The sequence below is a fragment of the Arachis stenosperma genome, chromosome 1 (genome assembly GCF_014773155.1).
Source record: "Arachis stenosperma cultivar V10309 chromosome 1, arast.V10309.gnm1.PFL2, whole genome shotgun sequence".
NCBI classification, from domain to species: Eukaryota; Viridiplantae; Streptophyta; class Magnoliopsida; order Fabales; family Fabaceae; genus Arachis; species Arachis stenosperma.
In genome coordinates this window covers 125,084,745-125,148,215 of record NC_080377.1, presented here as the reverse complement: position 1 = coordinate 125,148,215, position 63,471 = coordinate 125,084,745, and the positions used below count along the sequence as shown (strand labels likewise).

Below are 63,471 nucleotides of genomic sequence, written 5' to 3'. Positions count from 1 at the left end.
AATAGTCTTGAATACCCCAATTGCCGAAGTGTCGAAGTCAGGGGCCACGAGCTTCACCTGGGCTTTAAGAGCCTCTTTAGTCATGAATATGACGTTTTTCCCATGCTTCACGGTCTTCTTATACTTCTTCTTAGATTCAGTAGCCTCAGCTTGGGCAGCCTTAGCCGATGAGGCGGCCTCGTCGCGCTGTTTCTCCAATGCAACCACCCGACCATGAGCAGCATTGAGTTAACCCTCCAAGGCCAGCTTTCGCTCAGTTAGACGAGAAACAGCTGCATCAGAAGTCTTCAATTTCTCCTCAGTGACCCTGGCCTTCTCCTCGGCAACTTTGAGCTTTTTATCGGCACTAGACAACTGCTCCCGAAGGGATTCAACTTCAACCTTAAATTTATTATTAGATTGAACAGAAGACTCGAGTTTCCTTTGAACGGACTGCACCCTCGCCAGAGCAAACTCTGCCTTCTTCGCTATGGCTGCCCCGCGAAGCAAGATCCCCACCGTGGAAGAAGTCCTCCGTGCCGGGAAGAAGCTGGACATCAATAAAGTTTCCGGAATCAAAGTTTCTCTCCATCACAGTGAGGACTCCTTCGGGGCTAGAGGACGACCTCTTCCTCTTCGGGTTGTTTACAACTATCACTTCATCGTCCTCGAATTGTGGTTGAGAGGTCGAACCCTCGCCGGTACCAACAACTTCAGCTTGGGCAGGAGAGACATGCGTCTCGACAGCGTTATGGGGCGTCACCTCGACAGCACGGGGGAAGGCATCGCCTGGTTCTCGACATTTTGGGGGGGGGGGACCTCCTGGTTCTCACTGGCCGATTCTTCATCGCTATCGCCAGCCAAAAAGGTGTTGTACAAAGCGTCAAGTCGTGTTACCTCGGCAGACATTCCCACTACAACAAAACAACGAGACATGTTAGTCGTGAGGTCGGCATAGCAAATTAATGCAACAGAGATAAAGAAACATAAGACATTCAAGTTAAATCCACTCACAAATATAATTTTTAGCGACGTCTTGATTACCCATGAGGAGATGGGGATTAACATGGTTTTTTCCAAAAACAGCTAACAACACGTCGGCAATTTTCTTATTCTCAGGGGACATCCCCTTATAAGTCACTTTAGTGAAAGCGTTGGCTCCCACCCCGAAGCTCCAATACGTCGGGATACGGGGTTCCCCCTCCAATGTCAACCAGAAGGGGTGACGACCTCTAGCGGGGCGAACCTTAAAGTATTTGTCTTTGAACCCATGATAAGAATCCTCGAACAAGCCGAATATCCTCCGACCTTGGACAGATCGGAAGGACATAAAGCCTTTCTTTACTTTCCCCTCTTTGGAAGGGTTCGTCAAGGTGAAAAGAAAGAGGAACATGTCGAGAGAGACCGGAATATCCAAGTACTCGCACACCATCTCGAAATAGCGGATGGAAGTCCAACTGGTCGGATGCAACTGAGATGGCGCTACACTACACTGGTTGAGCAGCGCCATTTGGAAAGGAGAGAAAGTGATCCGAACCCCCAACTAGGTAAACATGGCTTTGTAAAACCAGATCCAGTCGGCAACCCGGGGAGAGTGCAGGTTTAGCTCGTATATCCGCTCGTGAGCGGCCGGGACATAAACCACATAATTGGCTTCCTCGTCAGTCTCGCCGCATAGGTACTCGGCTTGACAGAACTCGGTCAACTCCTCCTCGCCCATCTGGTTAGGGGTCTCCTTTACATCAGAGGTCACCCAAACATACCGGTCGTACGCCCTTTCAACGGGAACCCGGGCAACAGGATCTTCGGCCATACCTACAGTGGGGGCACCACTCAGTTAGTCTAAGTTACCGGGAGGTTGAAGGAAGCCCAGAAGCTACATCTTGCCTACTTCATTGCCACAATCAAACAAGGAACACATCTATGGCTAAAACAAATCCTAAAAGGCGTCAAAATGGAATGGTAACCTCCCTAGCGCGCCTACCTAACACTAACAAGTTTGACATGGAAAACAGTATGCATGAAAAAATGAAGCAAGAAAACTAATGGCATGAACAGTGAAGTAAATCAATGAAAATTAAAACTGATAAATCAAACTTACCAAAGGTGTTTGTGTTGATCTGGAAAGACAAGAAAGGCGACCGCAAGCAAACCAGAGATTCGCAACAGGAAATGGGAGAGTGGAGAAGGCAGGTGCAGAAAGAGTGGGGGAATGAAAGCGAAACTGAATGAAAAATGTAGAAACCAACTCAAGAAGCACGAAAGACAGGGGCATAGCGGTCTTTTCACGTGGGATTTTGAATAGCCATTATGAGCATTAAATGTCTGGCGCGGGGAACGAGGCGACAAAGGTTATCCCCGGCAACGAACATGCTCACATGCGCACGAGGCGCGTCCTCTCTAAAGTGCAAAACGTAATTGTGTTTTATGAATGCTTTTTTAGAGGATTTTTTAGTTTATGTTTAGTTTGTTTTATTGTTATAATTTGTTAAAAAATTTGATTTAATTCTGATTTGTTAAGTAGTATTTTTAAAAAGTTTAAATTTAAATTAAATCTGATCTAATTCAATAAAGATCGAATCTGATTTAAATTAAATTATCTTTAGAAATTTAAATTTAAATTAGATATATAAAAAGATTTAGTTCATTTTAGGTTGATTTACTTGAAATATGAGTGACAAATAAAAAAGTCTGTCCCGTCCCTTCAAAAACCCGTCATTTGGCGGGTTGGCCTGTCCCGCCCTGCCTAGTGAGGTGATTTTGAATTCTTATCCCGTCTCACTTAACGGTGGATTGGCAGGTTGGTTTGTCAAATTTTTTTTATATAAATTATTAAATATTAAATAATATATATAATTTCACAATCATTTCATTAAATTTATAATTTCTAGAGATATAAAAAAATTATAATTTTTAAATTCACAAACATTAAAATCTATATAATCATAAATATATAATAAATATAATTATTAACCAATTTTTTTGAAACAAAATAATAAAATTAATATTATCCAAAACAAAACAAACATTGTCCAAAACATATAATTAAATATCTTTAAATTTATAATCAAACAAACATAAAACATAATCTAAAATATAACTTAGAACATTTTCAATTATCATCTTCATCTTCCTGTAAACCAATAACATCATAGAAATTTGTAAAAAAGGGTTATGACAAAAAAAAAAAAACGTCTGACCCGATGGGGAAGCCGTCCCACGATGCCCAAACCCGTCAAAATCCATGAATTAGGCGATGGGGGGTTTAGGGTTTAGGGTTTAAGGTTTAGTGGGTTATATAGTTTGGTCTAGCAAATTTTGTCATCCCTAACTAGGAACTTATTTAAAGATTTTTTGTTACTTATTTTAAATTAATTTTTATGAATATTTAAAAAAAAACTTAGGTGTAAATACGAAAAATAAAATAATTCTCTTAATTGTTACGTCTAAAAATCAAATTAAAATAAAGGAGCCTTTTCTTAAATTTTTCAACTTATTTTGGGTACCGTTCTATATCTTCTAGTGATCTAGTCCCTTGAAATGTTTAAAATTTTTATTTTCCTTATAATTCCCGCATTTTTGTCCTCTAGTGTGTATTGATTATACAAAGTGAATGGCAAAGGCAAATTCTCTGGTATGGACTGGAACAAACATCCATATGTATGGATCCGACGTGGCATGGAGCATGTTGCGACTCCTGGCTTCATTCTTCTGTGGACTGCGCACTTAAAAGCTTGGCAGCGCAGGTTGTAGCAGATAATTATCGAGTGTGTCGGCTGTTTACATTAAGAAAGTTAATGTGAGTGTGCGATTATAGGGTTTTTGGGAAGTGGGCTGAAATTGTTTGGGTTTCTTAATTGTTTGGGCTTATTTCAGGTTCATGAGATTTTTCTGTTTCTTATAACAGTCAAAGGAGAACGAAATGGAAATTAAAGGAAAAAAAAAGACTGACAAAAAAAAGCTGACAAAAAAAAAGGGGAAAAAAAGGCAAATGCCTTGAAAGGAGGAGCAATACGTGGAACGGAGGTTCAGAGACGGCACGCGGCACGCAGAAGGTAGTTTTGGAGGTGGCAATGGATACCGTGCTTGAACTGCAACAGTGATGGTCCAGGTAAAGATCGAAATGGAAAATAGGATGGATATGAAGTTTTGGATGGAAGAGAATTAAAGGGGATTGCCGGCGAAGCATGGCAGTGAATGGAGGCGTCATTCTTTATCCTCTGCGACAGAACTTCTTGCGGAGGTGATACCAGCGGAGAGACCTTCTCGGACCAGTTCAGCCGCATCATATTTTGATCCAGAATCGATGATCAATCGGAAGAAGGAGCTATCACGTTCAGCTTGTGGCAGCCATGGAAGCACAGCTCTTGGCGCGAGTTTTCTGTGATAGAAACGATGGGGAAGCAGTTTTGGGTCAGGGGGGTTCGGACTGGTTCGGGTAGGGTTTTTTGGGCTTAGCCCAATACAAAAAAAGTAAAACAAAAAAATTATTTTCACTAATACGTTAGAATAATTTGAAATTTAATTTAAAATAAATAAATAAAGCACTGCAGTATAAACAACTGAACTGGTAACTATTTTTTCTAATAAAATATTTTTTATACCTAAATTAAAAAAATTATGAATGAAGCACTCTAGGAAGAGAACAAGAATGAAGCCATTAGACAGCAAAAAAAGAGGAAAACGAATGACAAATTGTTTAATTAAATTTCAAATTATTCTAGTGGGGTTTTCAGTTTCACTAACATGGTTCACTTGTTTAAATAAAAAAAAAGAACTATTCTTTATCTTTTGGAGCTTAGGTTATGGCGACACTACCTTGTTCGTCAGCTTCCAGCATCTTTCAGCCCATTCGAAGAACAAGAAAAACAAAAGCCCATCAAGTCCACAGAAAAAAAATAAACAAAATAACTTTTATTAAAAATATGTGATTATCTTATAATCTCACTTCATCTGAAAAGCAGTTCTGCTACTCTTTTTTAGTCAGGACACAGTTTTCAAAACTCAACCTACAATCTAACTTAACATGTACACGTGGTACTATGTGAGATGTACACATCAGAATCCATACATATGGATGTTTACTCCCATCCATACCATAGACTTTGCCAAACATAAATTGTGTTTTATGATGTTTCCACAAGATAACTTCTGTCAACGAAGCACATGAAATAGAAAACTGTAACCATTAAGTATTTATTTTGGTGAACTTTTAATAAAAGATTTTTTTTTAAATTATTTAAAAAAAATATTTTATATTTAATTTAAATATTTTGTATAAAAAAGTTTATTTATCAGTTATATTTAAATACAATAATATAAAAATATTATTTTATATTTTTATTTTTGTTATTAAAAATTTATAAACAAACTAAAAAAAAAATATATTTTTAATTAAAAAATATTTTTCTATTAACTTAAGGTAGCGTTTGTTTTGCAGTACTAGAACAGAGACGGAGAGATTGAGACACAGTATCATGTTTGTTGGCTCAGAGACTGATACTAAAATTTCTGTCTCTGTCCCCAAAATTTCAGTATTTCAGTGCCTCCAAAATGTAGGGATACAGGGAACTGATATTTTTAGAAACAGAGACTGAAACTTTAATAATATTTTATACCTAAAATACTCTCATTTTAATTAATTAATTCTAATTTTATTCTTTGTGCAAATTAAATTAGAGTTTTATTCTTATTTCAATTTTTGTCTCTCACTTGGCACCAAACAGAATACTAAAACTTATTTCAGTCTCTGTCTCTTAGTCTCTGTCTCTCAGTTTCAGTCTTTCGGTATCTGTCTCTCCACCAAACGCTACCTAATGAATTCTAAACCAACACTAAAAACGATTCGTTTTTTTACTGAATATAAGAAAAAGACATCAGGTAGCGTTACGCTTAAACAGCAGTACAGCACTAAAACGCTTGGTTAATATTGTATATTCTACAATATTAGTAGCGTTTGGTGGAGAGACAGAGACAGAAAGACTGAGACTGAGAGACAGAGACTAAGAGACAGGGATTGAAACAAATCTCAGTATTCTGTTTGGTGCAAAATGGGAGACAGAAATTGAAATAGGAATGAAACTCTAATTTAATTTGCACAAAGGGTAAAATTGGAATTAATTAATTGAAATGAAAGTATTTTAGGTATAAAATGTTATTAAAGTTTCAGTCTTCATCTCTAAAAATTTCAGTCTCCTGTGTCCCTACTTTTTGGAGGTACTGAAATACTGAAATTTTGGAGACAGAGACAGAAATTTTAGTACCAGTCTCTGAACTAACAAACACAATACTGAGTCTCAGTCTCTCAGTCTCTGTCTCAGTACCTGAAAACAAACGCCATCGCACGCTTAATAACAGCTATTAACGCGTTTTTAAACCCATTCCACTACAATCATGAACAATATTGTGATATCAACAAGGCGCAATCCTAAACCATACAAAAAGATGTTAATGAAAGCCAACAAATGCTTGACTTGTTGCACATTAATAAAGACAACATTAGGCTCGTGCTATCAGTTTCAGAATCTCAGCAGCTTCCTTCAATCTCCTCTCTCTGTTATCTTTCATAACTGCAGTAGCACTTCTACCATTTCTGCATTTCACAAAACAAAATAACATGTAACTAATTGAATTAAACTATTTCTCTAAAATCAGATTAGCATGCAATTATTATTTTTTCAATATCCTGACTTTAACAACACCTTTTCTCGTAAACTGCCTTTCTTTTAAGCTCATCAACGAGGTTGTGCAGTCGTTTAAGGAGGGCTGGGGACTTGAACACGGCTTGAACCCCAGAATGAGTTGAACAAATCTTCTTCATAAGTTCAGAGGCAATGAAGTATCCCTCCTCCTTATTCCTGGAACGTGTTACACAAGTTATATTATACACTAAGAAACGGCAAGTATAATCCTAGAACAGATTTCGAAAGGCTAGAAACTTTTGAGAATTGAAACCTTAGTAACTCCATGACAATTATTTGTACAGAGTTGTGTGTTTGGATCAGCACTTCCAGTAGATGAGGGTAGCGCCCAAGATTTCGTAGAGTTGAGAGAGCATGTTTTAGAACCTCCTGATCAGGTATACTCCTGCTGACTGATCGGATAAGCCCCAACAAGGTGTCAATTGCACCTGCAGCCACAAGTTCTTCACAGCATTTCTGAGAATGTTCTGTAGCCATATCTGTGAATGACACATACATGAATCAACAGCAACGAAACAAGAATGTAAAATTTTAAAAGCAATGAAGTAATTGGGCTCTTATAACATTTGTGTTGCCTTTGTATATTGTAAAGTTTTCACTAGATGTAGCACTCACCTAATGTAGAACAAGTATGCAGGACATCACTAAGACTTTTCATGTTAAGTAGCTCTGAAAGCGCTGCCAATAGTCTATTTATGAGACGCTTGCTATCATCTACATTTCTGGCAGACTCTTTCATTCTCAACCGCAAATCAAGTAGTTGCTTTGACTCTCTACGTGCAAGGTAACCTTTCCAGTGGGACTACAAAAATTGTAATTTTTTAAAAAAAGGAAAGAAACGTGAATAAATCAGAACAAATTAATTGAAAAATGATAAACATTGTTGGTAACAATTAGGATGCTGCCATACTTGGATGACAACAATTTGGTGTCTATGAAGAATGGCCTTTCGCCTGGCTATCCATCCACGAATGCAAGATTGAATGATAATGGCAGAGTTGGTCATATTTTTTTGTGACAAGAACCTTTTCCACCATCGTTGCAATTTCACAACAGAAAACAAGAACAGTTTAAGTTGAATACTGCAACAGCCAACTGGACTTGAAATGGAATCAACAGGAATAGCTGCACGTAGACTGGAAGCACACCCTGCATTGTAATAACAAAAGACGAGAATATAGTATGAAAATGTTAAACAACTCTATCAAGTAACTACTAGCTTTAACTAGAGAGAGAGAGAGAGTAGAAAACACTAGTAATTTGTGAACTGATTACCTAACAGCCGATTTCTAGTTATATGCCCCCTAACAAATCTCTGGATCTCCACTGCAGCATCTTCCTGGAAAACTCAGCACGAGTAACACACATTAAACACACACAAGGAAACCAAATTCATAAATAAACAGACAGAATACCATACTTGGATAACAACAATTCGGTGTCTGTAAATATTGGCTTTTCTCCTGGCCATCCACCCACGAGCACAGGACTGGATAATCATGGCAGACTTATTTGCCAATTTATGGAACAAGAGACGCTTCCACCACCGCTGCAGTTTCACAACTGAAGACAACAGTAGTTCAAGTTGAAAACTACAAACTCCAACCGGTCTTGAAATGCAACTAATAGGAATGAGAGCACGTAATGTAGAAGCACCACCTATATCATCAGAGGAGAGATAGGAGTACACAGTAAGTAAATGCCAAACTACAACTAAATCCAGCAAAAATTAGCTACACAAAACATGCACTAGTAACCTAATAGCCGATTTCGAGCTAAATCGCCCCTGATAAAACGCTGGATCTCCAACGCAGCATCTTTTTGACAATTGAGAACCTTTTGGCATGCCATGCTTCGTATAATACACTGGATCTTCACTGCAGCATCTCTTTTGAGCAAGAAGTCCCGTTTCACCAGCCAACAACGGCAATGCCTCTATAATTATTCAAAGAAAGTAGAAGTTAATAAAATATTCAACATCACCACCACAAAACACTAGACATTTATCCAAAATTCAGAAAAATCACAAGAATAGCAATTTCACACAATAATGCTATGCATTCTCTGCCCTGCACCAAACTAGAAAGCCGTTCAAATTAAAACCAGGCATAATCAAAAGAATATGAGCCAATGTCTTACTTGAATGTCAACAATGTGATTCTTGCGTGCAAAAGCTTCTTTCCGTGCAATCCATCCACGCAAGAATGCCTGAATGAAAGTAGCTGATCTTGATGTGACTTTTAAGTGCTGTAAAGCCTTCACACATCTCCACATTCGGAAATAAGATTGAACTTTTATGGTAGCTTCAACATGATTTAAAAATCTTTTTCTTAAAAACCACCTACGGAAATTACTTTGAATTTTAGTTGCAAGAAGATGCTGCTTCTGGCAGGTTGACTTGCAGCATCTGTAATTCTTCCAAGCAAGCTGAATAGTAACAGCTGCATTTGTATGAAGATCAAGTGTAATGTTCTGTTGGGCTAAATTCATAGCTTTCTCTTTTAGATCAAGCTCAAAAATATATCTATATCGTGCCATCCAACCACGGACAAATTTCTGAATAGTAATGGCAGCAGTCACAGGATCTAGTGTCCTGACAGAAAGACATCTACTGCATCCTTGCTGCTGCCTGCAATAGAGCCAACTCCTCACAGCTTGCTGTATTAGCTTTGCAGATCTCTTCAGCCTCACTAAAGAATGTCTATGAACAAAAAGCATGGCATATCTCCTATACGTTTGAGAATGCCTCAATACGTCTGCCAGAGTGAACAAGGATAAAACACCAATAAGTGACTGGTCAAAATACAAATAAATGTTTGATACTAGTTGATAAAGTATATACCACATGAAAAGTCACAGGCTTGACTGGTGGTGTATGCCACACAGACCAACTCCTGCCTTGCCATCATCCATGCTCTGAAAACCGTTTGCAAAAAGGTGACAGCATTTATCATCGTGTGAAACTTACGACGAGTGATAAATCCCCGGAAACGTGATTGTATTACTTTTGCAGCATATTCTGAAAAGATTGAGTAGCGATTGTCACCAAGAGAAAAAACACGTCAAGAAGACATGCGTTGCAAGAAAATAGAACAGGTGAACAAGCAACAATATGCAAAAGTGGAAATGAACTAACTATGCTTTCCATGTCAAACACTCAAATCAAAGAAGTCTATACTTTCCCAGTCCAAAAAAAAAAATATTAGCCTAAGTTTCTAAGCCTTCTTCAATTCCAGCGAAATTGAATCAATATTTAAGGAAAGGATGATGAATGAACTACCTATTACCATTCTGAGAAATTTCAGGAACAAGTATCTATGAAGAAACAAACTAATGAACCTTTTGAGTGTTACAATAGGAGTAAACGAATGAATGGTGACATAGTAGCAACGTTAAGAACCGTGTAGTCATGTTTCGTTACCCCTTTTAGTATCGGTGCCGGATTCAATGGTCCTGGATCTCTGCAAATTAGAAAAATCTGGTTTCCTGATACAGTTTCTTCCAGCCATATCCTGCCACCAAGCCTGGATGGCCTTGAATTTTCTTGCAGCATCTATCATGATAATCACAATAATTTGATCAAAGATTTATATAAAATACAATAAACAACCACCACAGAATATAGAAAGATAAGTAAATATTGATATCTTCAATAAGGTTCTAAAATTGCTTTGGACACTGTTTCTTACTCAGCCAACTAACATGCAATGAAAGAACTACAAATCTGAGGATCATCTATACTTTAAAGATGAAGCCTATTTAACATTAGTTGATGTTATTTTCTTACCTCTGTTCTTGATACTAGAGTTGTGTGAATCCAACTTATACAGAGACCGCATGGATTGTTCCATTAGTAGTTTATTTATATAAAACAAGATATATAAATAAATCCAAAGCATACAAACAAAAAGGTCACACAATTAGAGAGAAAACAAGGAACCTTCATTGCCTTGTACATATGAATCATCTGGATTTTGTACCGATTCAGAACTTGAAAGGCACTGCACCATCCTCAAATGTCTGCGGTTTGCACTTCGGCAATCATAGCCTAGGAGCTTATGGAAATTTAATTGATCCTGGAAAGAAACAAAGAAAGGGAAAAGGAATACATCACTTTGACAAATCCCAGAGAAGAACAATAATAAGATCCATAATCGTTGTTCCATTTTACCACATTTTTCTTGACAAATAATTGACTTGCTAGGAAGACCAACAATATCACCACACTTCGATCACTGCAAGCACCATTATATTGAAGTAGCTCACTTATCTGAAGTACCTGTAGAATAAAATTCCCAAATTGCTTATATCACCTTCTGGTTTACAGTTAATATTCATGCATGAATAAGTAAACTTTTTCCCCTTGAGGTTAGACTATCACAATATTTGTGGATTTTTAGATACCAAAGTTATCCATCGAATGTTAGATATGCAAAAACTGAATCTTTGACCCTCACAAAAGGAAGTCCTTTGGGCAAATTTTTATAACATGAACTTGCAAAGTAAATTTAACACAATTTTAGAATAAGAATATATAAGTTTTTATTCATGTCAGCTGAATGGGGTTTTCAATGTGTATAAATTGGGGTACTATTACCTCTGGAAAATTCCCAAGTATTGTAGTCAACTTCTGGGATAATATAAAATTGTACAATGCATCTGAGTATTCATCAACTGACATTACTGATGCCTTGTTACTTTTCATATTAACTTCCTGCAAAAAGCATAAAATATCAACTTAATGAAGAAAAGATCACCCATGTTCCGCAGCAACCTAAACATGTTCAAGACCTTCAATGAGCAGGAATTATGAAATTCCTTCTGGAAGTAATAATCAAGTAAGCACCAGATAGCTTTGCCATCAACAAGGGAATGAAAACTGTCAATTCCACAACCATAATTTTCACAAACGGCCTGCAGAAAAGAATTGAGACAAGGTGAATTCGAAGGTATCAAAATTAAACATTATTATTTAAGTGTATATCACCATCTCACAAAGTTCAATTGCATGATCTGATTCTCATGCAAGGGGATAGAAATAGATATAAAACATAGTGTGGCAGACCAAGTATCACAAACTAGATTTCATTAAAGCATACACACCGAACCAAGACAATGTCATTTATCAGTCTATATCCACTGATGAAATATTACCGGATGAACTTGTGAACAAGATAACCAAAATGTAATGAATCTAGAAAATTGCCACCCCTTTCTCTAATCAGTCCCTACGAGTTCTCATATGATACTGTAGTTTTGAATGGTGTAATAATTAGTAGAAAAAAGCATGAAGCCAAGAAAAATGGTTAATAAGTAGAGAGTAGGAGTCTCCTATTCGGTTTCCAAACAAAATTATATGGGATATATGAAGGTATCCTATGATGGTACCTGAATCCAATTCAATAGCATCTCCAGAGAAGTCGAATTTGCACTGTTTATGAGATCCTGGGACATGAAGTAATAATAAAATTTTAAGAATAATTAAACATCAGCTTAAAGATAAATACAGCAAAGAAGTGCTAGTTCATAACAAATTCAAAACATGAAACTGATACCATGCCGATTCCTCGAATTTTGGAAATTTCCCCCACCAAACTTGTTTTGTCAACCAAAAGCGGTAGCTGCATGCCATATGACATGGAAAATTACATTGGTGTTTCAGTTTAGACTTTCATAGTTGTAAATTCTCAGCAAATAAAATTATGGAAATTTAATGAACCAGGTATAACAGAACTGCTACCTGCAAGTGAACAAACATATTCCAGAGCAAGGAAAGTGTAAGTTCTTTATCACCACTAACAATGTCATCGGCTAAAATCATCATGCCATCTTCATCATGTAGGGACACACTAGCTTGTTTAAGATATTGAAGGGCAAGAACACAGTTTGCTAAATTTCTCTTAGGAGAATCTGAGGGAACTACAATTTTCTGTCAATACAATGATGATGCATCATTTTTCATAACCAATGGCATTATCCATAGCGCAACAGCATTGGAAGTTTCAAATAAGCCAATACAATTTCCAACATATAGAGTGAGTAAAATTAAATCCGACTAACCATCAGGATAGAGGGATTATGTTGCAAGAGCTGAATAGCCCGACACAGTTTCACTCCATCTTGGAGATCAACGAATAAATCTCTGACACTGAAATCATATCCAACAAGATGACCCTACAAAATCACAGAGCAGTAAGATAAAACAAAATAACACATCTTGAAGTCAATATAACAACCATAATCACACTAATCAGTTGTGGCCCCGAAACATTAAAGTGCTGCATCTATTATAATCATATAATGCACCCAAATGATGTTGTCCCCATGCAGGTGGAATTGCAAGTGCCACATACACAACCCCGGTAGCAGACAACTTCACAATTAGACAAAAAAAGCATTGCATTTGGAAGAATATCTCACCTGTTGATGAGATACTTTGTAACCTAAAATCAACAAGTGTGCTAAAAGGTTTCCTTCTCCATGCATTACATCAGATGATAGAAATTCTAATTTCCAACCAAAAAGAGAGAAAGGTCAACCTACAATGAAAACACCCGTTACAGATATATCAATAGAAAATGCAACCAAAGCATCCAAGAGGACTTGCCATGAATCAGTTGACTACTCGATCTAATCCAAGACTCTGCTCTGAATAATAAAGGGGAACCCCCATCTAATCCGTCAATGCCATACTCAAGCGGGAGGCAACTTTTACATTTAGCTTTATCCAAGAAAAGCACAAGCAGTAGTATCCTCTTCAAAATGACATTCCCCAAATTCTCATAGTACCCTGCCCTATACACGCCTTCAACCATTTTGTTATAAGAGAATGCTTTAGCTAGACCCTCATGTGAAAAGAATAGCTTGTCAATGAGCATTTTCAGATACTTGACATCTTGATCAGAATCAGCATCTTCACTTGACAGCAAGGAATCACCACCGAAAATTATATACAGTCCAATTCGCAGCCAAATTGGATTATAACACATAAGGATTCCTATGGCCTTATCTTTCAACCCAACATCCGTTACTATAGGGCAATGTGCCTTCATGTTCAGCCTTCCGCCATCAATTGTCTGAGAAACAAAGAAGCAGAGGAAATTCAGACAAAGCTCATTTGCTTTTCATTCAAAGCCTACTTCATTTGAAGTTCAGTTAATTATCCCCTTTCTAGTGTGTTTCTATTAGCTTATTTGAAGTTCACAACAACTATAATCAAGAGCTTGCTGATAAAACAAACCTTTGTGACTAGACTCATGACATCAAAAATCTCCTTACAACTCCCAAGGCTCAGATAAACCCTCATTCGCTGCTTCAAATCTTCAAAGCTGCACACATCTTTCAGAGAATCGCTCAAAGAAGAGAACACCAAATTTTGTACTCCTTTCTATCTTTGTGTATATATATACATTACAACATATAATATTATTATATATATATAAATTATTATTGAGTTAATTATTTTAATACTAGAATCTTCTATTTATACATCTTTATTTTATATATCTTTTATTCTACAACACGTTATCAGCACGAGACTCTGATCAAATTTTTAGGAAGACTCAGGTAACAAATTTTCATTATGTCGAAGCTCTCTCATCTTGAATTCAATGCTCTTAATATATCTGGAAACAATTATTTATCATGGATACTAGATGCTGAAATCCATCTTGATTCAATGGATCTTGGAGATACCATTAAGGCTGAAAATAATGCATCCCAGAAGGATAAAGCTAAAGCCATGATTTTTCTCCGTCGTCATCTTGACGAAGGATTGAAAAATGAATATCTTACATTAAAAGATCCTGCAGATCTTTGGAAAGACCTTGAAGAAAGGTATAATCATCAGAAAACAGTGATACTTCCTCAAGCCCGATATGAATGGACGCATTTGCGTTTACAAGATTTTAAATATATAAATGAATATAATTCTGCAATGTTTCGAATCACCTCACGAATGAAATTGTGTGGGGAAAAAATAACTGATCATGATATGTTGGAGAAATCTTTCTCAACCTTCCATGCCTCAAATGTGCTCCTGCAGCAGCAGTATCGAGAGAAAGGGTTTAAAAAATATTCTGAGTTAATTTCTTGCCTTCTTGTTGTCGAACGCAACAATGAGTTGTTATTGAAAAATCATGAAGCGCGCCCAGCTGGCACCACCCCATTTCCTGAAGTAAATGCGGCAAATCATTACTCCAGAAGAGGTAAATGGCAAGCTTTTAATAACAAGAAAAATTATGGAAGGAAAAAGAATTATGTTCAAAAGAGAGGATCTCACCAGAAGTGGGATAAAGAAAGGAATATCGGGCAGAATAAATCAATCGAGGAGAAGTGTTTCCGCTGTGGTGGAAAGGGCCATTGGTCACGTACCTGTCGTACCCCAAGGCACCTAGTCGATCTTTACCAGGCATCTTTGAAAAAGAACGACAAAGGAAAGGAAACAAATTTTGTTTCAAATGATGCTGAGAACTCCACCACTCATTATGATGTATCTGATTTCTTTGAGGACCTTGAAGGAAATATTGGTCATTTGATCAATGATGGAATAGTTTAATATGTGGGATTGTGAAGTATATATGTAAATAAATAATGTAAAGAACTTATTGTTAAGTTTTATTTTCTATGTATTTAAGTTTCAAATGTGATGTACATAAATAATGAAATATTAATGAATTTTGAAATTATTAAATGTGTCAAATTTTAAAATAAAATTTCAGTATATGACATTATTTTATATACAGTGTTTCTTAGAAAAATAATTCTGATCAAGTATTCAATTTAACTGTGCATACTACTCATTTTATTATTATTTGTTTTTTAAGAGAATGGCAAGGATATGTAATGAAGATGTATGCCTTGCGGATAGTGCAAGTTCGCACACTATTCTCAAAAGTGATATATATTTTACCCATCTTGTGCCAAAAGAGGAATATGTTAACACTATTATTGGCTCAGGCAATGTGATAGAAGGCTCCAGAAGAGCTATAATTTTGTTTCCTGGAGGAACAAAATTTATAATAAATAATGCACTGTTATCTACCAAGTCTCGAAAAAACTTGTTGAGTTTTAAAGATATTCGCCGAAATGGATATCATATTGAGACTATGAATGAGGGAAATCATGAGTATTTATGTATCACAACTCATGATTCAAATAAGAAAGTTATATTAGAAAAATTACCCTCACTTTCATCTGGGTTGTATTATACCAAGATTAGTGCAATTGAATCGCATGCCATTGTAAACCAGAAGTTTACTAGCTCAAATGAGTTCATAACTTGGCACGACCGATTGGGTCATCCGGGAACAACCATGATGAGGAGAATTATTAAAAACTCTCATGGACATTCACTAAAGAACCAGAAGATTCTTAAAACTAGTGAATTTTGTTGTGCTGCATGTTCTCAGGAAAAGTTAATTTTAAGGCCATCACCAGTAAAGATTGGATTTGAGTCTCCTGAATTCCTAAAAAGGATTCAAGGTGATATATGTGGACCTATTCATCCACCATGTGGATCTTTTAGATATTTTATGGTCCTAATAGACGCATCTTCGAGATGGTCACATGTGTGCTTATTATCTTCTCGCAACCTGGCGTTTGCGAGATTATTGGCTCAAATTATTCGATTAAAAGCACAATTTCCAGAAAATCCAATTAAAGCAATGTGTCTTGATAATGCTGATGAATTTACTTCCCAAGCTTTTGATGCTTATTGTATGGCTAATGGAATAAGTGTTGAACATCCAGTAGCTTATGTTCACACACAAAATGGGTTAGCAGAATCACTTATTAAGCGCCTCCAATTAATTGCTAGACCCTTGCTTATGAGAACAAATCTCCCAACCTCGGTTTGGGGGCATGCTATTTTACATGCCGCAGCACTTATTCGTTTGAGGCCAACGAGTTATCATCAATTCTCTCCTATGCAATTAGCTTTTGGCCAGCAGCCAAATGTTTCCCATTTAAGAATATTTGGGTGTGCAATATATGTTCCCATTGCACCACCTAATCGCACCAAAATGGGATCCCAAAGAAAATTGGGAATATATGTTGGATATGATTCTCCCTCTATAGTGAGGTATCTTGAGATACAAACTGGAGATGTATTTAAAGCCAGGTTTGCGGATTGTCATTTTGATGAATCAAAATTTCCAACATTAGGGGGAGAGAATAAGCTTCCTGAAAAGGAACTTAATTGGAATGCATCATCGTTGATGCATTTAGATCCTCGATCAGGGCAATGTGAACTAGAAGTTCAAAAGATTATACATTTGCAAAGAATAGCAAATAAATTGCCTGATGCATTTTCCGATACAAAGAGGATAACCAAATCTTATATACCAGCGGAAAATGCCTCAATTCGAATTGACGTTCCAGTAGGACAAGTAGCCACTGAAGCAAATTCACGCCAGAAGCGTGGCAGGGCGGAAAATGCCCCAATTCGAATTGATGTCCCAGTAGGACAAATAGCCACGGAAGCAAATACACGCCAGAAGCGTGGCAGGCCTGTCGGTTCCAAAGATAAAAATTCTCGAAAGAGAAAAGAGGTAAATACGATTCCTGTTGAAAAAGACATAGTAAAGACACCGGCAGTTGTCCAAAATTCTGATATAACGCCAGAAGACGTTCAGGTACCTGAAAATTGTGAAAATGATGAGATCTCAATAAATTATGTCTTTACAGGAGAGAAATGGGACCGAAATAAGACAATTGTCAATGAAATATTTGCATATAATGTGGCATTAGATATCATGCATGAAAGTAAGGATCTTGAGCCAAGATCAGTCGAAGAATGTCGACAAAGGAATGATTGGCCAAAATGGAAAGAAGCCATGAAGGCTGAATTAGACTCACTTGCAAAACGTGAAGTCTTTGGACCTGTAGTCCGTACACCTGAAGATGTAAAACCTGTTGGATATAAGTGGGTATTTGTGAGAAAACAAAATGAGAAAAATGAAGTTGTGCGCTACAAAGCCTAACTTGTGGCACAAGGTTTTTTTACAAAGGCCCGGTATAGATTATGAAGAAACGTATTCCCCTGTAGTGGATGCGATAACATTGTGTTATTTGGTCAGTTTATCTGCATATCATAAACTGCATATGCATTTAATGGATGTAGTAACAGCCTATTTGTACGGCTCATTAGATCGGGATATCTATATGAAAGTCCCTGAAGGACTAAAGATATCTAAACCATCTAGTGAATATTCGCAAGGGTTATACTCAGTCAAATTGCAAAGATCTTTATATGGTCTAAAGCAATCTGGACGAATGTGGTATAATCGTCTTACTGAGTATCTGGCCAAAAACGGATTCAAGAATGATGATATCTGCCCATGTGTTTTCATAAAGAAAACTACATCTGGGTTCATTATAATTGCTGTGTACGTTGATGATTTAAATATTATTGGGACTCCTGAAGAGATTCCAACAATTATAAAAACTCTAAAAGAAGAGTTTGAGATGAAAGATCTTGGAAAGACTAAGTTTTGTCTCGGCCTGCAGATCGAGCATATAAAAAATGGGATCTTTATTCATCAAACAACATACACAGAAAAGATCTTGAAGAGATTTTATATGGATAAGTCACATCCATTAAGTACCCCAATGATTGTAAGATCTTTAGATGTGAAAAAGGATCAATTCCGTCCTAAAGAAGAGAATGAAGATATCCTTGGTCCTGAAGTACCATATCTTAGTGCCATTGGAGCGCTAATGTATCTTGCTAATAATACGTGACCTGACATATTATTCGCGGTGAATTTACTAGCAAGATATAGTTCCTCTCCAACCAGAAGACATTGGAGTGGAATCAAACAAATTTTTCGATATCTTCATGGAACGGTTGATATGGGATTGTTTTATCCCTATGGATCCAAGTCACAATTAGTTGGCTATGCAGATGCCGGATACCTGTCTGATCTACATAAAGGGAGATCTCAAACAGGATACTTATTCACATATGGTGGTACAGCTATATCGTGGAGGTCCACAAAACAGACGATTGCAGCAACCTCCTCTAATCATGCTGAATTACTGGCGATTCATGAAGCTAGTCGCGAGTGTTTTTGGCTCAGGAGTTTGATCCAATATATCCTGTCATCATGTGGACTGATTGATTATAAGATAGCTCCAACTGTCCTGTTTGAAGATAATACAGCGTGCATTGCTCAACTTAAGGGCGGATACATCAAAGGTGATAGAACAAAGCATATCTCTCCCAAATTCTTCTTCACTCATGATCTTCAAAATCAAGGGACTATTGATGTCCAACAGATTAGTTCAAGTGACAATCTGGCAGATTTATTCACAAAGTCACTCCCAAAATCTCCTTTTGAAAGATTGGTACATGAGATGGGGATGCGCCGATTTCGAGACATTAAATGATGTCAGCAAGAGGGGGAGACTGTACTCTTTTTTCCTTGGTCAGATTTTTTTCCATTGGGTTTTTCTTGACAAGATTTTTAATGAGGCAGTCCCCATCACTAAAGGATATTGTACTCTTTTTCCTTCACTAAGGTTTTTTCCCATTGGGTTTTTCTTTAGTAAGGTTTTAACGAGGCAATAATCCTAAATGGTCATCCAAGGGGGAGTGTTGTGATAAAAGTGGATGACCATGGATAACCACGCAAGGCTTAGGTGGATTTCATTCTCAAGACTAAATGAATCCATTTACAAGACAAATGGCAATAAATGAAAGTTAAAAGTGGTATCATTTTTTATGTATAAATAGCAAGCATCCTCGTATGCTTTGATACACAACAATAACAAATATTTCTACCTCTCTCTTCTTTCATATATTATAAAGTCTATTCCCATTTCTCTCTCTCTTTACAATAATAAAACAAATGCTATTCTATCTCTCTTTACTTTTTATAATCCTTTATATCTTTATATATATATATATTTATGCAATTCTCTCTCTCTATACTTTTTGTACTCCTTTCTATCTTTGTGTATATATATACATTACAACATATAATATTATTATATATATATAATTATTATTGAGCTAATTATTTTAATACTAGAATCTTTTATTTATACATCTTTATTTTATATGTCTTTTATTCTACAACACCCGTGACTATTTCAATCATGTGATTTTTCCATCCTTATATTATCATTCGAAATTCAATTAATTGTGTTATAATTTCAATTAATTGAATCTTAAAAAAAGTCATGTGAAATTCAGTTACTTCTAATTAATTGAATTATTAATAAATATATTTTTTTAATTTTTACGGATATAATGTATTAAAGAATAAAAAATTTATTTTGTTATTTTTGTTTTTAATTATTAATAAATATGATAAATAAATAATAAAATAATAATTTATAAAATAAATAATAAATTTATATTAAAAAATAAATAAAAAATTAATTTATAATTAAAATTAAATAAAAAATATTTAATAATTATTAAAAAATTAAAAAAATATATTTTATTATTAAGACTATTTAATAGTCTAAATATTATGGGATCCTCCAATTCTTTGCGGACAATCTAATACGTGGATGTCCAACATTAGCTTTCTTAGTTATTCTTTGATTAACTAATTATGAAAAAGAAACGACAAAACATACAAACTTGATGCTTCTCTCTGACACACGGTTATTATGCACTGCCATTTTTGGCAACATTATGTCACTCCAGCAACTTGCTACATGTCCTCACATGTAGATAATGTTTGTGCCCATAAAAATGCATTCTAATTATTTTTGTGATGATTAAAATATTTTTAAATTTTATTATTGATAAAAATATTTTAAAATTATTTTAGAATATGACAAAAATATTCATGTGACAAAAAAAAAAAATAGAGTAGGTCTCTAATCACAACATAGCAGTTTTTTAGGTTTTTAAATTTTTTGAAGACATTTTGATCAATAATAAAATTTAAGTATTTTTTTTAATAAAAAATTATTCAATTGCATTTTGTTGGTTTACCTAAGTATTATTATGTTATCTTGACTGAAAATCGTTCTTTTTGACAACGACATTGCAGCATTCTTACAAGAAAATTGCCATTTAAAAATGGATTTCTACTATAAATTGGACTAGCAATTGCTATATATTCTCGTTCAAATAAAGATACTACAATTGGAACTTTACTATCCAATTCCCCTCCAATATTTTGCAGCATATACTATAAAACTTCCACTCTACTCTCTACATTAAAAATTTGTGATTGGCCTGAACCACAACAATGAGACTTATCCTTCTCCTGATGAAGCTGAATCTCACAAGTGTCTTAACTCTTATACCATTACTGAATAGGATGATACTGAGCTGATATCCTCCTTGGTGGCAATTTGCGCAGTATGTAGAGGACTAAAGCTGAAGGTAGCACCTCAACCACCTATATTTTCAAATATGAACAAGCTAAGTGAGTTCCCAATTCTTAGAAACTAAAACTCTGGCAGCTATCAATAAAAAATGGGATCATGCTCAGCAGTGTACCAAGTAGTAGATCAAGTCCAAAAGAGGATGATAGAAAACATCAAGAGATGCATCTGAATCGAATGCAGATAGAAAACCCTGCGTGTGCATGCATAAGTGTCATTAAGAAACAAAATCGTATACTATATATACTGCATTATTCTATATGGTCCATGTATGTCAAGAAAACGGTTATCACTTACCATAACACATCTTATCAGAAAACAGGTGAAACAAATGGCTGTGACAGATCCAACCTGCAATATAATGTCACAACTAAATTGATATGAACAAATCTTCTTAGATTCATTTGTTAAATGAGTAATTTATATATCACAAACTACAGAATTCGATATTGTATCAATCAAAATGTCTATCCTTAAAAAGGCTCTAGTCTTAATTTGTTGTGATTTAAGAAATAATTACTTTGAAGCACAACACAAAACAACTGCATGAAAATGCAAAGGTAAAACTCATTCCTCCACATCATTTTCTTGAAAAGATTTTGAAGTGAAGTACCATTTGAATTTTAGAAGTGAAAGCTAGACATGACAAACAGAAATTGTTAAAGGAATAAGGTAAGGATACCTCATGAAGTTTCTTCCTTCTCCCTCTAGATTCGATAGGGAAATGCTTCAGCATGATAAATAATCTAGCAAACATTTCACATAATTAATATTCCAGCGACCCATGTCAACCACAAATCACCAGTGACTAAATGAAACTGAGGCTGTACAAGTATTCAAATAAGACAATGCAGAAACCTCACCTTCCTCCATATAGCAAGAAGCCTAATGCAGCCATAAATGACACAACTGAGGAAAAGAAAAATCTCACTTTAGAAAATGTATATGCATAAACCAACCAACCATTCATACAGAAAGCTAACCTGCAATAAATATCTTTCCGATGAATATCACAACAGTGTTGTCATCTATCCAAAGGTATATCCAAATACAAACCTGAACACAGAGTCACATTTTAGTATACATTCCCTTCAGCTCAAAAACTGGAAAAAGATTTTACTAGCTTCACATAATTATGCAGAAAATACTTGAAAACAATAGAATGAGATAGGTACCTACCTGAATAAAATACAAGGCACCATTTATTGAAATATAAACTATCTTGAGCTTATCGGTAGGTAAGCTCCTTGCCTGTTTAATCATTGAAACAAACTCAGACTCTCTTTTCTTCTTTCTCTTTGTTTCAGCATAACTTAATTGTTAATTGAACTAAAATGCATGATCAAATTGAAGAAGAGGAAGAAGCTAGAGTTGCCTGGTGATAAATTTCTGCCCAGAAAAGAACAAGAAGTGTATAGGTAGAGAAGAACAGTAGGCCCGGCAGATCTAACAGCACCAAAACCAATACCTAATTAATTATTCAACATTGAAGAGTAAACATGTAAGTATAAAAGGCAGCATTGGAGCAGAATAGATCTAAAGTTGAAGCAAGCATAAAAAGAAGAAACCTTGGGACGCAAAAGGAAAACCAGCTTGTGTAATCCAAAGACGAGTGCGCGAACTGTGCATTGTGAAAATGGCAAGAGAAAGCAAAAGATTAAATGCCATAATAAGAAGCGCATAAGAGAACACAGTTAAGAGTAAGGAGAAGAAAGACCTCCGTTGACAATGAAGTTCATAAGATGGAAAATCTTTTGGGTAGTCCAGCCATATTGAGGAACTCTGAGTTCAATTCTTACCAATTGAATCTGCAGTGTATGAGTGTTGGTCAAAGAAATGGAGGAAGAAGGAGGGCGGAGAGGGGAACTTACGAGGGCGAGGGAGGAGACGAGAGCATAAGCAGCGCAGAGTATGTAGAAAACAGCGTCCTGCCAGAGAGTTGAGTTGCTGTTGTTAGCTTGGTGATGGTGCCATTGCCAGTGGCGCCACCGCAAATACAAAAAAGATGCAGTGTCCATGGCAGATTAATTGGAAAGGGAAAAGGAGGGATTACGGTTTGATGAATAATGAATTAATGATGATGCAATCTCTCTACCAAACGGTCTTCTCTCTCCCGCTCTCTCAGCTACCAACTGCATTTGGCGCTCTCTTTCTTAACGCTCAACTAAGCTTCAATTTTTTTTCTTTTACAACCAACAGATTAATAATTGAAAATGACAACAGAATCATCCCCGCCTGTGGGAGGCACCTTTTTATTTTTCTGACTGGAGGTTGCTGAAGTGACTGTCGTTGCATAATGTGGCGCTAAAATGATTGTTGTTGTTGACCCTTTTAATTATTAATCATATTATTTTATCGCAGAGAAACATCAACAATCGGATCCGTGGCGCAATGGTAGCGCGTCTGACTCCAGATCAGAAGGTTGCGTGTTCGATTCACGTCGGGTTCAATTCCCATGATCCATTAATTTTGGTCTTTTGGTTGTTTCTTTCCGACCCTTAACATATTCCTTCGCTTTACTTTAATAATTAAGCATTAGGCGAAACTGTCGTATGTTGAGACCCTTTATTCTAATCCCACTTTTAATATCCAGAATCCCAGCTTGAATAGATGAAAATTGAAATAGTTGCTTCAGATTCCACTTTTATTTTTGTACCTTTTGTTCACCCCGCATAATCGCTTCCTAAATTAAATTATCTTAACATATATTACTTTTACTTCAAATTATTTCTGACTAAAATCAAACTCAAGCTAATTAGTCCCATCCCAAACTTTGCAATTTTCTTTCACTTCACATAGCTGTAAAGTTGGAAACTAGAATGCATATTCGAACAAGTTTGTTAGTTTTTAAACTATGAAAAACACTTTAAAGTTTCCATTGGAATAAGTATACATTTATAACTTTTGTTTTCAAACATGCTCCGAACATAAGGGGTTTACTTGCTTTATTTTTCATAGGAAAACTAGCACGTCTACAGTTGAATTGTAGCGAGTGATGTTTCACGGTAGAATTATTAACACCTGTCTATGGTTAAATTGTCTCCTCACCAGATAACGTTAACACTATAACAAAAGAGGAGGGGAAAGTCAAAAATGAAAAATCAAAAGTTGCTAAAAATTCAAGACCAGACAATGAGGTTGATTTTCTTGTGATGAACATTGGTCAGCCACTTTGTTGAAACTGTGTCCTTAACCCAGAAGCGAGTCTATGAAAAGTGAAAGCAAACTCTGCCTAATATTACCATAATTCACTCTGTTCCATCTATCATCCCTCTGCAGCACCAGAGTGCAGGAGGCTTCATGATTCTTGGCTTCAACAAAACATCAACTAGACCGACTTTGAAACTATCGCAGAACTCCTAAGATACTGTGCTCCATAAGATGCCGAAGATGCAATTGTTGTTGAAGCCACTAAATAGCTGCAGCAGGACATCGGTGAATTAACAATCTGGGAAGGCATGCTACAAAGGCATAAATAAATAAACAAATGATAGCTTAATTACCTCAAATAACTAATGTATGATTGACTTTCTAGGGTTCCAAACTCTGGTTGCAGAAGGGCTGCAGCAACTAATGCTAATTGGAGCACTGTATTCACCTGTTAACATTGGTATTCTTCCTCAATAACAGGATAGGCAGAAGGAAAATTCATAGATAGATCTACTCTGATATATAAACCTTTTGAGACGCAGCATAAGTTAACAGACAAATTGGTTTGGGGAACACACAAATGTTCTATATTTGCACGCCTCAATCTTAATCCTAACTTCAACTAAGCAGAGCCACACCATAAAGCTAAAGTCATAAAACTAATATACAAAGTTAGTATGAACTCGATGTCCAACAGCATGCGGAGCAAATAAACTCCCACATCTATAACACTTACCTTGCTTATAAAGAGTGGTTCAATCTTTTGGCGGGATGTCCCATCAAGGTTAACAAAATCAGACCAGCTTTTCCACTGAGAAGTACAAAATGAATGTTTCATCTAGAAGATTAGATAATAATCAAGCAAATGGAAAACTTACGATCTAAATTGTTCTCACCTTCCAACCCAAACTACTTGCTCTCAAATATACTGCACCACCAACAAGGAAGACATCTCGGAACACAACAATACCAACAAGTGCAGCTTCAAAAAAGAGAACAAAAAGACATGTTCAACACCACATATATACATAATGTATACAAAATAATGCAACAATTGTCTAAACATAAATGCATAAAGTTATTCAACACAACATAAATTTTGTGTATATATGTATGTTCTCTAAACAAAAATGCTAAATGATGCAATGATTGTCTGAATAGAAAATGCTTGCGCACACATTTTCCAGCCACAAGAGTCATCAAGCCCAAGCAGCATATAATTACAAGGAAACATAAACCGTTGTTGCACCAATTACTATACAAATAAACAGCTAGTCACAATATCTGATATCACTTTTGTAACTAGGCATGGGACATTATAAGGTTGAAGGACTTCTATGGTATATTAATAACACAAAATGAGGATGAGGCTTATCCCTACTACCTTCCTTTTAGCATCTCACTCTTCATTAATCATCACAAAATCACAAATACCTAAGCCAAGCCATTAACAATTATCATTCGAAAATTGAAGAAGGTTACATAAAATAGAGGCATCAGAGAGTCCAAAACCACTCACGATGCAGTAAATCTTGATGCACCATTGCAAGAGCGACACAAGCAATAAGAACCTGAACCACGAATTGGAAAACAGATTATCAAAATGAACACAAATTCTGCAATGACACTGAGCAGATAGAGGCTTTTACCTTGTCAGCAAGGGGATCAAGGTAGGAACCTACTACAGAATCAATCTTCATCTTCCTAGCCACGTATCCATCCAGCTACAATCAACCATACCATAAATCACAACATAAATATAATCATGCTTATCATGTAAAAAATTATTACTTTTCAATATTCATACCCAATCACTGGCACCAGATATTGCCAACCCGACCATTGCTGAAGTATACATCTCATTCATGATCATCCTACACAATTCCCAAACAAACAAAGCATTATGAAAAATATCATTTTTTTTCTTTTGGAACGGAAAGGGTATACTTACCATCCAAGAAAAGGACCCGAAATTAATCGAGAGAAGGAGATGAAATTGGGAGTATTGACGAAGCTATCGAATAGGCTGTTAGTGGAGGAGGACCGGTTCGGATTCTGGTCAACCCGATCGAGCAAATGGAGCGGCGGCAAGGGATTGGTCCGGCGGCGGCGAAGCAAATCCAAGGGGTTCTGGACTTTGGGAAAAACGACGGCGTTTGCCCGGAGGTAAAGAGGTGTGGCGGACTGTGAGAGCTTCCATGGCGGCCAACTCAGGAAGAGAGGGCAAGGCCGCCGCTGAAACCGAAACGGAGAGACAAACCTGAGCGGCGAAGTGCTGAAGAGTGGGTGGTTGTTGGTGGTGTTGTTGCTGTAACTGTTGCGGAGAGGAGCGTAGGATGGCCACAATGGGATTGCGGTTGTTGAGGTCACAAAGGTTCGAGCTTTGTTCTTGGTTTCGTTGTTATTGAGAATTAATTTTAGGGATCTGAAGAGAACCATTGTTATCGAATCATTTTGAGCTGAAAAGACAAGAAAATTCGGGGGTTTTGGGTTTAAGAGTACAGAAGAGAGAGATACGTGCGCTGTTGCTAGTTGAAGCAAATGTCGGAGGTTAATTCAAATACGCCACTTCTTCTTCTTCCTCTTCTTCTTCCACGTTGAATTTGTGACTTTTCCACCTGAACGGCAAGTCGTTTTCTCCCCTGGTTGTTCAAAACGCAGAGTCGTTCGGGTCCGAGGAAGCATGCCAAAAAAAGCCTAAAGGATAAGGATTGGAATGTATTTTTTTTAATTAAATATTCGTTTGGATTAACTTTTTTAAGAGTACTTATTTTTCTTTTTCTTTTGTAAGTAAAAAGAAAAAGAAAACAATTGTTCATAAACAGAAAATATAAGAAATATATTTTTTACATTTTCTATTTAAATTTATAATCAGTTGTGGTTGTTGGCTTGTTGCTCTCAATTGAAAAGTATAATAATCTCTTTTTCTTAATTATAAGTATGTAGTAAATGATATTTAAAAAGCTTTGGAATAAAGGATAACAATATTTGATTGGGGAATCTCTAAGCTGAAAGCATATTCATGCCAGCAATTATGAGCAGGTATAATAAATCATTTGGAGTTCATGCGTTGTTTAGTATTAGGTTTGATGAATATTGAATACAAATTGGTCACATAAACGCAAGATTCATTAATCAACAGGCATGGCATTCCTTCCCTGTCCTATGATATGATATGATCTGATTATTCATTTTTCTTCTTGGCCGTCCCAAATCACCAACGAGATTGCAGAGAAATAGAAATACATGAAGCTCAAGATAACAAGAAAATGGCTCCATGTGATAACAACACGTGACAAAGATAAGATGAAGATGCATGCATGCTTCATGGCATGTAATGCAGAAAGTCAATCAGAGTTGCAAGTTATCGACATCGTTCTTGAGGATCCTGTAGTTGTAACCAGGAATTCTGTTCATTGGAATATTGCTTTCTGCCACTCGTGAAACAGAACACATTCTTGGGAGGAACCCATTTGTGCTTCTTCGCTTCCTCTTCTTCCCTGTCATTAGCAACACCCAGAAACTAGTCCTGAACGTGGTGGAAACCATGTCCACGAGGTGTGGCTGATGAGGCTTATGTGAAGTCCCTCGTTTATCTAAATCAAACTTTGTGAAGTACTCAATTTCCTTCTTTACAAGAGATCCAATAGTGCCTCTTGTGCCTATAGCAACTGGAGCTGCAGGAGCAGACATATTCTATGTGGGAATTTGGTTCTACTGAAGAAGGTTTAATTTATTTCTATATGAAGAAAATTGTGTCATGGTTCTCTAAGTTTCAGTTTCAATAAAAGCATCCCCTTTTGATCATCCCTTATTACCACTATTGTAGACGATAAGAAGCTTTATGAAAAGCAAGAGCTTCCATGATTGGGAAACTCGCTTGTGTTACGGGCATCATGCTTTACCCTTTGACTTCTGAGACTATAATAGCTTGCTTCTAATGGACACAAGTCTTAGTACAAGAATTACTGATAATGTCACGTAAGAAAATGGCTTGGTGTTGTTTTTACCGTAAAAATCATCATAAAGATTTGCTGTATTAGGATACTTTAGAGTTGAGAGTTGAGACTACTACAGTCTACGGCGCTCAACTTAATAATGATTTCATTATTTATGTGTGCGGATCCAAGTTACCTTCCGCCAATCATGCCTTGGCTAAAGGAAAGGGGAAGAGATTGATCTTTCGCTGTCTTGTCGTGTCCTTTTTGGGTATGAGGGTCCTGCTGTGTTTGCTCATAATCATAATATCCCCACTACTTCAACTTAATTTTTTTTTTATATTGATTAAATTTATGTGTAATACATTGTTATTAGAAGATGAGGTGTTTTTTTTATATGGTATTTTTTTTATTGATATCATTCAAATTGGACGGTTCGATTTATTTGAAAAAAAAAAAAAACTACAACTCGGACCGTTTAAAGAAATAAAAATCGGACGATCCGATTTCAACATTAAAATTTTTTTTATTTTCAAATCCGATTTGTGATTGTTGATTTAAAAAATGAAACAAATCAGAGGCACCGATTTGTATAAGCCATAGCAACATCTCATATCATTCTAAAATACACCCCTCTTTCTCACACACGAAAAAGAATAAGCGGATCTCAACTTTTAAGATTCTTTTTCTATCAATAATTGTTGTTTATTATTCTATTAATTTAAAAATTAAAATTATGCACATTGTTTTGCTAAAAAGATGAACATTTTGCACATTTATTCACCTCAATGACAGAAATAATATTAGTCAGCTGGTAATTGAATAGGACACATGTTAAAGCCATGAAAATTAATTGTTAAAAAAATTGAAATAAAGTGTGATTTTTAACCTTTTAATATTCTCTTTTTCATATTTTCTCTTAATCCCACTTATAAAATTAATAATAAAAGATCATATTTTATTCCCTTAATTATTAAAAAAATTTAAAAGAATCCATTTTCCTTACACATGCAAGTAATTTAAGACCTAAATAAATCAGAAGTAAATATAGCATAACAAGTAACGTGTTCAACAATCTCTAGTATCTGAAATTCTGTGTCAGCAATTTGATTATGATGTTTGAAAAAAATATATATATTATTAGGATCAACTCCTCTAAAATGAAAATTTGAGAGTCTAATTACTCTTAAATTATTTTATCAAGTTACAATTCTCCTCATCTTTAGAGGATTTTTTCCGTATTATTAATATGCTCCAAGGTATCTATGTAGGAACTGATGGAGGTTGGAGAAGGACAGCAACCTTTATTTGATAAAAAGGTTCTTACGAAAATAGAAACGATTCGCTATGGAACATGTAAAAAGTTTAGCCAGTATTTATAAGAGTACTTTAATTACAGACGATCTGGCTAGCAAAGCTTTACCAGGAGTATTTGAACAATTGCATCTAAGAACATCTTAACCAGCGTCAAAATTGAATGTAGAATGTAATTCTACAGGAGCATATCTCCAACTTCACAGATGCTTCGCATCCTCTGTACATGTGTTGATGTATATATCCTCTGTGTTTGTATTTATTATAACCGTTCATGTCATGCTAATATCTTATTATCATTATAATTAGTTTTATTAAAAATAATTAAACAAATTAATCTATACTGGGGAGATGGCACGCATACCCCAATCTTCGATGCGAGGCCAGAGCTTCTTGGAAAGCAACAAGGACACTAGCACCCTCCCTGAACAATGATTTATACAACTCACAGATAAATTGTGACAGTTCCTCTTCATCATTGTCAAATAATGATGAGATCTTGGTCCCGTTTTTCTCCACGTCACTATCTTCCCAGTCACTTTCTGGACTGGCGGGTGTGACATCATCATCCGCTTCATCCTCTCCAAGTTCAAACCTTCCATTTTCCATCACATTCAACTCTCCGTTATCATCAAAGGTCACCTGAGACAGTGGGGGTTCATTTGAAGGACATACAACAGCTTTGGCACCGCCATCCATAAAGGCCTTAACAAGAGCAGGAGTAGGTCCATATGTCCCTGTGCATATTATGATTCTGTCTCTCCAAGCTCCAATCTATGCAGGGCACCAGTTAGAATGTACAAAATGTAAACTAGTTGGAAATTTTCCAATATATGACACAACATAATTTAAAAAGAAATCTAGGGGGCCATCTGAATTTATGGCTTTTGGTCATCACCTAACCATCAACTCAATTTATTTAGTCTAGTTCCTTTAATCTAGTAATTCAACAACATATTTTATTCCATATTTTTAAATATTGATGGCTAACTAATGACCAAAAACAATAAATTCTGATGGCCTACATTCCTCTAATTTAAAAATGGTTAGCAATTTATCTGCTCCCTCCCTGTAGCTATTAGCTACCCCGGTGAAAGTGTGGTTATGCAGTGGAACACAGATATCACACAGCACAAACTCCACTGCATCTGGGAAAAGTATGCCAAAAGATAAACGTTTGGCTCATAGAAACATTCATCATAATGGTAGAAATTATGGCTGTACAAAATTAAATTCTACTGACTCACACAGTAAAGATGCTTTAAAAATCAGCCGGAGTTCATGTCATGGTAGACTTATATCCAGAGGGGGATTGCAAAAAATACCCCCTTTTTTATAATTAATGAATTAATATCAAAGGCATATTAAGCTATAAGAAAGCTGTCCCAGGCCCAGCACAACATAACCCTTAAAGACCTCAAACTTCGTAAGCATAAAAGTGACAAATATAATGACAATATGAAAATGAAAGTGAAAGCAATGCACATACCATCCATCTTACGTCGTTCGGTGATAGTTGCATAGACGGTACAGTCCTACGAAACATATATGAACTAATTTCTCGATCATCTTCCACAACCTTCATAAAGATATCCAAACTCAATTTTCTAATGGATGCACTAAGTTGATTTTAAGAAGTTATGCAAAGGATAAGGTGAAGAGAGCATACTATGGTTTGACAGCCTAGATAGCGGTGGACAATGCCACCTATGTGGAAATAAGACTTGAAGGCAACAAGATCAGAAACAGTGGATATATTGGCCAGGAGAGCTGCTCCCTTTCTGCGGTGATTTCTCATTGTTGACAACAAACTGAGTTTAACACTTTCTACAAACTTCGTAGCAAGCTCTCCAGGTTCAGCAACCACAAATACATCATTGTGCCAGCTAAATGAAAAGCCAGTAACATCATGCTTCCATCCACATATAGAAGAATAAAAGGTGATCATGAATAGAAAAACATTAAAAATAATAACAAATACCTCATTATCAAGCCATCTGAGTTACTCTGAAGAGCCAAATGTACAACACCCACTTGTGGTGTATTTTGCAATTTGTCATGCAATTGTCTGACAGGTGAAGATAGCAGTTTAAGTCCTCGAGGAGAAACTGGAGGTGATGTAGTTGGTTTTCCTAATTGACTGTCTAAACTTAAAGCGGGGACCGGATCAATCCGTCCAATCCTCTGAGAATCAGGACTATACCGACGTGGGCTAGAAGGGAAAACAGGAGATGCATATGGAGATAGATTTGTTGGCGATGGCACTTTCTTTAGAGTCTCAGACAAACCGCGCATAAGGGAAAATCTTATTCCGTTACGAGCACAAAATGACTCTAGCACCCGGGCATGGTTAATCACACTTCCGGAATCTGGACTGTGTGAAGCTTCAACAAGTAGTACATTACGCCTCCACCCTAAAGTGGGACTACTGTTACCTGAAAAATAGAAAATAAAAAATCTTAAATTTTAAGGGGATCGAGGGAAGTCAAACCTCACAGAAAAGACAATACATAAGCAACTATACCCTCATTAGACTCATTTATCAGGGATGATTTGGATCTCAAATTTTCTAACCACTTCCGGTCATGCTGAGAAGGAAGAAGCAATCTCTCGCAGGCATTTCCAAATGCCTGATGATTCTTTTCTATGTATTCTTCAACGCAAGATTCCAACTTCAGCCAGATAGTTGGATCTGTTGCATCAAGTTCCATATCACAACGTTCATCAACTGCAAGGAAAACCACAAGATCATTTCTTGAGAAGTGAAGCTACTTGTCAAGAATCGGTCCTGTCTAAAGACATTTCTCTATCTACCCAGGAAAAAGGAAAGAAAATAAAAACTGAAGTAGAATAGCAAATTGATGAAAAATTCATGGTAATAAGATTGGTAGAAAGATTCTTCCATTCCAGCACTGCAAAGTGCAAAGTCCAAAACACAAGCACAATACCTGGATTGAAACGAAAATACTGTATCTCAGGAAGCATAGGTAGCAATGTACTTAAAGCTTCCTCCACCCGGTCAACAGAGCATGAACTCTCTATCAACACCTGTCCAGTGTCCAGATACCGCCAACCACCTTTTCGCATCTAAAACAGCATAAGTGTTTGACAATCAAATATTAACTATGCTTAATTGTCAATGACATACCCTCTAAAATTGAAATTACTAATCACATTCTGTCTGGTTTTTATGTCGACAAAACTAAAAAAGCAAGTGTGCCATTAAAATAATCATCAAAACCCTTGATCTTCTTTCACGAATACTGAATAAATAGCAGAACCAAAACAGAGAAGAGTAATTACCCTTGGTGGAACATCACCACACCCTACAGAAACCAGACAGTCAATTTTTGTGTCGGGCCACAGAAGTTGTGCTTCTCTTATGGCAAAAATTGTTGGATTGTTTGCTACTATTGCCCCATCTTGCCAGCGGTTTACATCTTAAGTCACATTCCAGGATGAGAAGACATATGTCAATAATGAAAACTTAAATACAACCAACTGATGTAAACAATAACAGAGCATTCAGTACCATCTGAGAAATCATCAAGATAATAAGGAGCAGCTGATGAAGCTCTGATAGCCTTCCATATTTGATGCTTACAACTTCCAATGAATGCACTGCGCTTATAAGTATAGCCAACTTGTGCATCTGTAGGTGACACTAATACGACCCCAGAGCTTTCTGACGTTGCAAGAGTCACCTCCGGTGTACCAGTAGGGTACTGCAATTTAGATAGCAGTAAAGACATAGGAGGCAAGATAATGAAAGATTATTAAGAAATAATACATTAGCAGCCACAAACAAGTGTAGGCCAATAGCCAAAATAGACAGCATTGAAAATACTCATACCTGATAGTTGCGAAATATGAAGGGCTGTGCAGGCATCATGCTCACCAAGGTTGACACAACAAAAACTTTGGGCACATTTTTCACAGCAGAATCTATCAATAGATCACCATCCTCATCAGCGCACATTTCCTTCAATAAGCTCTCATACAGATCTGCACCGTGCTGCAAGACAATTAAGTCATGATTCTCTTTTAGGGTAAAAATAGAAATAGTTGATTGACATGGCTATATAAACTATACAAAGCAAACAACTTCGGGCAAAAGAATGAACTATTAACTCAGCCTTCAAATGTAAAAATTATTTCATAACATAAACTTTGGGAAATATATATTTATAAATGAGGAAACATATAATAATAATAATAATAATAATAATAATAATAATAATAATAATAATAATAATAATAATTTGCCAATGAAAATTCAAAAGTGCATACTTTTGATCCATGAACAACAACTCTAAAACTCTGTGATGAACTCTTATAGAGTTGATCTAACTTTTCCCTCCAAGTTGCTGATTCATTCTCCTTGGGAGAAGGCTCAGCAAAAACAAGCTTCCCTGTTTAAAAATGTCATTGAATCAGTTTATCTAGATTCTAGAATTGCAGGAAAATAAACAGACCAATTAGCAAAGTAGTGCATGTTGATTCTTAAGAAACACCCTAACCTAGATTTTTGTATATATCTTCACATTCTTCCAAAGTCATTAACTTAATCCCAAGGGCAACAGCGAGCATACCACCTGTGGATGTGCCACATATTAAATCAAACAACTCATGTATTCGTTTTCCGGTACCCTTCTCAATTTCCTTTAACATTTTTACAGTTGCTAGACCTTTCATTCCACCTCCATCCATTGAGAGTATGCGAAGGCCTTGCTTTGCCACTTTTCTCCCTCTTATAGCACGCCTTAGATTTTCATTCTCTCCTACAAAACCATAACATGAAGAAGCTTATTATTGGGATAGAACATCTTAGAATATATAGATAATTTTACATCCAGAACAAACCAAGAATTGCCAAAGCACGAGCTGCAGCTTTATAAACACGCGGTTCAGTTACAACAGCCAGGCGTAACAGAAGCTCTCGTAAACTTTCAGAAGTAACAAGTATTTGACGATTTTCCAGACTGAAGGCCAAATTCCCAACAGCTAAAAGAGCTAGCTTTTGTACCTAAAGAAATGTAAATTATAAAATCAAGAACCATAACCAAATGAATCAAACAGTAATATCAGAAAAGAAACAAACATGCCTCTGGATCTTTATGGGCGCATAAAATTTTCAAAGATTTCAAAACATCTTTGGTCAACATCTTCTCAGCCACAGTATTAGATGTGAAAGCCAACTTGACCACAACTTGCAATACAGATATCAAGTCTTCCCGGCAAGCAGATTTCAGAACTGTTCCAATTGGTCTCATGATGTCCGCTCTCATCAGCTGCAATGCAACAGAATCATCAGAGGCAAGGGCTGAAAGAGCAGAGCATGCTTGTCCAACCTGTAAATATTGAGAATGATCACGCCACCGATGGCAGTAGAATAGATAAAAGAACCCATAATGTTTAAACCTTTTAAAACATACCACATGACAGTTGTCACTAGTTATCATACTTATAAGCTGCCGCACTGCATTCTCATCTTTACCAACAAAAACTCTATTTCCTTCATCTTGCATTATCTTTCCTAGTGCTGATGCCAGTAAAGGGTGATGACATGAAGAAAAACGGAATATAAGAGAGAATGCGGCACTGAGCTTATGCCTGGATGCTACAAAATAAGAACTGTTTTCCATCTGCAATGACAAGGAAAAAACATGTTTGACTGAAATACATTAAATGTTATTAAGAGAATATTGTCACTGCCAGGTATTAGTCTAGGTAGTTGGAGAAATATTACCTCTATTTCCACATTCACTGATCTCAATTTTTCATCTGCTACAACCCTAATGTTTGCAAGAGTAAGGTGCCTAAGTTTTCTGAGTGGCAAAATTTCTGGAAGAAACTCAAGAGGATTTCCAAATAGCCTTAGAACCCGTAACTCGGCCATAGCCCTGCCATATGTCAAACAATAAGATTACTTGGAGCCTAAACAACTTCATAGGTTCTCAGCTAATAAATAAATAAATAACCTGAAATCAAGAAGAGGCCGAACAAGCTTGTTGTATTCCAGTGACAATTCAACCAACTGCACACACTGTCTCAGTTCCACTGATTGAAAACCCAAAGGAAAATTAATATTTGAGAAAAGAAAAGGGGGGGGGGGGGGTGGGAGGGGGAATGTTAAATGAACATTTTTGCGAGAAATGTTAATCCTTAAGACCAAGTTACTTTAGGGAAGATGTAATTTATATATGCTATATAGGACTGGACATCAGATACAGCCCTTGATTCTTTTTTGAATGCATTGATAAAGAGGAGGGCTAGAGCTTGCATTTCATTTGTGCTTTCTATGCTGCGTTCAGACTAGAGCTTCACAACATATCTAGCATGGCTTGTTACTTCAGTTACTTTAAGGCAATGTAGCGCAGGGATTAAAGTATAGTTTGTAGATGATCCTAAAAACTTCATACAGTTCTTCTAAGTACACCGATAAAAAGTTACTAGTGAATTGCTATCTTTCCATGGAAATAATTCGGACAATTAAAAGCTTACCAGGCACCGAGACAAGCATGTTGTTGTCAGCGGATAGCACTTTTAAGCGTCTAAGCTCCCCAAGCTCAGGTGGCAAGACAGTTAGCTTGTTGTTATCAAGATAAAGTTTCTCCAAATTTGGTAACCGAGTAAGCTCTACTGGAAATATCTGTGCATGACTTGTTACAAACAACTCAACTAGATGACTTCCAATAAAATCATAAAATTTAAGGAGCTTTCTGAGCACAGGATTAAACAAGTAGAATAAAATAAGACAGGCAAACATATTTGCACTATTATCTTATTAGTACTGAAGAGAAGCAAAATAAAACCACCATATTATTGTCTTTAAATATTATATGGAAATTTTTTAAGATATAACTTGACAAGAGACTTGCAATAACAAATACTCACTGACAAGCCACAGCCGGAAATTGTAAGCACCGAAAAACTCTTCCAATGGTCGCCGTAATCAGCAACTCGCGGTGGAAGCGGGGACGCTGCAGGAGACGACAAATCAGAGCGAAACAATCGAATCAAAACACCGGTGCCATCGCTCTGCTGGCCGGAGCCAACAGCCTTGATCATCGTGACCGCCCTGAGAGGATCTCTCTTCTTCACAACCTTCATATCCAAATTCACCGTATTATATGCATCATCTTCCGGATCCCGAGGCCTCAGTTCCACCACCACGGTGTCCTGCGTCATCGGCAGAGCCACCATGAGCTGCGACTGAAGCTTCAGCGCAGCCTGCTCCTCATCCTCCGTTGCCGACCAATCTAATTCAATGCGGAACCCTAGCTCCTGATCCTTCAAGGCGGTAGGGGAAGAGGAGAATGACGAAGAGGTCGAAGACGAGGCCGAATGGTACGTGCTCGAGTCGCGGCCGAGATTTTCCGTCAGATCGTCGTTGCCATAGTTGAGAGTGAGGCGGAAAATCTCCGACGGCCTCTTCCATCCCAATCCCCAAGACATTTTTCTGAGGATCGCAACCGCCGATTCGGGGATTCAGTTATGCCATCGCGAATCGGTGAAGGAAACCGAAATTGCGTTGCTGGTTCTTACACAGAATTCGAATCCGATTATTGCTGAATTCCAAATGCCGAAATTGGTTATTGATGATTCAACGAAACGATAATCTCAGAATGAATTTTGAAGCGGCAATGTTCGGCAGAAAATCACTGACCAATCCTACTTTTTAAGTCTTTTAAGTTTCAACGATGTTTCAGCATTTAATTGTTTCTTTTTCTAAATTATAAAAACTTGGAATACAAGCTAGCAAAATATTAAACATTAGGCAGCGCATTTGAATTTGAATTCGATTAACTACACTCGAAGGAAGGGAAGCCATGGTCGTCTCTTCTGCAAAACGCGAAAACTTCGGTACCAAACTTTTTATTTAAATTAAAAAAAAAAAGATGTTTATTGTTATTTAAATCCAAAAAGCTCAAGATATCTAGAAACCTTGAAGTAGTATTTATACTGTTGATTTGGTCCCTAAATCTTATATTTTGCATGCAATTTTTGTTTTTTGTTTACACATGCCAACGTCCAACGAGATATAAAGTCAAGCCTAAGCTTCAAAACTTTAATAACAAGTAATGGCTTAATTAATCTATAAAGGGAAACTAGGACTATATTATATGGATAGATACAAAAAATTAATTACTAACATAAAAATAAAATTTAATTTCTCATTATAAAACAATTTTATACTCGCATTCGATTAAATACAAAAACAAAATTATTCACATTTAATAACATAATACTATATTAATAATAGTTATATTTTATATTATCAATACATTAAAATTAAATTCTATAAAAAATATATAAGAATACCAAAAAAATGCACATTTATAATCATACCCAATTTTACAAATAGTATAATTTAATAGTAATATAACAAATTAAATTTATATTTATAATAAAAATTTGAATAAAATTACAAAATTACAATAATAACTAGTTTTGTATATTCACAAAAAATTTAATTATATTATTATAAAAAATTAATTATCCTACAAAAAAATATTATTTTAACTTATTTTAACAATTCAATTATTTATAGAAAAAAAAAGGATTTTTTACTTAAATGAATGAAACTGAAGGCAAAATTACTGAATTTTCCCAAGATAAATTTTGAAATGTGTTTATCCTCTTCTTAATATTATATAAATTGTTATAAGGTGATAAGGGTTATATAATATGTTAAACATGGGACCCTAGGACAATTTATGTATACATGGCCTAGGAAAATTAGGAGTAAATCATGCTAGACCACCCAGAATTACATGTTACGCATAAATCGTCCCACCTTAGAAGGATTCAAGTGATTCTGTGCTAAAATACAAAGGCATGCAACGACTTATGGGTTAAATTGAAACCTCTCAAGCCTGACGCGATTTATAGGCTATTTGAAGATCCTCAAAACCCAACCACGATTTATGCTTAAAGACTTATCCTAAGGAGGCTGCAATGAGTTATTGCTCGAGTGGAACCTCAACACATTGCAGCGACTAACGTTATTGGTAGAGAATGAGCCACCATTTTCAACATTAGAGAAGCTTTGGGAGGAAGACAGCCCGCAGTGGAGGAGGAGGTGGCAGTGAGTAGAGGCGTGCGGCGTTCACCGGCAACGGTGCGGCGGCGGGTGGGGCAGAGCGTCCATTGTCCAACGCAGTGAGGCCAAAGCGGTGAGTTGTGTGGCGGAGTAGGAATAATCCGTCTGGCGGCAAGGATGGCCGCCCACCAGAAAGATATGTACCGCCTTAACGGTATTGCGCATGTTATCAGATTTATCGATAAAGAGGTTAGTTATCGGAATCCAAATTTAGTTGAGTTGGTTGATGTCATGACTCTGTTCATTACACTAATATGTTGATGACCATATATAGTATAATTTGAATATGCATGTTAGAACATTTTTTAATTAGGATCTTGTGGGTTCTATTGTTTAATGATTTGGTGTGTTTTTTGTTAGTTTAAAGGATGTTAGACTTCGGGTTGTTTAATGAGTCATGATTTCGTTTACGATAAATTTATGCTTGTGATGTTAGACTTGTGATAAAAAAAATTTTGTGCTGCTAGACTAGTGATATTTTAATGAATACATAGAACTTGTCCTTTTTTATTTTTTTAGCTTATTGGATAAACTTTTTATATTGAGTTTTTTTTGTATAATGACCCGTTAAATTGTTGTCTGAAATTTTTTTATCGACCAACTCGATGCATTAGGAGCGTTTGTAGGCAACAGAAAATGGCAATGCATGATCGTATATTGCCCTACTTAGATCGTGCCAATTTACTGCATGTTGCAAAGTTAAATGATTATTAGTTCAAGTTTGACGAGTCGCTGATCAGTGCATTTGTGGAGTGATGGCATCCTGAGACCCATACATTCCATATGCTATTTGGAAAGTGCACAATAACATTGCAGGATATGGCATACCAGTTTAGCCTCCCTATTGATGGACATGCAGTGAACGAGTGTCTCAGCGATTTCAAGCAGTTGATGGAGGGGGAAACCTACCTAGGTATGGTTTGAAGCGTTATTCGATGAGTTTCCACCAGATGATTGTGTTGATAACTTCACGATTTCTTTTTTCTGGTTCCAAAACAAGTTTAGAGACTTACCCGCCAATGCATCGGAGACAACAGTATAAATCTATACACGGGGTTACATCATAATGTTATTGTTTACGACACTTTTTGCAGACAAGTCTGGAGTTAGGGTTCATTTGCAGTGGCTTCCATATGTTCTAGACCTTCAAATAGCCTATAAATCGCGCCAGGCTTGACAGGTTTTGCTTTAACTCGTAAATTGTTGCAAGCCTTTGTGTTTCATCCCAGAATCACATGAATCCTTCCAGGGGATGATTTATGCGTAACATGTAACCCTGGGTGGCGTAGCACAATTTACTCCTAATTTTCCTAAGCTATGCATGCATAAATCATCCTAAAGTCTCATGTTTAACATATTATATAACCCTATGTGGCCCTCTCCTACTCTCCTTTTAACCTCTTTCTCTTCTCTTCTTTTCTTTCTCTTTTTTTTTACCATCTATCATCTTCCTTATTTTACCGTTACAATATCAACTTCCCTCTTCACCTGTCACATCACCCACCACTACTGCCACTCTCCCACCTTCCACACCTTTTTCGCCACCTCTCCCTCCCTTCTCTTGTGTGCCCTTTTTCTGATTGTGATTTCTGTTCTTGTTTCTATATTTTCTCTTTAGAGATTTAAATCTATAATAATTATTTTGTAGTTGTTCTCTTCTTTTTGTAGTGTATTAGTTCTCTTTTATGGTGTTTTAAAAATGGTATTACAAATATGGAATGAAGATATAACGAGAGGAGTTTCTCATCTATAGAAATATTTTCAGATTTAAGAAGCTTTTGAATTTATTCAAAATAGAAGAGAGGATATTTTCTTTATTGCAGCACTTCCTGTGTAGTTTTAGAAATAATAGAGATTATAATCTCTCTATTTCTATCTTATAAAATTTTTTATATTCAAACTTGATGCCTCCTCTCAAATTATAGTTCAACATAAAACTCATTATTTTTTATCTTAATTTTAGATCTTATGTTTCTACTATCAAATTATAGTTCAACATAAAACTTATTTATTTTTTTATCTTAATTTTAGATCTTATGTATTTTCTACTATTTATAAGTGCCGCTACTATTTATAAGTGCCGCTGGACTATTTCCTTGAATAAAAGTTTTCTTCTATCAAAAAAGTAATACTAAATGCCAAACAATTTAAAAAGGAGATTTATCCTCTATTTAAATAGGCAATGTCTAATTTAGTAACCAAACTTTAATGTTCATTGAGCATTTTATATTTATATTTATTTTACTCTATTTTTTTACTAATCTACTGCGGTACGGAGCTCCATTTAAGGGTTTGCCGCTGGCCAAGGAGTTGCTGCATGCACAAGGCAGAATTCGAACTCCCAACACTTGCTTAAACGGACTAATGAGCTAACTACTAAACCAACCCAACTTGGTTTATTTTACTCTATTTAATGTACATATCCTGGACGCCCCCAAAAAAATGTACATATCCTCATTTTTTTTTTTACGAAACAATACTTCTTATTTAAATTCAAATATAAATATCAAAACATCAAAAATAAGTTAATATTAGTTCAAATTTAAAAGGCATGTATACAATCTTATAAATTTAAAATAAAAGATTTAATAACCTAATAAAATTTATTAAAAATATCCTTTATTTCGTTAGATAATACTCACTAAAAATATCATTTAGTAACTTGCACATAGTGTGAACTTTACAAAGTCATGACCTTTTCGTTTTAAATCAATAAGTTTGTAAAATTGCACATTTTCCTTAATTTAAACTAAAACCTAAAATTACAAATTTTTATAACTCAAATAACATAATCTCCCCATACTCACCTAAAAGATCGCGGGTTCAAATCTCTTTATCAAAAAAAAAAAAAAAACTAAAACCTAAAATTTGGGTTTCAAAACATTTTAACATTTAGTAAATATAGCAAGACCTACACTTTTATTTAAAGTTTAACTCTACAAATGAATGAAACATAATCCATCTAATTACTCCATAAGCATGGAACAATTTCTGGTGCAATGCATCATGGACAAGTTCACAGTTGCTCATCTCAAATGGTCAAATATAAGAATGCTACCATAATTTCGATCTACAATAACGGTCTAACTCATAATGGACCTATGACCTAAATACATACTCCCTTTGGATGAAATTATACCTAGAGTTCCAGATTCTTTGCAGCTGAATTAAAAATTTCCATTAATTCATCCTTTACAACATTATCTGCAAATATAAACTCAACAGAATTCTTTGATAGCTCAAACATTTGCTTCCTTCCAAGGCCTACATAACATTCAAATGAACAAACGAACAACCAAGCAGTTAGCATAGTTTACCTGCTAGTTTCAGTTCCACTGGCTGCAAGAGTAAAAATGAAACATACCCAATGAAGAAGCAGCAATTTTGTATTCGTTGGAGAGACTGGTTGAGAAAACACCCGAGTCATCGGTACACAGGACTAGAGGATGTTTCGCGTTATACAAATCAACTGTATCAGCAGCAGAATGATGTTAGAGACCAAAGTCTAGTATGCATGGTTCATCTTACTAATCAACAGGGTAATTTTCAACAATCCTCCTCCTCCCGCACCCCCCAAAACCCCCCAATAAGTATCTCATGGAGTTGAAAAAACAATAAAGATTCACGTTATTTCGTGAACTTCAAAAATAAACTTAACAACCTACCAAAATGGTGAGCATCTATTGATGAAACTGACAATGTCCTTATGTTTGATGTCAAACAAATTTCAACCTGAAAAATATAAAGGAAGCAATAAATATGTTGTAACCCAGCTCTTTATAAATTGGGTATTGACAATAAAAATGGTTCGAATTTAGAAACTATCAGATGTTCAAATGTGATGGATTAGATGAGTATGCTATGCACTATATTTTTAACTGATTGATTATCATGACACTTTCACTTTCTCATTTTATCACAATGTGACTAGTGAACTTGCAAAGTCTAACCGGAATGTTAGTAGACTTCAACTTTCTCCAGTGTTCCTCCTCAAAGAAACAAGCATGTCCAATCCTCTGGGGAAGAAAATCGAGCATATCTTGTATCTCCTTTGAATTAGGAACCTAAAAGCACAAAACAAGAAAAACAGACCAGTCAGGTAATCACCACTGGTAACAGGTACAATAAAAGATTGGCGCACCTCTCCACAGTGAAGGGTTACAAAAAGACCTTGTTCTCTAGCGAATTTCAATGCTGGCAAATATGTTTTCCTGAAAAAGATAAAGGGAGACTTTGATCTAAAGCATCGTTACAAAATTTAAATGAATTGCTACGCTAGAGTCCTTGATAGATTGACATACCATTCGCCAACCTTTGGATTCCCAGATAGGTCAATTCCAACCACCCCCAGATGCCCCATTTCCAGTGCCAGCTCGACCTGCAACAAAGAAATGGAGTGTTAAAGGCATTAAGTAGCAATCATCAAACTCAAGGATGTTGAAATTACTCAGCTTACAGTTTCCATAGCTGATTCTGTTGTCTCCCTACGATCAATACTCAAGAGAAGCCTAACAAAGATTTTCTTCCTACTATTTCCATTACATTTATCATTTGTAGCTCCGCACAGAGGATCTAAAGTATTTCTAGGATCCTCAGTGTAAGGAATCAAAGCCACATCAACTGAGTTGACAGATCTTATCCCTTCCAGTACAGCTTCAACATAAGAACGTTTGCTCATTCCTTGGGAATCATTTTTCTGTAAGGAATTAAGACGAGAAATTCACTGTCGAATCAATAGAAAAAAAAAACAGTCCGCATCAAGAACCAAGCTCTTCTAATTACCTTTGGGGTGGTTCTCAATTCGAGATAGACAACATTTTCTGATGCGAAATCTTCAACAACCTGCATTTGAAAATTGCTTCTATAAATGCAAAAGCTGAAGCCATTGGATCTAGTAACATAAAAATTTGGATAGTAAGCAAACATACTTCTTTCGCAATTCTTGTAACAGTCCTGTGATCAGTAGTAAGAATGTGGATCACATCAAACAACTTGAATACCTCAGTTAATGAACGATCATCTGTATTTACAAAACCATAACCACCACCATTATTAAGCCTTAAGACACTATTATAGTAACTATGTAACACTAAAGGTGACAATCAAACAGTCCCTCATATCACAAACACTAACAGAGTGCATAATTTTACAATCAAACAGCTATTAAGGGTAAAAATAAGTCCCAAAATGAACATGAAGCTGAACAACAATGACGAGGCACACTGAAGATTAAAAAAGAAAATAGGAAGAAAAAAAAAGAGCATACTCTTAAGGATAACATGCTCCACTTGAGAAAAATCTATTACACCCTTGTCCCCCAAAGCTCTAGCGAGTTCTCTGTGCAAAGAAAAAGGGTCAGAGGAAGGAGAAGGAGATGAAGAAGCAAAACAAACGAGAGAGGAATAGAGAAAAGGGATTACAGGAGAGTGGAGTCTCTGATGGATCCGTTGAGGTGAGCATGGAGTTCCACCTTTGGCATTGACATGCACCACTCCATCTTTTCTTCTTCCTCAACACTGAAACTGCAACTGCAACTGCTTCGTTGGGTATTGGGTAAGAGTAAGAGTAAGAAGAGTACACTCTGGTTGGTTCAGAAGAGAGTGGCCATTCACTGAACTCATCCAAGGGCGTGTTTTGTTTTGAGTGAGAGATCAGACATAAAAAACAGCACCCAAACATTTTGTACATAAAGTGCAAACAATATACTGTAATCTAATAGGAAATGTTGACGATTTAGGGTTCATGCCATAATCATTATGATAGGATCCCAATCAATCTTATACTTATTGTTAATTTTGAATATTCAACTATGACAAATCACAATTTAATCTATCTATTATTTCATATTTTTCACAATTTAGTGTTGGTATCTGTATTTGTATGTTTAAAAAAATAAAAAATAAATTATTATTTTTATCTACAAAATTTTAAATATTGATAAATTTATTTATAAAAGAAAATTACAATTATATAAATAAAAAATGAGTTTTGGACGATAAAATTAACTAAATACTGAAAATTATCTAAAAATTTTAAATGATCCTTTTTTTTAACTTTAATCTCAACACTCCTCTTTTAAATATCAATATTCTTTTATTCTTTTTATGGATTCACTACTTTCTTTATCAATATCCACTACTAACCGTCATCCTCATTTTTTACTTGGCTTTCTTTTTCATCTTATTCTACAATTATCTTCTTTCTCCCAAAATATGAGCGGAGAGAGTTAGAATTTTCTAAAACCAGCCATGTTAAAATTTAAATCCACCACCACTTGGAAAAACTGTAATTGTCGCTGTTCCACCGCCGATCTTGGAGATAGTAATGACGACTGCGAGTACAAATATTGTAACTATGTCGAAGAAAAATTACAAAGTAGTAGCAACAATAGAGACAGATAAAGTGAGATTTAAGATTGCTTGATTGTGTTAATAGAGAGAGACTCAACATAAAGTGGGACGTCTAAAATTATATAAAAATTTAGGTATCATAGACTCAAGAGTATTCTCACTCGCATAAAACATAACGTAGCTTGTGGGCGATAGTAGTCTTGTTGTGACAATAAAAAAAGAAAAAGATGAGGATGATGGTTAGTGGTGACGGTAATAGTAGTGTTGGTGATAAAAATGTTGAAATCTATGAAAAGAATAAAATAAAAGTCAAAATTTGAAAAATTAGTGTTGAGATTAGGATTAAGAAAAAGATAATTTAGAGTTTTTAGATAATTTTTCAGTGTTTGAGTAATTTTGTTTTATAGAACCATCTTTTATGAGTATAAATGAATATATATATATATATATATATATATATATATATATAACTTGTTAGCATTTATAACTTTCATAGATAGAAATGATAATTTATTAAAAATAAAAAATAAAAAAATTTAAATCATAGTTAAATTTATAATTCTTTTAATATGTGAATTGATGAGTTTTTTTATTTAAAATTAATAATTAAAAATTATTAGATAATAATTCAATCTGATATATTAAATCATCTAATGTCAATTTTATATAAAAATAATACATGTAAGTTTTTACTATGTGAGTTGTAAATTTGTAATATCTAAGTCAAAATAATTAAATTTTTTTGTTTTTTATATTAGTTAAGAATAAAGTATCGTTTTTGTCCTCAACGTTTGGGGGTAAATCTTAAAGTTGTTCTTAACATTTTAATCGTCCTATTTAAGTTCCTAACGTTTTACAATTGACTCAATGTTGTCCTGCCATTAGGGATTCGGTTAACAGAATTGACGGCGGGACAAAATTGAGACGATTTTGAAACGTTAGGTAGCGTTTGTTTTCAGGTACTGAGATAGAGACTAAGAGACTGAGACTCAATATCGTGTTTGTTAGTTCAGAGACTGGTACTAAAATTTCTGTCTCTGTCTCTAAAATTTTAGTATTTCAGTACCTCCAAAAAGTAGGGATACAGGAGACTGAAATTTTTAGAGATGAAGACTAAAACTTTAATAATATTTTATACCTAAAATACTTTTATTTCAACTAATTAATTTTAATTTTACCCTTTATGCAAATTAAATTAGAGTTTCATTCTTGTTTCAATTCCTGTCTCTCATTTTGCACCAAACAGAATATTGAGATTTATTTCAATCCCTGTCTCTTAGTCTCTGTCTCTCAGTCTCAGTATTTCCGTCTCTGTCTCTCCACCAAACGCTACCTTAGGGACTTAAATAGGACGAAAACGTTGGGGACAAAAACGATACATAGAAATAAATTTTAGTTTTATCCTTTAATAATATCAATTTTTTAATGTACATAGTATTCAATTATTTTGTAATCACATCTAAGTAAATTACACTTAATCACTTTACTTTCATTCTAAATAAATTTATTTTTTTATAATTTACACTTAAAGTTATAAGTTAATATAAAAATATAAAAAAATAGAATAAAAGTAGTGTGATTAAGTGTAATTTACTTTAATATGATTAAAAAAAATTGAATATTATATACAGTAAAAAAATTGATATTATTGAAGGATAAAATTAAAATTTATTTTTATGTATCGTTTTTCTCCCAACGTTTTTGTTCTATTTAAATCCCTAATATTTCAAAATCGTCTCAATGTTGTCCTGCCGTCAATTCTGTTAACGAATCCCTAATTGCAAGATAACATTGAGCCAATTTTAAAACGTTAGAAACTTAAATAGGACGATTGAAATGCTAGAAACAACTTTAAAACTTACTCCAAATATTAAGGACAAAAACAATACTTTACTCTTAATTAATGTTCTATTCTTTTCACTAAAATTCAATTCAAAAAAGCATTTCGAAAAAGTGGTGCTAATCATATATATATACTTCAAAAAAGTTGTAATATTTATAACCATTTTGTGGATAACACAATTTTCATCCATTTCTAAATAAAATTAGCCCAAAAATGGTATTTTTTTTTGTTGCATGATATTCCCTAATTCGATAAGGCAAGAATTAATTTGTTGTTTGAGTGCTATTAAATCGATAAAAAATATTATTTTTTAATAAAAAATATTTTTTTATTTTTTAGTGTATTTGACAAATTTTTAATAGTAAAAATAAAAGTATTAGAAGAATAGAAAAACATCTTTTTAAGAAATTACAATTTACATCTTTTTTTAAAAGATTTTTTTCTTTAAAAAAATATTTTTTATATAATAAATGAACAAAAAAGTACTTTTATCTTATTTTATCCAAACATAATTCATAAATAAAAAGATCTTTTTATATAAAATATCCAAAATTCCAAACATAAAATTATTTTTAGTTTTGTAAAAAATCTTTTAAAAAAATATTATTTAAAAAAAATCGTTTTCAAAAATAGCACCCAAACAAAAAGCTTTATGTAAGAATTTATAGTTGACCCATAAATTCCTACATACACCTAATTTATTCTATGTATTTTCTCTTTTTGGTAATATGTGTTTTTTTTTTCGGTGAACTTGTTTTTGGTAATGTATTCTATGTATATTTTACTCACCCCACCTCCTCGCTTTTTTTTGTTTTTGTTCACTTCGCTTGTTTAAGAGGACCAGCCCTTCCCTGGACCGCATTCTCCGGTTTATGTAACAATATTTTTTCTTGGTGAAGAGAATTTTTCTTTTGTCTTGCTTAGTTTCTGGTTTTTGGTCAAGGTTTTGTCTTGCTTAGTTCGCTTCAATTTTATATCCAATGAGGATTTGTCCAAGATCTCATTAATGTCCATCTAACAGGCCCATAAGAGAATGTCGTTGATCGCATTAACACAAGAAAAAAGAAATCTTAGTATTATGTTGTAATATTATTAAATTTAAACGAGTACAGCATGTTGTGAAACAGGGAAATCTCTCCTTTTTTATGAACTATGAAGTGTAAAGAAGAATCAGGGATCAATTTTCCTGTATCTTTGGAGGAATGACTTGTAGATGTGATGTGGCTTCTTTTGATATAGCCAAGTTGTCAAATATTACATGCGCAAGTTCACTAATTTCTTATTAGCATCCCATAAAAGCATCAACACTTCAACACAATAAGCTATAATAGGATAGTAAAATGGTGGTGAAAGTATTTTTTGGTTCTTTAAAGGCTAGAATAATTTTAAAATTTTTCATTAATTATGGGGTTGTTTTGTAATTTTTTTTTACTAAATGACCTCTATTTTATGCCTTACTTTTATAAATATTTTTGCGTTAACTGATAACAAAAGAACAGGAAAACTGAAAGAAGAAGAAATAACTGTGGAAGCAGTACCAATGTACCATCATCATCAACATCATCAATGGCATTTTCATCATTGAATTCTTGCAATTTCAGTAACTTCTAACATTTTATCAACTTCAGAAAAACCTTAATATCATCATGAGTATTATTCTTCACAAACATCCTCATCGCTCCTTTGTTCTCAAGCTCTTCCCTCACCAAAAAATTCCAAACTTTCTCACTCCCCTCTTCCTCTATAAAACCAAACACAAAGTACTAAATAGAAATGACAAACGTAATCATTTAGATAAGGAACTAAGTTCAATTTTAGAACATAGTTTAACCGTGATGGAAACTTCTTGTTTTACTTCTTGCTTATTATCATCAATTTTTTTATATTTATCATCACCACCACCACCTTTTTTTTTTGGGCCAGGCATCATTTTCTTTGTCAAGAGGGTTAGTATATATTGACGGCCTTCAAAAAATTTAAAACTGAACAACAGAGAATTGAATCATGTCTAATTATTCAGTTGGCTTTGTAATTTTTAGTGGGCCAATATTAAAAAAAAATACACAAATTCATTTAAAAGAATCCTTAATAAGTTTTTTTTTTTTTGTTATGTAGAGTATTTTTTAATTTGATAGGTTAAGAATTAATTCGTTACAAATCTAAGTTTCATTAGGTCTGTTACTAACTAATAAGTTGCTGTATACACAGAGTGGAATTCAAATTCTCAACACTTAAGCGAACGCATAGTTGTCAGAACCGAACCGGTGATCGAACCGGTCAGGTTACTAGGTCACTGGGTCACTGGTTCAACCGGTGGATCACTGGTTGAACCGATAGAATCGGTCGTACGTAAATAAAAAATAAAAAATAGAAAAAATTGAATAAAGTGACAATTAGGTCCTTCCTTAAAATTTTTTACTTCAAATTAATTAGCCCTTGAAAAAAAAAATATCAATTTAGTCCTTCAAGATAGTAAACGATGAACACATTACGTCCCTCCATTAATTTTTCATGTGAAATTTAGTGGTGATGTTTAGATGTCCCTACTAATTAGTCTTAAGTCGAAATCTTCGAAGACCTACTAACTCAATACTCTAAAAAATTTAAAATAAATATCTTTACTAACATTTTAATATGTAAATGTAAATATTAAAATATTTGATACTTATTTTAATAATTCTATAAATTCTAAAGAATTAAAAAAAAATGAGTATAAAACAAAAATTAAATTAAATAAATATAAAATAATTTAGTTGTGTATGTATATAATATATAAAATAATTAGCACATAAATTTTCAAATGAACACACTAGTTTGGTGGCATTTCTTATCCTTATTTAGCAAGGGGACACAGAGTTGAAACCCACTGCATGCATTTTTGAATATTTGAGCACCATAGGACTGGCCGGTTCGATTTTTAACCGGTTTGTGACGAACCGTCCGAATTTAAACGGTTTACTTCCTTCTTCGGCCTAAAACTAAAATCGAACCGACTGAATCACCAGTTTACCGGTTTTCCGGTCGAATCGACCGGTCCAGTCCGGTTCTTACAACTATGAGCGACCGAATTAGTTCACCACTCAAATTAGTTTTTTTTGTCAAGCTCCCTATAATCTTAAACCAAACAGCTCAAAGCATTTCTTGGGCTAGACACAGATAACAAACAAAATTGGACCCAAACTATTCAAATATCCCTCTTCCTGCTGGACTTTAGTTGAAGTGGTAAATTATAATGTGTTTTAGTATATTATATTTGGATTTGAAATTCGATAAAAGCCTCAAGTAATGGATGAGAACTCATAAATATTGTGTATGAGAGTGTATACTGCGTATGAGCTTATAATACTTAAGATTAAAAATTATCCAATTCCTTTAAAAAAAAAAAACTCTCCTCTTATTGTTTCTCATCTAATCATTTAATATTATTTGGATATTGTTGAACAAAAAGATAAACAAAACCTATCATATTCATATACCAGTATGTGAATACCAGCTGCATTATTGAAATTAAAATAATGATTTACTTTCAATTTAATATATTCTTTTAGAATAAAATATACATTTTACTTTTAATATTTGTGTTTTTTTTAACAAATATTTAACTTATAACGTTTAATTTCATTTAATTTTAATTTTATTTTTAATATTTTTTATTTATATCAAAATTATTCCTAAATATTTTTAATTTTGTTCCTAATATTTTGATAGAGTTAACGTGCGTCTAAAAATAATTTTAAGTTTTTAACACAAATAAAAAATATTAAAAATAAAATTAAATATTAAAAATATTTTTAAAAAAATCACAAATATTAATGACATAAAGTATATTTTATCATTCTTTTATATTATTATGGAAACATAATCGAGAAAAAAAGTATTTTAGAATTCATGTCGCTAAATAACTAGGGTGCAACGAATTGGAGTCAACTAATAATTTTTTTTTTTGAATTTTTTGAGAAGAAAACATCAATTTAAATTATCATGAGAAACATCAAATATCCAAAACCTAATGAAAAAATTCAAAATCTAAAAAAAATCTAAAATTAAATAATAACAAGCGTTCAAAATTATTATAAAATTATTTTAAAAATTCCTAATAAAAAGAACATTCGAAAGGTAACAAAAAGAAACATTAAAGATTTAGCAAAAACGAGATATCCAAAATATTTTTCAAATTTTATTAGAGGAAACATCAATTCAAATTATTATGAGAAATATCCAAAATCTAATGAAAAACCATCCAAAATCTTTAAAAAAATCCAAAACTAAATAAAAACAAACATCCAAAATTATTGTAAAATTATTTTAAAATTTTTAAAATAAAAAGAAACATATGAAACATAACAAAAAAAAGCATCCAAAATCTAACAAAAACGAGATATCCAAAATCATTTTAAAAATTCAAAAACCTAACAAAACGAACCATCAAAAAATTGGAAAAAGGACATCTAAAACCTAAGCAAAAAAATCTAAAACTATTAAAAAAATAATCCAAAACCCAAAAAATAGAAACATAAAAAATATAAAAAAATTCGAAACTTAGGATAAAAAATATCTAAAACTTATAAAAAGAATCGTCCAAAACCAAAAAGAGCAATTCAGTCAGAGCACGGCGTCCTTCTTCTTAGCTGGTCGTTCCGTCGCGACCCTTGGTGGGCCAACAGCAGCAAACGTGTGGCGGTCTCCTCGGGGGCGCAATGTGCAACCTCCTTAGCGTGATGTGCATCGCAACCCTCTGTGGAAAAACAGCAATGGACGTGTGACGGTCTCCTCGATGGTGAGATGCACGACCTTCTTCTGCTTTTGACTGAGTGCGGCATTGTGCCTTTGCGGTGGATGATCGATTTGCAATGGTCAGCGGCTTCGCGGTGGATGATCTGTGGCGGTTAATGGCACGGAAGACGGCTACGTTGGATCAGACGATGGTCAGTCTCAGTCACTAATCGACGATGATGTCTCCAGTGGCGGAGCTTGAAAACAAATTTGGAGAGGGCCAAAAATGTTACATAAAAATTATAAATATAATTACTCTTTGAATATTTGAAGGCTGTATCTCATTTTTTTGTGGTTTATTGAAGTAGAAGAACTATTTATAGGTGTTGATATTAGAGGTGTTCAAAACCAATCTGAACCGAACAAAATCGACCAACCGAATCGAAAAAGTCAAAAACCGAAAAAACCAAAACAATTATGTTTTGCTGTTTTTTGCTGTTCAGTTCGATTTTTTATTCTAACGTTTGAAAACCCTAATTAAACTGAATTGAACCGGTCACTTAAAAAACCCATTACCCCATTAGCCCAACCCCATTATTACCCCACCCTAAAATCAGATTTTCCTAACCCTAACCTAGCATGTTCAAACTCAAAGGAACCCCTCCCAACCCCTCCCAGCTGTGCCAAACCCATCCCTCCCAACCCCTCCTAGCACAACGCCAAACCCAGCCCTCCTAGCCCCTCCCGGCAGCGCCGACCCCCCTCCCTCCCAACACCTCCCAGCACCACCGAAGGTCAGAGTCCATCGAGTCAGATATGGAGCCTCCAAGTTAGGTATTTATTGAATATATTTGTTGCTAATTGTTGTTCATTGTTAAAAATATTTGTTGAATGTATTTGTTTGAATTTCTGCTTTTGATTTTTTAATTATTTGTTCAATGTATTTGTTATTGATTTTTGGAAGTATGTTTCATTGATGCAGAAATTGTGGCACGGGATAGATTTATTGGCTTGGATCGAGGATTTGGGCCCAATGCTGTGAAAAACTTACCAAACATCAGATTCTATGATCTTCTATTTCATTATGGTTTCAATATTTATCATGTTAATCTATTTTTTTCCTTGATTTTTTTCTGTTCAACCTATTAATATTTTTGCTTCTACTTCTGCTGGTTATTGGTTAGGCACGTACTAGTACCAATATATTTGGTTCTCACATTTTAGTTGGTTGTTAGTTATTATTTTTATGCTGTCATTAATAGATTAACATTTTTTCTTTTTGTATTATTAAGATGTTATATTTTTTGATTCTGTATTTACTCTTTTTATAAATGGTTTAGAGGAATGGTTCTATCTCTTATATTTTCCTTCCTAAAATGTACTTTGCTCTACCCTCAGCCCTCAACTCTTGCTCATTTTCATGATTAATTGAACTTGATTTTTACTGAAAAAGTTTCATTGATTTGTCGTGAATGTCACAGCTTTCATAACATTTTGTTGTTAATAGTGAAAGTGAAAAGTTGTACAATTTTTAGTAAAAATTTACGTATTTTATTTTTAGATGATGGAAAACACTGCAACTTTGGAAGACTATGAGTTATATGAATAGTAACTACTGATAAATCATAAGTGCTATATTTAAAAATATTATATTTTTATGTGTTATTATTTTCTTTGGGAACAGAATTCCAGTTCCAGTTAATACATGAAATTAGAAATGTTTAAACAGAAGTGTACATACTAATGTCTGTTACTTGCTTACACTTTACTATTTTTTAATATTTCAATCTTAGCTCGAACAGTTCTTGCAATTTTTAGACTTTTTTTCTGAAATTAATTGGAAAACCGAAAAAACTAAACTAAACAAAACCGATATTAATTGGTTTGGTTTGGTTTGGGTGGTCTCGAAAAAAAATCGAGCCAAACCGAACCACATAATTAAGATAAAATTGGATCCGATGAGTTTTTGCTAAAAAGCCGAATCAAATTGCAAATCGAACACCCCTAATTTATATTGTAGAAGTTAGGAGTGTTCAAATTCAAACCGTTTTTAAATTAAACTGTCCATCCAATCCAATCCAAATAAAAAAATCAATTAAAACCGCACTAATTCGGATTTGATTGGATTCTATTTTTTGCAAACCGCTAGATCGGATCAGATTTCGGATCTATTTTTCATAACCAATCCAATCCAATCCAAACCGAATGCTGTGTTATAATATTATTATTTTATTATTATATTTACAATTATACTTATAACATGTTCAATTTTTTATACATTTTTATATTATTCATGTATTATTATTATTTAATAAATACTTTATGTTCAAAATATTATTTATTTATTTATTTTAACTAATCTATAATTTTATTTATATTGTTATGTTATTGTTAGCTTTTTAAGATATTATTGAGATTTGTTATGTCATTGTTGATTATTTAAAATTTGATGTTGAGACTTGTTATATGTATTTAATTTTTTTAATTTATAAAACCACAAATCCAATCCAATCCAATCCAAATCGCTTGAAATTGGATCGAATCAGATCGGATTTTTTTAAAACAAAAAACATCCAATCCAAACTGCACCGCAAATAAAATTAGTGTTCGAATTGGATGAATTTTCGACTCAAAACCGATCCAAACCACACCGCAAACACCCCTAGTCGTAGAAGTTATATTTTTTTCTTCTTAAACATTAACCTTCTTCTTTAAAAATGCATCAATTTTATGATTTTTCATCATTATGATTGTACAAAAATTTAAATATGCATTGTGTGAAATACGTAAAAAAAAGTTAAAAAATAAATATTAAAATTTATGATACTTATTGAATTTTTTTATCAATTTATAAAAATACAATGATATCAATATTTATTGAATTTCTCATATCTTTACATAATATAAAAAATTAAATTAAATAAATAATAAAACAGACAATAATATTAAATTAAATAAAAAATACCTAATTTTTTGAATATAGAAAACTAAAAGTTATTATTCAACAAAAACAATAGGTACGGTTTGAACTTGGGTTCTTTAATTCAATGTAAATTAATTAAGCCAACTAAACTATTTTTTTTCTTTTAAAAAAATAGTACTAATAATTTTATAAAAGAAGTCATGGCCCTTCATTGTCTAACTTAAGCTCTACCATTGAGTGTCGCACTAGTGTGTCCGCGTCCTTCTTCCACTTCTAAACAATTGTGCGTTGCATTCAGGAGGCTGAGTTGTGGCGGCCGGTGGCAGAAGCTTGGTCGGCGCTACCTGTAGTAGCGCGTCGTCCTTAGCCGTTGCAGCTATAGAAAGAGTAAGAGTGGTAAGGATTTATGCGATAATTTTTTTAAGGGAAAGTATGAGGAGCCAATGAAATATTTATACAATGTGTATAATGGAGGTTTATGGAGTATTAGAGATATAATTATTAGTGTTACATTTTTTCATCAGCTGAAACTTTTAGGATGAGTGGTATCATGACATGGTATTAAAGCGCTAGATCCGAAAGGTCAAGAGTTCAATCCTTGGTGAATCCAAAAATTAAACTAATTTTTCGAGAAGATGTTTATTATTCCTTGTACAAATAGTCCATTGTCTTTTTTATCTGTGAATGAGAAAAAAAAAAGTGAAATTAAGATAATTTTATACATATAATATTCATAATTATATATTTATTATATTTAATATTATTTAATTATTATTATAATAATTAAAAAATTTAATTATTTTGTTAGTTTTTATAACTTTATTAAATTTGCAAGGAGGTTTTTATATTTTTTTCTTTTCAGTTGGATCTCTATATTATTTTTAATTTTGTAACTAAATTTTTTCGTATTAAAAACATTAAAATTAACGGAATATTACTTCTAAAAAATATATGATCAAATATGTAATTAGATTTTTAATTATGAGTATATTTAATTTATAGAGAGATCATAGATATTTTATTAATTTTAATATTTTTTACATTGATAATGATCTGATTACAAAACTAAAAGCAGTTTAAAAACCTAATTAATAAAAAAATATAAAAATATAATTATAAATTTAGTAAAATTATAAGAATTAATTGAGCAATTAAACTATAAAAAAATACCAAATAAAATAACTTTAAAATTATTTTGTATTGTATTTCAGACAAATTGTTTTTTATGTTTTATCTTGTGACGTTTTATGAAAAATCACATGCAATTATGCCTGGGCAACTCGTTTCCAAGTTTGATTTAATTTCTTTTTTCCTTTATTAGTTATTGCAGCATACAAATACTACAACTCTAGTCTTTGCTATTATCATGTAGTATAGCTATGCTAGTGTCCTTTATTTTTCGTGACATAAGCTTCAGACCACTTTGAATAACACTTGCATATATGATATAATATATTGCTTCATAATATTATACGTGACCAAGTGGATAAAAAAAACTAATATACGAAAATTAATTAATTAATATTTTAATTAATTATTAACTATATTAATAACTTGAATGGCTTAAATTTAACTAGAATTAATATTTTAACTATAATAAAATTAGTGTAATTAACTTATTATAATGGATCATATAATTTTTAAAAATATTAATAAACAAATATCTCTCTTCTAAATCTTTTTTTCATTGAACAAAACAAAAAGAGTAGCCATGATGATAGATATTCAATTAATTGCAATGGCTAATAGAAAAATATTGAATCCAAAATCAGGGTTCAAACATAAATCTTAGTAATAAAAAAGGAATAAAAAAACTGATTCTTCCATGACTTACATTATAATATTTTGTGTGGACTTTGTTTAAGAATAAAATAGATTGTCTGTGAAACTATATAAATGAAAAAATGCAAAAGAATAAAAAATTGATGGAATACCTTTTAATTTTGATATTACAAAAATAACGAATATGAAAACATTAAAAAGTTTAGCGTGTAAAAGACATATGTATGTCAGGGTGAGCAATAGTAGTTCACGACAATAAAAATGAAAAATTCAATCCAAACAAAACGATAATCATTATATTGAAAGAGAGGAAAGAACACTATGAATTTTCTTTTTTTGTTTTTTTGGTTGAACTGAAAAGAAGATTTGGAGAAAAAGATTGTTTGTTAAATATCAATTAATAAAAAATTAATAAATTATAGAAAATAAGTCACATATTATTTTAGAAAAAATTTTAGTAGAATTTATCATATATATATATATATATATAACCAAAAATAATTAAAATTTATCTTATTTAATATTTATCTCCCTAATATATATATTGGTTGTGGCATTGTCCCTTTTATATGTTCTACACTTAAAAAAGTTTGTGGACTTTACACCACCACCGTACACGGGATAGCTAGGGCAGTGGCCAGTGAGGCATACAGCACCGTTGAAATTTGAATAGTCTTGTTTTCTTCTTTTGTTTCATCTCTTATTTTTTATATATTTAATAGTGAAAACTGGTAAGGACTAAACACCAAGGTAGTAGTAACAATAAATTCACAACTTAATTCACACAACTACTTTCTGTCACTTGCTTTATCATCTTTAACCCCACAGCAGGGTATCTATATGTGATTATATGTATACGTATACCATAATTGGATATTTGGATCTATGGTCGCTTTCTTAATTATTTAATTTTTACTAGCTAGGCGGATAATATACATGAGAGGATAATCACTCGGTTAGTTAGTGTCAATTAATTAGGTACAAGTAATTAAGTCTAAATTCTTTGTTTAGAGTTTAGACTTATTTTGTGAGTTTTTTCATATAATGGTATTTTGTGTAAAAATAAGTATATAACTATAACGCCGTTCATTTATGATGTACCTAGATAATTATTACTAGAGGCATCGATTGATGGGAAAATGCATAAGATATAAGCGCAGAAAGATATCCATATCTTTGCACATAAGTGCAGTGTACATGAACCAGATCAAGTTGCAGTTCATGAAGTGAATGTGATAATAGAAAAAAAAAATGGCCAAAATTATTGTTTATCTATATACTATACAGATTTTTGTGTTGCAGATATATGCTAGCTATTGTCGGTTACAACTATACTATTTTTAAACATTTTTTTCTAAGGAAATTGAACACATCCTCTAGACAATATGTGTAATTCATAAATTTTGACTAGAGTCGTTAAAGCTAGCTAGCAGCAGGCAAGTCTTCATAATTTCTCACATGCATCTATCCAACTACCATTCTGACTATTTTGAATAACTAATGCCTATTTTAATCATGTACTGTCTTCTATCTAGAACTCATTATATTTTGCAAGTTCTTAGTATTTTTTCTCAACTTTAATTTCCTTACCTACATACATTGGATTTGTTTGAATACTCTAACGTACATGTGTATTAATATTTATAATATGTATACTCGTCACTTTTAAAAGTAAAGGGTTTCAAACTATTCATAATTATATTGGCCAAATATAATATTGGTTATGCATTTAATTAATTCTAAACACCTATTTACATATGCTTATTTTAATTTAGACCATATGTTAAAACATTTTTCTTATTTAGATACAATTTTGCTATAGGACACATTGTGCATAAACATCATGCCTTACAAATACACAGTTTGGAGAAGGGTCATGTCAAGAGGTGCTTGCAAGCAATTTTATCATAATGCTTGTTGTTATATTTTTCATTCCGAATACAAACAAGTTTTTATTCACAAAAAAAATTTATTCAAATATGTATTTATATGTACATTTAAAAAGCCCTAGTCCCTTAGCTTGTGTACCAAATTACGCGTAAGGACGATGCTACACGAATTGAATATTTTCTAGAAGGGAATACCAAATTCGGGTTTGTAGGTTTGTAGGTCTAGTTAAGAGAGTCCAATAATGCTAATTCTAAAACTTGTCGTGAGTATTAATTTATAGAGTATGTGTGCTTTATTCATTGTAAATCAATGTCCATGGAGATAACATTATTAAAAAGTATAGACTGATATATGTGAATTTTGTTGTAAATTTTTATTTACAAATTAAATGTTTTTTTTAGCAAACACTCGAGTAATATTTTTTATTTTATAATCCAAAAATTAATTGTTAAATTTGCAACAAATTTTAAAATTCTTAGTAAAAATTCAGCATCTTTCCATAGATGGTAAAGTTATATTATAATAAAATTTACAGCAAATTCTTGCAAAAAAAAACGCAAATAATAAGCTATGTTTTTAGAAGTATAATACAGTGTTTCAAGAGCTCAATATATTTTCTAACAAAAGACATCGGAAAGCAATGTTATTCGGCTTAAACTCATCCCAATATATTTTAAAGAATGACCCACCACTGTATAATAAGGTGGAAGTAAAATTGAAGGTTTTTATTTTTAACGTAGTAATAATAATAATAATAATAATAATAATAATAATAATAATAATAATAATAATAATAATAATAATAATAATAATAATAATAATAATTATTATTATTATTATTATTATTATTATTATTAATGCATTCAATTTAATAATGTTATTTAAAAAAATTATTTTTAATGAGTATTTTGATGTATTATTTATAGTATTATTAGGAAGTGTAACAAGATCTTAAAATAATTAATCTATATATGCATCTAGATTCTAAAAAATGTTGTCCAACAATAAAATTGGTTCGATTAACTACCATATATGGTTATGTGTCATTGTTTCAATATTAAGTAATCATATAATTATAATGTGTTATCCAGTAGGTCCACGAAGTTCCTTTGGTGTCATCTTCATTCGGAAATCTTATGGTCCTTGTATGGTTTGATTAAATGCACATAATAATAGAATGGCATGACATGCTTAAGTATGGAAGTTGCACCATGCACAAACAAAAATAAAAAATAAAAAGTCATTAATTTTATTTATTAATTTAATTTTTTAACCTAATAATTTAATAATATATTTTTTATTTACACTTTAAATATTAATAATCAATTAATAATAATAAATAATAAATTTTAATATTTTTTAATCTTTTTTCATAGAAAAACATACACTTGGAGAGTGTGAAATAAATAGCATCTAGCATGGGTGTTGTAACGTCATTCTCACCGTTATTCAACTCCAAATTAATCTGTATCTAAGGATAGATATTGAAAATACATCTTAAATTCATATTGATTAGCATTACAAAAATTCATATTGCTTATATATAATGTCACAAGAGCCGAAAAACGTGTATGGATTTGACTTTTTGTTTTTTGTTTTTATTTTTAAAGAAAATAAACGGTGTTTTCTCAATTTTTTTGAAAAAGACAGTAATTTTATCGTTAAACATCGTTGACTCATTGTTCATAAGAATTCATTTTTTTCAAGGATTGAACGACTAAAACTTAATGTACTCGATAATATTTTCATGAATGTAGCATCCAATGAATACTATATATAATTATATATAGTAATTCTACATTGTATTGTAATAATATAGATATTTCTATGAATAATGGAACTGATTTAAACCTTTAAAATACTCAAAAAAAAAAAATAAAGCTACTTACTATTAGATGATGCTTTCCTTTTAATTTGCTCAATTTTATTCTTAATTAGTTACCTATCTAATTTTATATACGTAAAATTTCAATCAAAATCATACGCATACACAAAAGATAATAGACAATATATACAAAAATATGTATTTGACAATATTTCATAAATTTTTATTATATTATTATAAACAAATTTTATTATTAGTTTATTGTAGATTTAATTATTTTAATATAACAAATTTATTTATTTTCATAGTTAAATATTTAGTTTAAAAATATATAAATATATATATATATATAAATATCAATAAATATATAGTAAATAGTTAATTTGGTTATTGGCTTTTAATATATAATATTTTTTATCATTTTCATATATTTTTGTGAATATAAAAAATAAACTTTTATTTTATTTAAATTTTTATTAATTATTATTAATATCGAATATAAAAAACATAAAAAAAGTTAACATAATATAGTAATATAATGTTTTTCTATAGATAAATGTCTTAATAAAGTTATTTAAAAGTTTAATTTAGCTAAATAGACCTAGGGAGAATCATAGGCTTGAGAGGATTCTTCATGACAATAGTAAAAGCAAAGGTTTCAGTGGGGTCGGGTGGTATATTTGGGGCGGGCACCCACTTGAAAGCATGAACCATTCGAGCAAGCAGCATGTAAATGTGAAGTACTCCAAGAGTCCAAGCGGGGCAGATCCTCCTCCCAACCCCAAACGGCATCATCTTCACCCCTTTTGTTCCCGTTATGTCCACGTCAACCCCATCCCCGCTCAAGAACCTCTCGGGTCGGAACTCATCCGGATCCGACCACATATTCGGATCCTCTGTCAACCACGCCGTGTAAAACTCTACGCTAGCATCCTTCGGCACCGTGTACCCTCCCAGTTTCGTCTCCTCCGTAGCAGCATGGGACAACACGAAGTGGCTTGGAGGGTGACGCCGGAAGGTCTCCTTCACCAATGCGCAGAGGTACGGCATCTTCTCTACGTCGCTCTCCATAACAATGCCGTTTTTTCCCACGCAGTCCACAATCTCACCGTACAACCTCTCCTGAATCTCCTGGTTCGTCACCAAGTGGAACATGGCCCATTCCACAGCCGTGGCGCTTGTGTCTGTACCGGCGCTTATGATCTCCGAGACTAGCGTGACGAGCTCCTCATCCCCCAGCCTCCCCCGTCCAGGAACCTCCAATGTGAACAGTGAGTCCACGTAAGCAGCACCTACCGGACTTGCCATCTCAGAACCGCCATCCTTCCCACCACTGTTCACGTAATTTCTCCTGCTCTTTATCAACGGAATTAACAGCTCTACCTGCTTCTCCCTAAGCTTCTTCGCCTCTCTCACCTGACGGCGGAATAAGGGAGTGAGAAGGGGCAAGAAGTCTGGAAGCTTGGGAAGGGTAATAAGCATAACGTCCTTCAAGATGCTCTCGATGCTTCTAATTCTATCCTCTGTAATCTTGACGCCGAAACAGAGGCATATAAGGATGCTGCAAATGGTGAGTCTGCAGTTGCTCATCATTTCAATGAAACCCTTCTCACGTGCCTCTTGCTGAATCCTGCTCATGTGGGCCTCCATGGCCCATTTCCGGATCCAGCTGCACTGCTTTATCCTCAACGGGGTGATCATCTCCGTCACGAAGTTTCGCCGGAGAGAACGCCACACAGGACCGTACTCCGCCGAGTTGATGGCGCATTTCCCCATGCTAAAGATGAGTCGGATTGGGGAGTCCTTGGGCCTGCTGGCGAACAAAGGCCCCCTCTGGATGAGTGCCTCGTGGATGAGTTCGGAGCTGGTGATAATGATCATGGTTCGCTGTCCCATCTGCATGGTGAAGATTGGACCATATTTTTCACGTAAATCGCGAACCACGTAGATAAAGTGTCGCCGCTGTAGAATCACTTGAAAGAGGTTCCCTACTATTGGCCAACCCGGTGGTCCGGGAGGCAAATTCTTTTCTCCACCACCTGTGGTGGAGCAGTAGCACCACCACCAACGGAAGAAAAACAATGTGAGGAAGAGAAGAATAACATCTATTAGTGTGAGCTCCATATGAATGTGTGGAGAATGAAGAACTAAGGGAAGGGTATATAACATGAGAGATTGGTGATGAGAGTGAATGAGTTAGGTCTAACAATTAATTACACTAAGTACGGAGTGCAACTTCATCAGAGATGAGCTATTACAAATATTCAAACCATCATGAATGAATCAATTCCCTTCTTTTTATATATATATATATTTTTTAATTGCTATTCTTTTTTGAAGTAAAAGAAACTTAAGACAACAAGTTGTACCAAAAGAAAAAGAAACTTAACACAAGAAGTTATTTACTGACCATATTTCAATGAATCTTGTTAATTAATACTATCAAATCACAATTGATATAATATTCCACATGAATTTTTAACTTTTATTAATAGATAGTTCAGATAAATATAAAAGTATTATATCAATTATATTTTTATATTTTTATAATTAATTATAAATATAGTACTTTTTTAATATGTTTTTATATATTTATTATTAGAATATAATATTATGTATTTTAATTTAAAAAAGATATTTATTTTTAGTTAAGATTATAAATTATGTTTTATAGTATAAAAAAAATTGATATATATATATATATATATATATATATATATATATATACTCATAACAAAAAGAATAAACAAGTTAAAATAACTCATTTTCGTTGCATTGTTATTATTATTTTATTGTATCCTATAAATAAGAGTACGTTTGAATTAAAGAAATTGACATGTATGTAACTAATTAGATATAGAGGTGAATTTTTATTTTCCAGTTGCCTATTTTTTTTTGTAAAATAGGCAAATAACAATATATCTCATCCATAATAATATTTAATTTTTACAAGTGGAGATTTTTTTAAGTAGACGTAAGGATACAAGACACAAATTTCTATAAAAAAAATAAATACAGCTATTCAAAACTAATAATACCTATATATATTATAGTCAAACTTTTTATTTAAATAAAAATTCATTACACATTTAAATAAGGACAAAAAATATATTAATTTGTGCATTTAATAGTCTCATTTTTGGCGCCCAGAAAAACAAGATTTATAAGATGAGTAATTGTTTGTGGCTTTGTGCCTTATCTTTTATAGTTTCAAACATCCAAATATTATATTTTTTTGTTTTAACAGGCTACATATTAAAAAATATAACAAATAATTGTCGATAATTAAGATGGTGAAAATACATATACCTAAATGTACATGCTAGTAAAATTTTTAATCCTAATTTAAATTTATAAATAATATTTTTTATTTAAATAAAATAAAGTTCATCATAGTCACACTTATCTGTATATAACACATTACACATGTCAGTAAAATTAGGTGAGTATTAGTATTATAAATATAAACATAAAAAAAACACACACACGCACATATATATATATATATATATATATACTTCGAAAGAAGATAAAAATCATATATCAAATTTAATCTAACAACACAAACAATTTTTGAAAATAAGATATTGAAAAAACATAACAAA

General features: G+C 33.6%; 7 protein-coding genes and 1 non-coding gene across 9 annotated transcripts; 1 reads left to right on the top strand and 7 right to left on the bottom strand.

Moving 5' to 3' along the window:
* Nucleotides 1-5,407: 5,407 nt before the first annotated feature.
* LOC130933991 (uncharacterized) lies at nt 5,408-20,315 on the bottom strand. Its single transcript, XM_057863584.1, has 23 exons — nt 20,271-20,315; nt 13,921-14,067; nt 13,288-13,756; nt 13,101-13,186; nt 12,741-12,854; nt 12,421-12,609; nt 12,236-12,301; nt 12,069-12,125; nt 11,472-11,594; nt 11,278-11,394; nt 10,852-10,959; nt 10,621-10,756; nt 10,102-10,233; nt 9,523-9,699; nt 8,820-9,436; nt 8,438-8,615; nt 8,101-8,339; nt 7,956-8,019; nt 7,591-7,829; nt 7,296-7,482; nt 6,934-7,159; nt 6,681-6,836; nt 5,408-6,571 (listed from the first exon to the last, which is right to left on the bottom strand). The coding sequence occupies exons 1-23, from the start codon at nt 20,313-20,315 to the stop codon at nt 6,478-6,480; spliced, it is 3,966 nt and encodes a 1,321-aa protein (XP_057719567.1). The 3' UTR covers nt 5,408-6,477.
* Nucleotides 20,316-20,827: 512 nt separating this feature from the next.
* Nucleotides 20,828-23,123, bottom strand: LOC130944183 (tobamovirus multiplication protein 1-like). Its single transcript, XM_057872374.1, has 11 exons — nt 22,904-23,123; nt 22,750-22,840; nt 22,601-22,653; nt 22,408-22,500; nt 22,212-22,283; nt 22,016-22,088; nt 21,896-21,941; nt 21,715-21,778; nt 21,330-21,383; nt 21,148-21,225; nt 20,828-21,046 (listed from the first exon to the last, which is right to left on the bottom strand). Exons 1-11 carry the CDS (start codon nt 23,048-23,050, stop codon nt 20,954-20,956), a joined length of 864 nt encoding a protein of 287 aa, XP_057728357.1. The 5' UTR covers nt 23,051-23,123; the 3' UTR covers nt 20,828-20,953.
* A 286-nt stretch (nt 23,124-23,409) lies between these two features.
* On the top strand, nt 23,410-23,481 carry TRNAW-CCA (transfer RNA tryptophan (anticodon CCA)). The gene has a single exon. It is a non-coding gene; the product is annotated as a tRNA-Trp (tRNA).
* Nucleotides 23,482-23,904: 423 nt separating this feature from the next.
* On the bottom strand, nt 23,905-26,861 carry LOC130938976 (cardiolipin synthase (CMP-forming), mitochondrial). Its single transcript, XM_057867196.1, has 8 exons — nt 26,134-26,861; nt 25,990-26,056; nt 25,832-25,906; nt 25,702-25,753; nt 25,079-25,164; nt 24,919-24,993; nt 24,536-24,630; nt 23,905-24,451 (listed from the first exon to the last, which is right to left on the bottom strand). The coding sequence occupies exons 1-8, from the start codon at nt 26,619-26,621 to the stop codon at nt 24,361-24,363; spliced, it is 1,029 nt and encodes a 342-aa protein (XP_057723179.1). The 5' UTR covers nt 26,622-26,861; the 3' UTR covers nt 23,905-24,360.
* Nucleotides 26,862-27,215: 354 nt separating this feature from the next.
* On the bottom strand, nt 27,216-28,224 carry LOC130944609 (uncharacterized). The gene has a single exon (XM_057873010.1). It carries the CDS (start codon nt 27,873-27,875, stop codon nt 27,534-27,536), a length of 342 nt encoding a protein of 113 aa, XP_057728993.1. The 5' UTR covers nt 27,876-28,224; the 3' UTR covers nt 27,216-27,533.
* Nucleotides 28,225-29,475: 1,251 nt separating this feature from the next.
* LOC130945664 (phospholipase A I-like) lies at nt 29,476-37,312 on the bottom strand. Of its 2 annotated transcripts, XM_057874376.1 has the most exons (19): nt 36,332-37,312; nt 35,939-36,086; nt 35,416-35,494; nt 35,184-35,337; nt 34,870-35,079; nt 34,540-34,785; nt 34,298-34,460; nt 34,123-34,215; nt 33,955-34,029; nt 33,725-33,846; nt 33,288-33,449; nt 32,967-33,159; nt 32,738-32,874; nt 32,383-32,521; nt 31,959-32,162; nt 31,416-31,869; nt 31,104-31,320; nt 30,924-31,013; nt 29,476-30,208 (listed from the first exon to the last, which is right to left on the bottom strand). In XM_057874376.1, exons 1-19 carry the CDS (start codon nt 36,890-36,892, stop codon nt 29,768-29,770), a joined length of 3,888 nt encoding a protein of 1,295 aa, XP_057730359.1. In that variant the 5' UTR covers nt 36,893-37,312; the 3' UTR covers nt 29,476-29,767. The 2 variants fall into 2 exon arrangements, with proteins under 2 accessions (XP_057730359.1, XP_057730351.1); XM_057874368.1 differs by having other exon boundaries at nt 33,955-34,215.
* Nucleotides 37,313-41,584: 4,272 nt separating this feature from the next.
* LOC130938560 (N6-mAMP deaminase) lies at nt 41,585-44,272 on the bottom strand. The gene is made up of 11 exons (XM_057867162.1): nt 43,961-44,272; nt 43,807-43,877; nt 43,469-43,560; nt 43,323-43,382; nt 42,997-43,236; nt 42,842-42,918; nt 42,682-42,751; nt 42,491-42,604; nt 42,206-42,272; nt 41,905-42,009; nt 41,585-41,804 (listed from the first exon to the last, which is right to left on the bottom strand). The coding sequence occupies exons 1-11, from the start codon at nt 44,035-44,037 to the stop codon at nt 41,680-41,682; spliced, it is 1,098 nt and encodes a 365-aa protein (XP_057723145.1). The 5' UTR covers nt 44,038-44,272; the 3' UTR covers nt 41,585-41,679.
* Nucleotides 44,273-60,457: 16,185 nt separating this feature from the next.
* Nucleotides 60,458-61,990, bottom strand: LOC130933982 (cytochrome P450 77A1). Its single transcript, XM_057863575.1, has one exon. The coding sequence runs from the start codon at nt 61,988-61,990 to the stop codon at nt 60,458-60,460; it is 1,533 nt and encodes a 510-aa protein (XP_057719558.1).
* Nucleotides 61,991-63,471: the final 1,481 nt, after the last annotated feature.

Bases quoted from the DNA above. Each gene is read 5' to 3' on its own strand.
- LOC130933991 (XM_057863584.1), bottom strand. From the start codon at position 20,315: ATGGCAGTGCATAATAACCGTGTGTCAGAGAGAAGCATCAAGTTT. The intron at 13,187-13,287 runs GCAAGTCCTCTT...GTTGGAAATTAG, and splicing joins GAGTAGTCAACTGATTCATG to AATTTCTATCATCTGATGTA. The intron at 10,234-10,620 runs GTTCCTTGTTTT...TTATCATGATAG, and splicing joins ATATGTACAAGGCAATGAAG to ATGCTGCAAGAAAATTCAAG.
- LOC130944183 (XM_057872374.1), bottom strand. From the start codon at position 23,050: ATGGACACTGCATCTTTTTTGTATTTGCGGTGGCGCCACTGGCAATGG. The intron at 22,501-22,600 runs GTTTCTTCTTTT...ATAATTAATTAG, and splicing joins TTTTCCTTTTGCGTCCCAAG to GTATTGGTTTTGGTGCTGTT. The intron at 21,779-21,895 runs GTGAGGTTTCTG...AATGTTTGCTAG, and splicing joins TTCTTGCTATATGGAGGAAG to ATTATTTATCATGCTGAAGC.
- LOC130938976 (XM_057867196.1), bottom strand. From the start codon at position 26,621: ATGGTTCTCTTCAGATCCCTAAAATTAATTCTCAATAACAACGAAACC. The intron at 24,994-25,078 runs GTGAGAACAATT...TGTACTTCTCAG, and splicing joins CAAGTAGTTTGGGTTGGAAG to TGGAAAAGCTGGTCTGATTT. The intron at 24,452-24,535 runs GTAATTAAGCTA...GTCCTGCTGCAG, and splicing joins TCATACATTAGTTATTTGAG to CTATTTAGTGGCTTCAACAA.
- LOC130945664 (XM_057874368.1), bottom strand. From the start codon at position 36,892: ATGTCTTGGGGATTGGGATGGAAGAGGCCGTCGGAGATTTTCCGCCTC. The intron at 34,786-34,869 runs GTATGTTTTAAA...CAATATTTACAG, and splicing joins CTAGTGACAACTGTCATGTG to GTTGGACAAGCATGCTCTGC. The intron at 32,875-32,966 runs GTACTGAATGCT...ATGTGACTTAAG, and splicing joins TCTTGATGATTTCTCAGATG to ATGTAAACCGCTGGCAAGAT.
- LOC130933982 (XM_057863575.1), bottom strand. From the start codon at position 61,990: ATGGAGCTCACACTAATAGATGTTATTCTTCTCTTCCTCACATTGTTT.
- LOC130938560 (XM_057867162.1), bottom strand. From the start codon at position 44,037: ATGGAGTGGTGCATGTCAATGCCAAAGGTGGAACTCCATGCTCACCTC. The intron at 42,273-42,490 runs GTTAGACTTTGC...TATATTTTTCAG, and splicing joins TGAAGTCTACTAACATTCCG to GTTGAAATTTGTTTGACATC. The intron at 41,805-41,904 runs GTATGTTTCATT...AATGTTATGTAG, and splicing joins AATTGCTGCTTCTTCATTGG to GCCTTGGAAGGAAGCAAATG.
- LOC130944609 (XM_057873010.1), bottom strand. From the start codon at position 27,875: ATGTCTGCTCCTGCAGCTCCAGTTGCTATAGGCACAAGAGGCACTATT.